This window comes from Schistocerca serialis, chromosome 7 (assembly GCF_023864345.2).
Source record: "Schistocerca serialis cubense isolate TAMUIC-IGC-003099 chromosome 7, iqSchSeri2.2, whole genome shotgun sequence".
NCBI classification, from domain to species: domain Eukaryota; kingdom Metazoa; phylum Arthropoda; class Insecta; order Orthoptera; family Acrididae; genus Schistocerca; species Schistocerca serialis.
In genome coordinates this window covers 504,637,271-504,709,359 of record NC_064644.1, presented here as the reverse complement: position 1 = coordinate 504,709,359, position 72,089 = coordinate 504,637,271, and positions in this window count along the sequence as shown.

The following is a 72,089-nucleotide window of genomic DNA, read 5'->3' as shown; positions in this document are numbered from 1 at the left end:
GGACGGAAAAGACACACCGTGGTTTAACAGCGCAATTCGGAGAATGCTCAGGAAGCAAAGACAGTTGCACTCGCGGTACAAGAAAGATCGGGAGAATGAGGGCAGGCAAAAGTTAGTAGAGGTTCGTGCTGCTGTAAAAAGAGCGATGCGCGAAGCAAACAACCACTACCACCGTCATACCTTAGCAAAAGATCTTGCTGAAAACCCAAAGAAATTCTGGTCTTACGTAAAGTCGGTAAGCGGGTCGAAGGCTTCCATCCAGTCACTCACTGATCAGTCTGGCCTGGCAACGGAAGACAGCAAAACGAAAGCTGAAATTTTAAATATAGCATTTGAGAAATCTTTCACGCAGGAGGATCGTACAAACATACCGCCGTTTGAGTCTCGTACAGGTTCCCGTATGGAGGACATAGTGATAGATATCCCTGGAGTTGTCAAGCAGCTGAATAGGCTGAAAATAAATAAATCGCCAGGTCCTGATGGGATTCCAATTCGGTTTTACAGAGAGTACTCTACTGCATTGGCTCCTTACTTAGCTTGCATTTATCGCGAATCTCTTGCCCAACGTAAAGTCCCGAGCGACTGGAAAAAAGCACAGGTGACGGCTGTATATAAGAAGGGTAGAAGGACGGATCCTCAAAATTACAGACCAATATCCTTAACATCGGTTTGTTGCAGGATTCTCGAACATATTCTCAGTTCGAATATAATGAATTTCCTTGAGACAGAGAAGTTGCTGTCCATGTATCTGCACTGCTTTAGAAAGCATCGCTCCTGCGAAACGCAACTCACCCTTTTTTCACATGATATCTTGCGAACCATGGATGAATGGTATCAGACGGATGCCATATTCCTTGACTTCCGGAAAGCGTTTGACTCGGTGCCCCACTGCAGACTCCTAACTAATGTACGAGCATATGGGATTGGTTCCCAAATATGTGAGTGGCTCGAAGACTTCTTAAGTAATAGAACCCAGTACGTTGTCCTCGATGGTGAGTGTTCATCGGAGGTGAGGGTATCATCTGGAGTGCCCCAGGGAAGTGTGGAAGAATGTTTCAAATACCTCTGAGCACTATGCGACTTAACTTCTGAGGTCATCAGTCGCCTAGAACTTAGAACTAATTAAACCTAACTAACCTAAGGACATCACACACATCCATGCCCGAGGCAGGATTCGAACCTGCGACCGTAGCGGTCGCTCGGTTCCAGACTGTAGCGCCCAGAACCGCACGGCCACTCCGGCCGGCGGAAGTGTGGAAGGTCCGCTGTTGTTTTCCATCTACATAAATGATCTTTTGGATAGGGTGGATAGCAATGTGCGGCTGTTTGCTGATGATGCTGTGGTGTACGGGAAGGTGTCGTCGTTGAGTGACTGTAGGAGGACAGAAGATGACTTGGACAGGATTTTTGATTGGTGTAAAGAATGGCAGCTAACTCTAAATATAGATAAATGTAAATTAATGCAGATGAATAGGAAAAAGAATCCCGTAATGTTTGAATACTCCATTAGTAGTGTAGCGCTTGACACAGTCACGTCGATTAAATATTTTGGCATAACACTGCAGAGCGATATGAAGTGGGACAAGCATGTAATGGCAGTTGTGGGAAAGGCGGATAGTCGTCTTCGGTTCATTGGTAGAATTTTGGGAAGATGTGGTTCATCTGTAAAGGAGACCGCTTATAAAACACTAATACGACCTATTCTTGAGTACTGCTCGAGCGTTTGGGATCCCTATCAGGTCGGATTGAGGGAGGACATAGAAGTAATTCAGAGGCAGGCTGCTAGATTTGTTCCTGGTAGGTTTGATCATCACGCGAGTGTTACGGAAATGCTTCAGGAACTCGGGTGGGAGTCTCTGGAGGAAAGGAGGCGTTCTTTTCGTGAATCGCTACTGAGGAAATTTAGGGAACCAGCATTTGAGGCTGACTGCAGTACAATTTTACTGCCGCCAACTTATATTTCGCGGAAAGACCACAAAGATAAAATAAGAGAGATTAGGGCTCGTACAGAGGCATATGGGCAGTCATTTTTCCCTCGTTCTGTTTGGGAGTGGAACAGGGAGAGAAGATGCTAGTTGTGGTACGAGGTATCCTCCGTGCGCACCGTATGGTGGATTGCGGAGTATGTATGTAGATGTAGATGTAGACTATACTCTTCGTAGTATTTTACACACACTCTCATTTTTTCATAACTATTAGACTTGCTTCTGCATGATCCTTTTTTAATTTTGTGTTGATAACCCTGTACTTGTATGACCACAACTCTTATTTTTCATGTCACCGCACTTCGCTAATTCGCGCTACATTTAAATAGAACATTTCCTTTTCAAGTTCTGTCACCTACCTATACGACTGAGGGATCGAACATTCGGCGCTCCTACCATCAGATGGTTACATAAGTTTTTTTTTCTGATGACAAATCCTTCTGAGTACTCCGAAACAGGAGATCCAACTGGCGTAGTATTTCACCTAAGGAGTGTTTTACCTAGAGGATGCGATCATCATTAAGCCATACAGCAGAGCTGGATGTACTCAAGAAATATAACGGCTGCAGAGTTCTGCCGTTTGCAGTACTAACATAATGGGACCATCTTGGTAAAGATTACAAGGCCATATTAGTCGTGCCTGTAATCACGCAGAAGATTGCTGCCTTTCTTACGAAAGCATACGCGACTCCGGCCTCTTCCACAGATATCCCTCCGATGGGGTCGTACCTACGTTACGGGTACGTGTAAGGAGAATATGGACACACTTAATGGAGCGACATGGTAACTATATTGGACATGATAATTGTAACGTAATGAAAAAGGGCTGCAAACGTTTAGAAACCTACAAGATCTCCAGAGAAAACCAAGGCAATATTTAAACGGTTAGTACTATAAAGCGACAGCGTTCCAGTGTGCAGGACAGTGCTTTCCGGGCCTGTGGAAGGAAGGCAAACGATCGTTGAATGGCGTCTGTCGTGGTATGTCAGCGGTAAATCATCCACAGGGAACCATTACGTCTCGTCACGAAATTAAAGTCTCCGAAGCAGCAAACCAGGTTGACCTGCTTATGTGTATATGGGATAGCGATATGCACATATACAGATGACGGTAGTATCGTGTGCGCAAGGTATAAAAGGGCAGTGCTTTGGCGGAACTGTCATTTGTACTCTGGTGATTCATGTGAAAAGGTTTCCGACGTGATTATGGCCGCGGAACGGTAGTTGGAGCAAGACGCACGGGACATTCCATTTCCGAAATCATTAGGTAATTAAATATTCCGAGATCCACAGTGTCAAGAATGTGCCGAGAATGCCAAATTTCAGACATAACCTCTCACTACGAACAGCGCAGCAGCACTCGACATTCCCTTTACGACCGAAAGCAGTAGCGTTTCCGTAGAGTTGCCAGTGCTAACACACAAGCAATAATGCGTGAAATAACAGCAGAAATGAACGTGGTACGTGCGACCAACGTATTAGTTAGGACAGAGTGGGGGGAATTTGACGTTAATGGGCTATGGCAGCAGACGACTGACGCGAGTGCCTTGGCTAACAGCACCACATCGCCTGCAGCGCCTCTCCTCGGCTCGTGATCATATCGGTTGAAGCCTAGACGCCTGAGAAACCGTGGCCTGATCAGCTGAGTGACGATTTCGATTGCTAAGAGCTGATGGTAGGGTTCGAGAGCGGCGCAGGCCCCACGAAGCTATGGATCCAAGTAGTGAACAAGGCACCGTGCAAGCCATAATGGTGTGGGATGTGTTAGCATGGAATGGACTGGGTTCTGGTTTTGTTTGGCTATTCGGAGTTCATTTGGAGCCATTCAAGGACGTCATGTTCCGAAACAAGGATGGAATCTTTGTGGACGAAAATGCGTGATGTCACCGGGTCACAATCGTTTACGATTGGTTTGAAGAACACTCTGGACAGTCCAAGCGAATGATTTGGCCACCTTTTCGCCCGACATGAATCCCAAGGAACTTTTATTGGACATAATTCAGACGTCAGTTCGTACGCGAAATCGTGCACCAGCAATACTTTCGCAGTTATGGACGGCTGTAGAGGCAGCGTGGCTCAGTATTTCTGCGGGGGCCCTCCAACAACTTGTTGAGTCCATACCACGTCGAGTTACCTGAGCTACGCCGAGAAGGAAGAGCTTCGACACGATATTGGAAGGTGCACCACGACTTCTGCCACCTCGCTGTAATGTTTGCCTTTGTCTGTCAGTTTCTACTTTAACGAGCAGAAAATTCCGAAACTTCACCGTTCAATTATCCTTTCATTTTACCCCATTGTTTGGCAACGGGCTCGCCACATTGGATAAACTGTGTAAGTAGGCTGTTTACGTTTTCTTATTGGCAACGTTACATAGCGCTCTGTATGAAAATCACTGGCTGTGCTGTGTGCAGTCTGTGGCTAGTTTGCATTGTTGTCTGCCATTGTAGTGTTGGGCAGTTGGATGTTAACAGCACGTAGTGTTGTGCAGTTGGAGGTGAGCCACCAGCAGTGGTGGATGTGGGGAGAGAAATGGCGGAGTTTTGAAATTTGTAAGACTGGATGTCATGAACTGCTATGTATATTATGATTTTTCAACACTGTCAGGGACATTCTTTTGTAGGGATTCTTGAAAGTCAGATTGCGTTGCGCTAAAAATACTGTGTGTCAGTTTAAGCACAGTCCTGTTTAATTTTTCTAAGGGGATGTTTCATATGGCGACCCTGCCAGGATACCTCACTGGAATCTTCTGATTTTTTTTGTAGTTTGTGTAATTAGTGTAGCTTTTGTTTACTGCTAGCATGTAACTGTAGAGAGAATCTCCTTTGCAGTTGCAGTCTTTCATTGTTGTTGTAGCATGCATGTAGATTTGCACCAAGTATTTCGCAGCTGCGCTTGCAATTAACTAGATATTATTTTCAGTGCTATGTTAATGTGTTTTCTTATTTTGCTCTTCAAATTGTGGTTTTCTGTGTTATTGTGACAATAATGGCGTGTGAAAAACGTAATACTAGGCTCCAAAGTAAACTGAGAAATGACAGTGAAGACGAAACAGTGTGTTAGCGCCACCGAGTAATGAATTAACTAATGTTCAAAGTAGTAATTTGGTAATTGTGCATAGGGAAATGGAGCGGGCGGCAAATCAATGGTGTAGACAGTAAAACAATTAGTGAACAGGGAAGCATTATCGATCGATCGGTCAGCAACAGTTCGCCTCAGGAATCCAAAATGACAGGACACAATCTTGCAAATACTGTAGATTCAGGTTTTGGGTCCTCACCATTTTCTCAAATAAGTCAAGACACATTTTCTGCTTGTCAAAATGTGAATGTTGCTGGTGCAACTTCACTGCCGAAAAGCGCTGAGGAACATGTTTCAGACAGCAGTGCATTGTTATTACAGTTAATGCAACAAATGGGACAAATGCTACAAAAGTTAGACACAAAGCTTGAACGAAATCAGAAACAAATGCGACAAAATCTTCAAAAGTTAGACACAATGGAACAACACCAGAGACAAACACAGCAAAAGTTAGACGCAATGGAACAAAATCTTCACACCACGCTTGAACAAACACGTGAAGATTTAACTACTGAGTTACAGAAAATCGAATCGAAATGTCAAAGAGTCTGTAATGACGTAAAAACACAAATTTGTGAGCATTTCCAACCTATTTTTTCGCGTCATGAAAATGCATTACAGAATCACGAAGCAGCCATAAAAGAACTGCAAACTATTGTTCATGAAAATCATGAGACCTTGCAAGTTAAAATTGACTCAGTTGCATCTACCAATTCGGTTACGCAACTTGCAAAAACTCAGGAAAACTTAAAGGACACAGTAGATACTCTGAAAATTGGTTCAGAAAGACACATGGAGGAAATTAGTTCATTATCAGAGAAAGTAGTTGATCTTTCGGATCAGCTAAATAATTTATCTACGAAGGTAGATGACAATCTGAATGACACAAAACCGGTAGTCTTTAATGACACAGAAGAGTGCAAACAAATTAGAAAATTCAAACAAAATCTAAATCAAATCAATAAACAGTACAAAAGAGAAATCTGGGAAGTACAAGATCAGCTGACACAGGTAATACAAGAATTACGTATTTCAGAGGACACTCGCACTCCAACATGGGAAGAGGAACTTAGCAATACGGAAAAGCCTCAAAATAATAACACAGGGCATTTCGGAAATTATGAAAGAAATTGGCAAAGTGCACCGAATTTTGAGATGGAACCGCCGACACAGCGTAACAATGATCGTTATGCTACTCGCCGACACGATGATTTTGACTATAAGCTGTTCATTACTACACGTAAATTTAAAACATTTAAGAATTCTGGCAACGACATTCATCCACAAGCATGGCTCCATCAATTCTCTCATTGTTTTCCTCCCAGCTGGTCATTAGAGCACAGATTAGAATTTATGTGTGGCTATTTAGAGAATGAACCAGCTGTAAGAATGCGACCGGTCATTCACAATTGTCACAGTGAAAGAGAATTTTACCATGCCTTCCTCTCAGCATATTGGTTTCAAGCTACACAAGACCGAGTAAAACATAGCATCATAATGATGAAACATTTCGAACAATCTGAATTTTCCAGTCTTGTGAAATATTTTGAAGACATGTTGCACAAGAATCAGTACCTGTCAAACCCATACAGCCCCTCAGAACTCATCCGCATTTGCTTAATCAAATTACTTGAACATTTACGACATATTATTTTAGCAGGACGTTGCAAAGACGACATTGAAGCTTTTCAGGGACTCTTACAAGAGGTAGAAATTGACACTGACAATCGCAGAACGCTATAACAGGAACACAACAATTTCATGTCACATCCGTCGCAATTCCGCGATGAAAGAAATAATAACTGGACATGACAAGGCTATTCACACAACACAAATTGTGACCAAAAAAGACACCAGCCTTATGAAAACCGTTGGCAGAATAATAGGTACAGAGAAAGATCGCACTTCGATAGTAATGAATATGACAGAGATAACCATAGAAACTGACAATATGGGAACCAAAACAAGTATTATCAAGGGAGACAGAATAACTTCAGACGCAACAGTTCAGCGCGCAGTTACAATTCCGGGAGAAATTCTCCACTACATGACCGACAAACGAGAAACTACATAAACTACCAACAAAATGATGACCTGAATTCCATTAGAACTGGCGGGATTCAAACAGAGCAGGGCACTCTCGACAAGGTGAATTTGTAGAAGTTAGGTCTCCTAATCCCAGTAACGATGCGCGCCAACAAAGAAACAGACAATGACTCGCACCGCAGGCAGCCACGTGCGCCCGCTGGCTCAGGGAAAAATAACATAGACGCTAACCTTGAGAGAAATTCCAGTATTCTTTACTGACGTATACCACATGATAATTCCGTTGAAGCTTGAGCTTTGCATAGTAGGAAGAGTAAAGGCTTGCACCACATTTCACATGTAAAACCGTTTATTGAAAGATAATCTGCTTTTTAACTTTGTCTTTGCCATAAAACTTTTCACTTTACATTACTAGTATGCTTTATCAGACTTAAAATCTGTTAAGATGCAACAATGTTTGAAGTTAAATATCCAGTCAAGAACCAAGAGAACTTATTTAAACAGAAATTATGAATGCATTGTTATTGTGAACAGATGACACAGTGTTATTGTGTGTGTACATTCTTGCTTGTTAGTTGCACGATTACGTTATGACTATAAGGCTCACATACTTAGAACATTTACCAGTACTGCTAATGAGATTTTAATGCAACATTTTGGTTTACTTGAAAATACATTCTGGATTTAAAGTACTTTCTGTGAGATACCAGATGACACAGTGGTTAGTTTATGTGACAGCTACACAATTATATCACGATGCTACTAATGTGTGACACAATTTACATTGTTGCTTTTGTGCTGTATCCCCTTTATATCTGCACAGTTTTTCTTAATTCTTCTGGAAAGTAAAACATGTTTAATAGTAACTTTGTGGTATAGCTACAAGGAGACAGCCTTTTCCGTAGCACAACCATATGTTACAGCACAGTACTTTCTTCATCACGGCAACAAGCGTAATAACTAAAATATCTATACGCAAAGCATTTCACTTTTGTTTACCATGAGGTAAGTACATTGGCTTCTGCAGAACTTAGCTTTCGGGGGACAATAACTACGACACTTCCACAGAGATTATCTTACAACAAGACGCACATTTAGCGCAACAGGACACGTATTTGAGTGATTAATTTTGCACTTAAATCATTTATTTTTAAAGATATTTGAAGTACAATGATACAAAGGTTTTCCGTGACGCATTTCATTTCATTGCTGTAATCTGTAACACCTGAGGGTATAATTCCATTAATCCTCAGGGGGATACATGTTTACTTTGTGTATCATGTGTCTGGCAAGCACAAGGAGCCCTAGCTAATATGGTATTTGCTTATACAACTTTATACATCAGTACCATATTTCTCTAACACACAAATTACACAGCTATCTGATCATTTAACTGAGAGATAAACATTTTTTTACTACATCAGTGACACATGTTTACGCAATTACACAGTTGGGTAACTTCACACTTATGAAATTGTATTTTGTCTGTACTTTGTGAACTGTTCATATTTTTTCGGAACCATTGTGATACTATGAGAGCTTTGAATGATGTATTTGGTAAGGGAGCATGATTTTAAAGTACGTTTGAGGTAGATGACACTATTGAAATGAGCAGAGAATTTGTTTTAGGTTTTGACATTATAGCTGAAAGCTATGACGTTTTTGAGATTTGACTGAGGTGTTATGATGTTATTTTCATGATGACGATGTGAATTATGCTTTTGAGGTATGTTTATGAGCAATAAACTGATGCTATATGAGGAATTTGATTATGCTATGTATTTATTATGATGAAATATTGAAGAAGTGTCGACGAATATGTATATGTGTAATAAGGTAAGGAATAATGAGTAGTGGTTAGGGACTCTGGTTTGTGAAAAAGGATGTTGGAAACCAAGAATCGTACTTTAAGAGTTATGAAATGTGTGTATATGCGTGAATGTACCACAATGCCGACGAATATTTTTTGGACACTGTTATATTTACAAGATTTTTTGTTTCTACAGATTTGCAACGCAAATATTTCGGCCTGTGAAATTTTATTTGTATCCAACTGTCACTGTAGCGGAAACTGACGTAGTAAATATTTCGGTAGGTCACTGTAAGCACCCAGCTGCGCGACAGTCACCTGGAAAAAAGCCATTAGTTTGTGCCTTTCAGAGGCACAGGTGGAGAAGAAAAAAAAAAGAGTGCCATTATCCTCGCTATTGACATTCCTTTGTAGAAAGCATTGTAAATACGACACCCTCAAACTTGAAAACATGATTACACTGTAGAGTTCTTAATTTATGATATTTACTGAAATGAAATGATGAGAAACATTTCATGTCTATTGTCTTGCTAGTTGAAAGATTGTTTACTGCATTATGTAATGCCATATGGCTAGTGAATGACGTTTCACGCCTTGCTTTGCCTATTTTGTTTAATATCTAGTTTCTAGCTGCACTGCAGCACTGGTTAAAATAAAATTTAATAGATGTACTAATATAGTTATTTTATGCCTACAGACCCTGTAAAGAATAATTTTATGATGTACTTAAAAAAAAACGAAGGAGCACAAAAAGACATTTCCCTTCACAGGAATTGCATACAGAACTTTCTTTTCAAGTACTTGGTAATTTCTTTTGTAGAATAAATTGTGATGCATCACTCTAGTATTAAGATGTGACATAGGTATTAGACATGGCCATCTTTACTGTAATATTTTTCTGCTTGAGCTTTGTCATGATTAGATATAAGTTATAGCATTTGCTGCTGCTGTTTGCCGGGCATAGTGTTACTGAATTTGACTTTGTATTACTCTGTTAAGCCAGTTTCACTACGGATTTATTTTTCTTGTTTGCTGCACAGTGCCTCATATTAGTTGTAATATTGCAATTGCTTTGCTAATTTCTATAATGCTGCTTGCTTTGCAAATCGGCATTTTTTGTCATTGCTGTTTGCGTTAATTGTTTTGTGCTGCTGCATTGCCTCGTCCCTTAGTTTAGCATCTGAGCTCAGTAGATTTAAGTTAGCTTAAGATGGGGTAGACTATATAAGAGAATGAGTTGCGATGAATTGGAAGAAATGCATTGAGAAGTTATACGAAAAAAGTACAGAAAGCAGGTATAGATAGGACTTTTGGAAATAATGAAGAACGAAGGGAGTTCTCCGAGAAGTAAAGAAAGTTTTGTTTGCCAAATACTTCAGTAAAACAAACCCTGTCCTTTCCTTGTGTTATCCTACTATGTGTTTGTGTACCCTTGGGCATTTGTGTTCTTCCTGTCTTTATGTGTTTAGCTGATGAGAGTTATGTTGTAGAATTTTTCTAGTACTATGTTATTTACTTTGTAAAGATGTTTAGACATTATTCATCTGTTCTGCTTTGTTGCTCATGTGTGAAGTTGATGTTTCAAAAGTTATTCTGATCTTTTATGTATGTACTTATGTCATAATTCTTGTAACACTGATTTATATGTTATTTCGATTCTTTTCTAAAGCCTGTACTACAAATGTTATCTGTATTGTTATGTTCTTTAATGATGTATTTTGTACCTTTGTAATTGTATTCTTATGTTATAAAATTGTAATTGACACCAGTTCATCATATTATTAATTTGTAAGTTCCATTTCACCGCACACGTTTCTGTTGGTCATAGTATATGGACAATATGTGAGAAGTAGGGACTGATAGTGTTTGCATGTGTGTTGATAATTCAGCAAGGGACTGGTTAACAGCATTACTGGTTCTAAGGATATACCAAAAGGTTTTGTGAGTAAACAAGTGGTGGTGTATGGACTTGCTATATTCTCTGCAAGACTCTTCGATGGTGGTTGTGCACATGCACAGTCACAACAGATGGCTGCTGGCCGTCTCTACATCGACTACAGTGGGTCTGCATCTTTGATGATCCACCAATACCATTATTTCTACAAGGACTGCAGTGGGTCTGCACCTCTGGTGGCCCACCAATACCGTAATCTCTACCAGGACTACAGTGGGTCTACTCTGTGATGACCTACCTACCAATATTCTTCAGAACTTCGAATGACTCTGCTGTGGGTTTGCTCTGTTGTGGCCCATTACCTGTCTGCATGTCGAGAGTCAGCACTTTCTTTCTGTTGGAAGGACAACACTACTTCTTAAAGACTGCGTGGAAATCCACTACTTCCGTGTGCATTTTCTTTTACTGCTCAGACTTTGAGAAAAACACTGCTATTTTACTGTGATAAACAATCAGGACTGTCTTTATGGACCGTGAGAAAATTTTACCTTTTGACCAACATTGTATCAATAAGTGTGTGCGTTTGATTTCTTTGTTATTATAATTATGAAAAATTTTATCAAATCATTATTGGCCACTGCCCAAAACAATTTGTAAAATTTTTTGTGGGGAGCATGGGGGCTATGTAAGTAGGCTGTTTGTTTTCTTATTGGCAATGTTACGTAGCGCTCTGTATGAAAATCACTGGCTGTGATGTGTGCAGTCTGTGGCTAGTTTGCATTGTTGTCTGCCATTGTAGTGTTGGGCAGCTGGATGTTAACAGCGCATAGCGTTGTGCAGTTGGAGGTGAGCCGCCAGCAGTGGTGGATGTGGGGAGAGAAATGGCGGAGTTTTGAAATTTGTAAGACTGGATGTCATGAACTGCTATGTATATTATGATTTTTCAACACTGTCAGGGCCTTCTTTTGTAGGGATTTTTGAAAGTCAGATTGCGTTGCGCTAAAAAATACTGTGCGTCAGTTTAAGCACATTCATGTTTAATTTTTCTAAGGGGACGTTTCAACCGTTCCCGTGAGATCTTCGAAGTTAAGCGCTGTCGGGCGTGGCCGGCACTTGGATGGGTGACCATCCTTCCACTATGCTCTGTTGCCATTTTTCGGGGTGCACTCAGTCTCGTGATGCCAATTGAGGAGCTACTCGATCGAATAGTAGAAAACCATCATAACGACCAGGAGGGCGGTGTGCTGACCATACGCCCCTCCTATCCGCATCCTCAACTGAGGATGATATGGCGGTCGGATGGTCCCGATGGGCCACTTGTATCCTGAAGACGGAGTGCTTTTTTTATCCCTTTGTTTACACTGTACAATTCTAACTCCTGTATTGTCGTCTCCAGGCTCCTTCAGTTTCACATCAATTTGCAACCCAAACTCGCCTATCCTTCAGGATGCCTGTCTTCTACAAAGCTTATCCTCTTTACTGTCGTGGTCATAAGCAATCCTCTACGACCGCATAGTGCCTCACCACCTTCCAAGCCGCACTCAGGACACACTGTAATAGCTGAAGTACGAGGGTTGGAACTTTAATAGTGGCAACTTTTTATTTACAGCTCGTACAAAATAGATACGTGTTTCAAAGTTTTACTGACCTTCAAAGAAGCCACCAGCATTGTGTATAACCCGTTGCCAGCGATGTGGAAGTCGTACGATATTCTTAGCAATGCCAGTTGTGTTGACAGTTGGAGCGGAGCGGCCTATTGACCGACGAATTCGTAGCAGTTCTGAAGCGAATGCCGTGAAGTGTTTCCTTCAGTTTAGAAATCGAGTTGAGCTCGCGAGGGCTTAAGTCAGATGAGTGCAGTAGGTGGTATAGCACTTAGCAGCCCCATCAATCAAACAAATCAGTAACAGCTTGCACTGTACGTGCTTGAGCATTGTCCTGCAAAATGATGGTCAGGTTCTGCAGAAAGTGTCATCACCTGTCTCTATGCTGTTCGTTTTTGGAACACGACCTACTGCACTCCCCTGACTTAAGCCCTCGTGAGTTCAACTCGATTTCTAAGCTGAATGAAACACTTCATGGCATTTGCTTCAGAACTGCTACAAATTCGTCAGGCAATAGACTGCGCCGCTCGAACTGTCAACACAACTGGCAATGCTAAGAGTGTCCTAAGAATTACACATCCCTGACAATGGGTTATCCACAATGCTGGTGACTACTTTGAAACACGTATCTATTTTGTACGAGCTGTAAATAAATAGTTTCCAGTATTAAAATTCCAACCGTCGTAATTAAAATTACCCACTTTCACGACCGCTGTCGACTGTACTCAAAAGACGCTGAAGGGGGTAAACGTTATGACATTCCCATCCATGTATTTGAATACCACCAGTGGCGTTGCGGTCACGTGGTAAGAAAAGGATATAAGTGGAGAAGAGGTGAATCACTGTAGTCATGATATGGGCCTCGAACGGAAAACAAATACGATGACATAAGAAAATTTGTTATGTAAATTGAAGGTGGAGGGGGAAGGAAGGAAAAGAAAGGGAAGAAACTAATGATACCAGCTGCATCAGGACGTTAGATGGAATCAGGGGCGACGAATGAAGATATGTGTCGGATTGGGACTCGAACCTGAGACCTGTTTACTATTCAGACACACTGTTTACTGCAAGTCCGCGGACTACGCTGGCACGCTTGCCAGGTGGCACACATAACGCCACCTATCCACACTCTCCGTCCATGACTTCCATGCTCGATGATTTTAGATTCCCGCTAGAGTTCGAACGTAAATGTGCATCTGCACTGAAGGCTGTGGGTTCATTTCACATCGAGACGAATAAATTATATGAATGCGTGGTGTCTGTTCTTTTGGACATGTCCGAAAGAACACACCCTGTGGTGTCACTGCCAGACACCACACTTGCTAGGTGGTAGCCTTTAAATCGGCCGCGGTCCATTAGTATACGCCAGACCCGCGTGTCGCCACTGTCAGTGATAGCAGACCGAGCACCACCACATGGCAGGTCTAGAGAGACGTACTGGCACTCTCCCCAGTTGTACAGCCGACGTTCATAGCAATGATTCACTGACAACTACGCTCTCATTTGCCGAGACGATAGTTAGCATAGCCTTCAGCTACATTTGCTACGACCTAGCAAGGCGCCGTATTCAGTTGATAATTAATATTATGAAGCATGTACCATAACGAGAGATGTTCTACAATTGTGGATTAAAGTTAAGTATTACATCATCTACATACTTTATTTGCAATTCTCAAGATATTGTCCTGTTCCAGACCTCACGCCAGTCAGCGTGTAATTAAACGCGTGCATTTCGGCCTCCTCTAGAAAAACAGTGTTGGCTCTTCTGCCAACACTACAAATTGGCGACGACGATTTAACGGTCGTATTGCTCTAATTTACTTGTGTCATGGCTTCGCCGCAATCTCCAGATGTACTGTCCGAATTTTATCGCTTGCAGAATCAGCAGACGCAGGCCTTATTGGATGCCCTTCGACAGCTCGTCCAGGGTCAACGTGCAATGCAAACCGATGCGGCAGCCGCCGTTCCACCGCTACCGCAGCGACAACATGCTGTTGCACCACCTTTTCGTCCATTTGTTGCGGCACTGTAAAGCTGGACGGAGTGGTCCCGCCAATTTGGATTCCATCTCGCCGCCTACAGAATTCAAGGTAACGAGTGGCAGCCTTTTTTGTTGGCATGTGTAGGTGTGTCCACTTACCATATGATAGTGAAATTGTTTCCCCTACGCGACGTAGCAACTCTGTCCTACGAGGAAATTTTCTCAGCATTAGATGCATATTTCAAGGAATCCGTCAACGTAGTTGCACGAGAGTATACGTTCTTTCATACAAAACGTACGGCCGGTCAGACTAATAGGGAGTGGGTTGCAATTTTGCAAGGCCTTACTAGGGATTGTGCTTTTGAGTGTGAATGTGGACTCCCTTATTCAGATACTATGGTGCATGATGCAATTGCACAGAACGTTTCTGATGTTCATATACGGGAGCAAAATTTGAAACTAGTGAATCCCTCCCTTCAACAAGTGATAGACATATTGGATAGGCAAGACACACTTGACTTTGCTCAGGAATCGTTTGAACCTTCGCTAGCCGTGTGTCACATTAACCGGGCCGCCGGGCGAGCTGCACGGAACAGTAAACAGCCCTCGTGCTCGTCCGCGCAGCTGCCGCCAAGCTCTCAACCACGTGTCCTGCGGCAGCAAGCAAATGCAGTGGTAAAATCGTGCCCACGGTGTGCAACCAGACATTCGCGTGAAAATTACCCGTCACGCCAAGCTATTTGCTTTTTCTGTAATAAAAATGGACATGTTCAGTGTGTTTGCCAGAAAAAGCTCCGATCGGACACTCACAACAATTCCAGGCCCTTTGCTTCACGCCGGAATCGAACCAAGAATACTCAGGCTCGTGAACCTTCGCCCATGGACTTTCATGTAGTTAATTCCACTCCACCCAGTGCCACTCTCTCTAAAAGTGACTGTGTTCGTCCCACAAAAAAGGGTGCGTCGATGTCGCTGGAAATCACGTCAATTAGCACGTGATTCTGTACCAGTGTCTGTTCAAATTGCACGAGACAGTCGCTCTTGTCGTCAGCAGGACAATAAACGTTTTGTAGATTTGGTAATTAATGGCAACGTGGTCCCATTCCAGCTCGATACCAGAGCTGCAGTTTCACTAATAATTCACGACACGTACAAACAACCGGGCACACCTCCGTTGCGTGCCACGAATGTTAAGTTAAATAGTTATTCCGGTCAGAATATCCCTGTGTTAGGACAGTGCAGCCTTCTTGCAACATACAAGGACAAACAAAACTTGTGTCTTTTTACGTCCTTCGTTCTTGTTCTGCAGTAAACTTGTTTGCTTTAGATTTGTTTCAGTTGTTTAACTTGTCTATAGTAAATCAGGTCCTATCAGTGAACCAATCTGTGCCTTCCGACAGTGTCTCTCGTGAAGAATTTGCAGACATTTTTGCACCGGGCCTTGGTTGCGCTATGAACTATAAAGCACATTTGGAACTGAAAGTAAACGCGCAACCAAAATTTTTCAGAGCGCGCAATGTTCCCCACACATTGCGAGATGAGGTCGCAAGAACATTACACGAATTGGAATCACAAGGTGTGATTGAACGTGTGCAGGCTTCTCTCACCCTTAGTAATTTTGCTGAAACCTTCCGGAAAACTGAGACTTTGTGTGGACTTCAAAGCTACAGTGAATCCGCAATTAGTGATTACAACTTATCCTTTACCCCGCCCGGAAGATCTTTTTGACAAACTGTGCCTGGGTAAATATTTTTCGAAGTTGGACCTAGCCGATGCGTACTTGCAAATACCAGTGGACGACGAATCCCAGCGCGTTTTGGTGGTTAACATGCATCTTGGTTTGTATCGGTTCAAAAGACTGCCATTCGGGTGTGCATCCGCCCCTGCATTGTTTCAGCAATATTGGCAACCTGTTTGTGCGTCGGTCCCTACTGCAGCCAACTATCTGGACGATATTGTGATCTCCGGAGCGACGGAAGAAGAACATTTAGCCAACCTCCGAACATTATTTCAGGTCTTTCGACAAAATGGTCTTCGCTTGCGGAAGGACAAATGTGTGTTTTTTGCTCGTGACTTACCATATTTGGGACATGTAATCAATACACAAGGCATACATCCGAGTCCAGAGCACCTCCGTGCCATACAGGACTTGCCTTCGCCGCAGAATTTGAAGCAGCTACAGAGTGTGTTGGGAAAAATTAATTACTACCATAAATATATCCTACATGCCTCTTCCATTTCAGATCCGCTTCATCGCTTACGCCATAAAGGTGTTCCGTTCGTCTGGACGACGGAATGCGAACGCGCCTTTCGCCAGTTGAAATCGGCGTTGCTGTCAAATACTTGCCTTACGCCATTCGATCCCCAGAAACCCCTTTTGTTGATGGTAGATGCATCGGATTTCGGGATCGGTGCTGTGCTTGCGCACAAAGATGGTTCGCATGATCGCCCTATTGCCTTTGCGTCCAAATTGCTCTCATCTGCACAAAGAAATTATTCACAGATAGAGAAAGAAGCTTTGGCTCTCGTCTTTGGTGTTACTAAGTTTCATGATTTCTTGTCTGGTCGTCACTTTCCCATCATCACAGACCACAAATCTTTGACATCGCTTTTTCATCCGAACAAGCCTGTACCTCCACGTACAGCGCAGAAATTCATTCGCTGGTCTATTTTCCTCTCACAGTACCGCTACGATGTCTTGTATCGGTCTACTGCTAAGCAGGGAAACGCCGATGCGTTGTCCTGTTTGCCTGTTGCTGAGGATAGAGCATTCGATTCTTCCGAACTTGCTTGCATGTTCATTGATTCGGAAACCGATGACGTGTTCGAATCGTTTCCGATTGATTTTCGTCGTGTAGCTACAGCCACAGCTGCTGACCCTGTCCTTGCTACCGTTTTGCGTTTTGTTGCTACGCAATGGCCTTTGTCGAAAACACGGATCGAGGATCCGTTGGTTCGCCGATTTTTTGCTCACAAGGAGAGACTTTTTGTTCGCCATGGTGTTTTGCTGTTGCGTTCTGATAATGATCAGTCCAGGGTCGTGGTCCCACGTTCATTACAGTCCTCTGTCTTACGGCTTCTCCACCAAGGACATTGGGGTATAGTGCGAACGAAACAACTTGCTCATCAGCACTGTACTTGGTTCGGAATCGATGCTGCGATTACGAAAATGTGCTCTTCTTGCATGGCGTGTGTCGAACAACAATCCGCACCACCGCGGAAATTCTTTGCATGGCAAAAAGCCACTTCCCCCTGGCAACGCTTACACATCGATTTTGCTGGTCCATTCTGGAATGCTCGATGGTTGGTTGTTGACGATTCCCCTTCAGTAATTTTCCTTTTGTTATCAGGATGTCTGCCACGACGTCTTCAGCCACCATCCAAGCGTTATCCGCTATCTTTTGCATTGAAGGTCTTCCACAGACTATTGTTTCCGACAATGGCCCACAATTCATGTCCGCAGAATTTCAGTCATTCTGCAAGGCCAATGGTATTCAACATCTGACATCCGCGCCGTTTTCGCCTCAGTCCAACGGTGCTGCTGAACGATTGGTCCGGACTTTCAAGTCGCAGATGTTGAAGTTGAAAGAGTCGCATTCTCAGGAGGACGCGTTATTGCTCTTTTTGTCCTCGTATCGCTCTCAGCCCCGAGATGGTCGCTCGCCGGCTGAGTTGTTGCACGGTTGTCCTCATCGAACCTTGATGTCTTTGCTGCATCCGCCGCATCAGGTTCCTGTGAAGCGGCAGCCACCTGCTTTTGCTCCAGGCGACGTTGTATACTATAGCAACTATCGCGGTTCACGGTGTTGGCTCGCAGGGCGCATTCTTCGCTGCCTCGGCCGCGCTATGTATTTGGTTTTGGGGGCCTCTGGTGTGGTGCGTCTGCGTCTCAATCAGCTGCGCCTCTGTCGCCGCCTGGGTTCTGCCGCTCCCCGTCTGCTTTCAGCGACGGTGCCGTCCGGACAGCGCCCTGGGGACCCATCTACTGGCTCGCCTCATCCCCAGGTGTTACCGACGCTGCCTTCCATTTTGCCTCATGGCGACGCGCCGCCGCCGCCGCCTGTTCTCCCGCCGGCGACGCCCGCAGTGGACGCTTCGCTGCAGCCGCCAAGCGCCTCCCTGGGTCACGCGCCGCCGATTGCTTCCCGTGACCAGCCGTCCTCCGACATGGAACTCTTGCCCGCTCTGGACCAGATGTCGTCTTCGCCCGTCGGCTGCCCCGACGTGATGGAGGTCGACCCTACGGCCCCTCCTGTCTCTTTATGGGCGCATACACCGCATGTTGGCGTGCACCCTGGACTAGGTTTTCAGGCGTTTCCTAGCTCCCCTTGGACCGAATGGCCGGGTGCGGGTGACACAGCCTCGCCTGTTGTTAGGCTCCGCACCTCGTCGCATACGTCAACATGGGGTCCTCCCCACGGCGGGCGGAAGCCTTATAACACGACCGTTCGCCGATTTGCAGGGGAGGAATGTGGTGTCACCGACAGACACCACACTTGCTAGGTGGTAGCCTTTAAATCGGCCGCGGTCCATTAGTATACGCCGGACCCGCGTGTCGCCACTGTCAGTGATAGCAGACCGAGCACCACCACATGGCAGGTCTAGAGAGACGTACTGGCACTCGCCCCAGTTGTACAGTCGACGTTCATAGCAATGGTTCACTGATAACTACGCTCTCATTTGCCGAGACGATAGTTAGCATAACCTTCAGCTACATTTGCTACGACATAGCAAGGCGCCGTATTCAGTTGATAATTAATATTATGAAGCATGTACCGTAACGAGAGATGTTCTACAATTGTGGATTAAAGTTAAGTATTACATCATCTACATACTTTATTTGCAATTCTCAAATTATTGTCCTGTTCCAGACCTCACGCCAGTCAGCGTGTAATTAAACGCGTGCATTTCGGCCTCCTCTAGAAAAACAGTGTTGGCTCTTCTGCCAACACTACACACCCCACGCATTCATGTAAGCGACTTCAACAAAAGGTCAGGGTGTTGTGGCACAGCGCCCGGAAACGGGCAGTTTGGTAAGCTGCTAGCGTGGGCTCGTATGGAAAGTGGTTGATGTACAGTGGAACCACGAGTAGGCGACAAGATGTTGGACACCCACGCCTCATTGCAGAATGTGGAGGTCGTAGGCTTGTCCATTCTGTAACGCAGAACAGGCGGCGATTTGTACCAGGTCCACCAACAGTTTGCAATACTAGTGCAGCCACAACTGTTTCGGAGTACAAGGTTCAGCTCACACTATTGATAACAGTCTCCGCAGCAGGCGACCCCTAGGTGCTCCCGTGTCGACACAACGACATCGCCAGTTACGACTGCAGTGGTTACAGCGTCATTGAGATTGGACCGTAGATCAATGAGGCTGATCGTGTTTTCTGTCTGGTTTGTGAATATCGAAGAACAAACAAATAATAATAACTAATGATAATAGTATCGGCTCAGTTTGCACAAACTTTGAGCGTTTGACGATGGCTTCTTGCTTAATGTCTCTTCATTGCAAGTTCGACCGTGAGTGATTTTTCTGAAAATATTTCTTTATCGGACTTCCTACGTTGAATAATTCCAAAGCTTTCGTTTCTACTGGTCCTTTGATATGCACGGTGGTCCATTGATCTTGACCGGGCCAATTATCTCACGAAATAAACGTCAAAGGAAAAACTACAAAGAACGAAACTCGTCTAGGTTCAAGGGGGAAACCAGATGGAGCTACGGTCGGCCCGCTAGATGGCGCTGCCATAGCTCAGACGAATATCAACTGCGTTTTTTTAAATAGGAACCCCCAGTTTTTATTACATATTCGTGTAGTACGTAAAGAAATATGAATATTTTCGCTTTGTGATAGATGGCGCTGTGATAACTACATACGTATAAGTACGTGGTATCACGTAACATTCCGTCAGTGCGGACGGTATTTGCTTCGTGATACATTACCAGTGTTAAAATAGACCGTTTACCAATTGCGGAAAGGTCGATATCGTGTAGATGTATGGCTATTGTGATCAAAATACCCAACGGGCGTGTGCTATGTATGCTGCTCGTTATCCAGGACGACATCATCCAAGTGTCCGGATCGTTCGCCGGATAGTTACGTTCTTTAAGGAAACACGTCAGCCACGACCTCCAACAAATGATGATGCCCATGTAGGTGTTTTAGCTGCTGTCGCGGCTAATCCGCACATTAGTAGCAGACAAAATGCGCGAGAATCGGGAATCTCAAAAACGTCTATGTTGAGAATGCTACATCAACATCGATTGCACCCGTACCATATTTCTATGCACCAGGAATTGCATGGCGACGACTTTGAATGTCCTGTACAGTTCTGCCACTGGGCACAAGAGAAATTACGAGACGATGACAGATTTTTTGCACGCGTTTTATTTAGCGACGAAGCGTGATTCACCAACAGCGGTAACGTAAACCGACATAATACGCACTACTGGGTGAAACGTCCCCTTTGAAAAATTATACAATACTGTGCTTAAACTGACACACAGTATTTTTAGCGCAACGCAATCTGACTTTCAAAAATCCCTACAAAATAATGGCCCTGACAAACATTAACCTACACGTTTCACAAATCACTTACCTCACAAAAATCTTCGTTACTCGAACTACTGCAAAACAGCGAGCGCCACTAGTGCCAGCTAAATAAAAGATTCAAACTACGGAAGGCACTAACTACTGATAGGCATAGTTAGCAAATGAAAGATTTTAATAGAGAACAACAAATGTATTTACCTTAATAGTCATAATATATATATAGCATTTCATGACATCCAATCTTACAAATCTACTGTTTCTGATGGACACACCTCCAGATTATCAATTCTCAAAAATCCGCCATCTCACTTCCCCACATCCACCACTGCTGGCGTCTCACCCCCAACTGCGCAACGCTACGCGCTGTTCACATCCAGCTGCCCAACACTACAATGGCAGACAACAATGCAAACTAGCCACAGACTGCACACATCACAGCCAGTGATTTTCATACAGAGCGCTACGTAACGTTGCCAATAAGAAAACATAAACAGCCTACTTACATAGCCCCCATGCTCCCCACAAAAAATTTTACAAATTGTTTTGGGCAGTGGCCAATACAGGTTTGAAAAAATTTTTCATAATTACAATAACAAAGAAACCAAATGCACACACTTATTGATACAATGTTGGTCAAAAGCTAAAATTTTCTCACAGTCCATAAAGACAGTCCTGATCGTTCATCATAGTAAAATAGCAGTGTTTTTCTCAAAGTCTGATCAGTAAAAGAAAATGCACACAGAAGTAGTGGATTTACATGCAGTCTTGAAGAAGTAGTGTTGTCCTTCCAACGGAAAGACAGTGCTGACTCTCGACATGCAGACAGGTAATGGGCCACAACAGAGCAAACCCACAGCAGAGTCATTCGACGTTTTGAAGAATATTGGTAGGTAGGTCATCACAGAGCAGACCCACTGTAGTCCTGGTAGAGATTACAGTATTGGTGGGCCACCAGAGGTGCAGACCCACTGCAGTCCTTGTAGAAATAATGGTATTGGTGGATCATCAAAGATGCAGACCCACTGTAGTCCTTGTAGAGATGGCCAGCACCCATGTGTTGTGACTGTGCAGGTGCACAATCATCATTGAAGGGTCTTGCGGATAATAGAGCAAGTCCATAACCACCACTTGTGCACTCACAAAGTTTTTGAATTGTCCTTAGAACCAGCAACGCTGTTATCCAGTCCCTTGCTGAATTATTAACACACGTGCAAACACTAACAGTCACTACTTCTCACATATTGTCCATATACTATGACCAACAGAAACGTGTGCAGTGAAATGGAACTTACAAATTAATAATATGATGAACTGGTGTCAATTACAATTTTATAACATAAGAATACAATTACAAAGGTACAAAATACATCATTAAAGAACATAACAATACAGATAACATTTGTAGTACAGGCTTTAGAAAAGAATCGAAATAACATATACAGGAATTATGACATGAGTACATACATAAAAGATCAGAATAACTTTCGAAATATCAACTTCATACATGAGCGTTAAAACAGAACAGAATAAATAATGTCTAAACATCTTTACAAAGAAAATAACATATTATCAGAAAAATTCTACAACATAACTCTTATTAGCTAAACACATTAAGACAGGAAAAACACAAATTCACATAGTGTAATAACACAAAAATACAGGACAGGGTTTGTTTTCAGTGTGACATTTGGTACTGCAGTCCACCCCAAAACATCATTCCATATATCTTTCCGCCTATTTCAACATTTGTTTCCACCAAAAAAATTCTATCCAAGCATGCTTTCTGTATTTATATGTTCACACATTTCTTACCTCATTATTGATAGAAAATTCCATTATCTTACCTTATCATTTATTTTGAAGAAAATCCTACCTAAACCTGTTGTCCCTAAACCCTACTTTTCTCCAATTCATCACAACTTGTTCTCTTATATGGCCTACCCCATCTTAAGCTAACTTAAATCTACTGAGCTCAGATGCTAAACTAAGGGATGAGGCAATGCAGCAGCACAAAACAATTAACACAAACAGCAATGACAAAAAAAATTCAAATTGGCAAAGCAAGCAGCAATATTACAACTAAAATAAGGGAGTGAGCAGCAAACAAGTAAAATAAATCAGTAGTAAAACTGGCTTAACAGAGTAATGTAAAGTGAAATTTAGTAGCACTATGCCTGGTAAACAGCAGCAGCAAATGCAATACCTTATAACTAAACATGACAAAGCTCAAGTAGAAAAATATTACAGTAAAAATGGCCATGTCTAATACCTATGTCACATCTTAACACTACAGTGATGCATCACAAAAACTTACTCTGCAAGAAAGTTACCAAGTCATTAAAAAAATTATTTATGCAGTTCCTGTGAAGGGAAATGTCTATTTGTGCTCTCTTTCCTAAGAAAGTACATCATAAACGTATTCTTTACTGGGTCTGTAGACAGAAAATAGTGATATTAGTACATCTATTAAATTTTATAATAACCAATGCTGCAGTGCAGCTAGAAACTAGATATTAAACAAAATGAGTAAATAAATACATAAAGCAAGCCATATGGCATTTCTCTCAACTAGCAAGACAATAGCCGTGAAATGTTTCTCATTGTTTCTTTAGGCATTGTAGTAAATATCATAAATTAAGAGCTCCAAAGTGTAATCATATGTTTTCAAGTTTGAGCGTGTTGTATTTGCGATGCTTTCGACAAAGAAATGTCCATAGCGAGGATAATGGCCTCTTTTTTTTCTACCTGTGCCTCTGAAAAGGCACACACTAATGGCTTTTTCTCGAGGCGTCTGACACAGCAGGCCACTCAAGACGCATTATGTCAAGGTCACTTGGCTTTCTTACCGAAATATTTACGACACCAGTTTACACTACAGTGAGAGTCTCATATAAAAATATTTCACAGGTCAAGAATTTGCGTTACAAATCTGTAGAAACAAAATCCTATTGATATAACAGTGTCCAAAAAATTTTCGTCGGCATTGTAATACATTCACGCATTTACATACATTTCATAACTCTTAAAGTACGATTCTTGGTTTCCAACAACCTTTTTCACAAACGAGAGTCCCTAACCACTACTTATTATTCCTTACCTTATTTGTCGACACTTCTTCAATATTTCATCAAAACAGATATGTAGCATAATCAAATAACTCATATAGCATCAGCTTATTGATGATAAACATACCGCAACAGCATAATACACATAGTCATCGTAATAATAATATAATAACAGATCAATCACATCTCAGAATCATTGCAGCTTCTTTCAATAATTTCAAAACCTAAAAAAAATTCTCTGCTAGAAAGACAGTAGTCATAATCAGGTGTATAGACATAAAATATTTCTCGTCATTTCATTAGGCATTTCAGTTTATATCATAAATTATGAGCTCCACAGTGTTATCATATGTTTTCAAGTTTGAGCGTGTCGTATTTGCGATGCTTTCTACAAAGGAATGTCAATAGCGAGGATAATGGCCCCCCTTTTTTTTTCTCCACCTGTGCCTCTGAAAGGCACACACTAATGCTTTTTTCTAGGCGACTGTCACGCAGCTGGGTGCCCACGACGCTTTACGTGCAGATGGTCACTTTACCTTCTTACAGAAATATTTACGACACCAGTTTGCTTGCAGTGACAGTCTCATATAAAAACTTCCCAGGTGGAGAATTTGCGTTTCAAATCTGTATAAACAAAATCCTGTAAATATATGTGTCCAAAAAATTTTCGCCAGCATACTGATACATTCACGCATATACACACATTTCATAACTCTCAAAGTACGATTCTCGGTTTCCAACATCCTTTTCCACAAACCAGAGTCCCTAACCACTACTCCTTATTCCTTACCTTATTACACATATACATATTCGTCAACACGTCAATCTTGCGTCGACACTTCTATATTTTATCATAATTAATATGTAGCATAATCAGATTTCTCATATAGCATCAGCTTATTGATCATAAACATACCTCAACAGCATAATACACATTGTCATCGTAATAATAACATCATAAAAACTCAGTCAAATTTAAAAATCGTTGTAGTTTTCTGCAATAATTTCAAACCATAAAAAATATTCTGTGCTCATTTCAATAGTGTCATCTACCTCAAACGTACTTTAAAAATCATGATCTCATACCAAATACATCATTCAAAGCCCTCATAGTATCACAATGGTTCTGAAAAAATATGAAGAGTTCACAAAGTACAGACAAAATACAGTTTCATAAGTGTGAAGTTATCCAACTGTGTAATTGCGTAAAAATGTCACTGATGTAATAAAAAAAGTGTTTTTTCTCTGTTAAATAATCAGGTAGCTGTGTATTTTGTGTTGGAGAAATATGGTACCGATGTGTAAAGTTGTATAAGCAAATACCATATTAGCTAGGGCTCCTTGTGCTTGCCACACAACTGGTACACAAAGTAAGCGTGTACCCCCCTGAGGATTAATGTAACTATACCCTCAGGTGTTACAGATTATAGCAATGGAATGAAATGTATCATGGAAAACCTTGGTATCATTGTACTTCAAATATCTTTAAAAATAAATGTTTTAAGTACAAAATTAATCACTCAAATGCGTGTCCTGTAGCGCTAAATGTGCGTCTTGCTGTAAGATAATCTCTGTGGAAGTGTCGTAGTTATCGTCCTCCGAAAGCTAAGTTCTGCAGGAGCCAATGTACTTACCTCATGATAAACAAAAGTGAAATGCTTTGCGTATAGATATCTTAGTTATTACGCTTATTGCCGCGATGAAGAAAGTACTGTGCTGTAATGTATTGTGCCGGCCAAAGTGGCTGAGCGGTTCTAGGCGCTACAGTCTGGAACCGCACGACCGCTACGGGCGCAGGTTCGAATCCTGCCTCGGGCATGGATGTGTGTGATGTCCTTAGGTTAGTTAGGTTTAAGTAGTTCTAAGGCCTAGGGGACTGATGACCTCAGCAGTTAAGTCCCATAGTGATCAGAGCCATTTGAACCAATTTGTAACGTATTGTTGTGCTACGGAAAAGGCAGTCTCATTGTAGCTATACCACAAAAGTTACTACTAAATCATGTTTTACTTTCCAGAATAATTCAGAAAAACTATGCAGATATAAAACAGAAACACCGCAAAAGCAACAATGTAAATTGGCTCACACATTAGTAGCGTCATGATATAATCGTGTAGCTGTCAAAGAAACCAAATGCTAAGTCGTCTTTAATCTCACATAAAGTACTTTAAATAAAGAATGTCTTTTCAAGTAAACCAAAATGTTGCATTAAAATCTCATTAACAGTATATGTTCTAAGTATGTAAGCTGTATATTCGTTACATAATCGTGCAACTAACAAGGAAGAATGTACAAATAACAACACTGTGTCATCTGTTCACTATAACAATGCATTCGTAATTACTTGTCTAAGTTCTGTAGGTTCTTGAATGGATAGCTAGTTAACTTTAAAACATAGTTGCATGTTAACAGTTTGTACGTGTGACAAAGAGTACCAGTAACGTGAAGTGAAAGATTTTATGGTAAAGACTAAGTTAAAAGGCAGAATATCTCTCAGTAATTGGTTTTACACGTGAAATATGGTGTAAACCTCTACTCTTCCTAGTATGCAGAGTTTCAGTTTCAACGCAATTATCATGTGGTATACATCGGTAAGGAATACTGGAACTTATCTCAACGTTAGCTTATGTTATTTTTCTGAAGCCCAGCCGGCGCACGTGGCTGCTGCGGTGCGAGTCATTGTCTGTTTCGTTGTTGGCGTGCGTCGTTATTGGGATTTGGAGACCTAACTTCTACAAATTCACCTTGTCGAGAGGGCCCTGGTGTGTTTAAATCCCGCCAGTTCTGATGCAATTCAGGTCTGTCGTTACGATCATATCGTCTGTCGTCATGTCAGTAGATTCCATAGTTTCTTTCTTGTCGGTCGCGTGGTGGAGAATTTTTCCCTGAATCGTAACTGCGCACTGGACCATTGCATCTAAAGTTATTCTGTCTCCCTTGATAATAATTATTTTGGTTCCCATATTGTTTGTTTCTCTGATTGTCTCTGTGATAGTCATTACCGCGGAGATGTGATCTTTCCCTGTAATTATTACTACACTGCCAACGGTTGTCATATGGGTGGTGTCTGTTTTGGTCACGATTTACGTTGTAAGAATAGCCTTGTCGTATATTATTTCTGTCATCGCGGAATTGTGACAGATGTAACCTGTAATTGTTGTGCTCCTGTTTTCGCGTTTCGCGATTGTCAGTGTCAATTTCCAGTTCTTGTAACAGTCTCTGAAAAGCTTCAATGTCGTCTTTGCAACGTCATGCTAAAATAATACACTCCTGCAAATTGAAATAAGAACACCGTGAATTCATTGTCCCAGGAAGGGGAAACTTTATTGACACATTCCTGGGGTCAGATACATCACATGATCACACTCACAGAACCACAGGCACATAGACACAGGCAACAGAGCATGCACAATGTCGGCACTAGTACAGTGTATATCCACCTTTCGCAGCAATGCAGGCTGCTATTCTCCCATGGAGACGATCGTAGAGATGCTGGATGTAGTCCTGTGGAATGGCTTGCCATGCCATTTCCACCTGGCGCCTCAGTTGGACCAGCGTTCGTGCTGGACGTGCAGACTGCGTGAGACGACGCTTCATCCAATCCCAAACATGCTCAATGGGGGACAGATCCGGAGATCTTGCTGGCCAGGGTAGTTGACTTACACCTTCTAGAGCACGTTGGGTGGCATGGGATACATGCGGACGTGCATTGTTCTGTTGGAACAGCAAGTTCCCTTGCCGGTCTAGGAATGGTAGAACGATGGGTTCGATGACGGTTTGGATGTACCGTGCACTATTCAGTGTCCCCTCGACGATCACCAGTGGTGTACAGCCAGTGTGGGAGATCGCTCCCCACACCATGATGCCGGGTGTTGGCCCTGTGTGCCTCGGTCGTATGCAGTCCTGATTGTGGCGCTCACCTGCACGGCGCCAAACACGCATACGACCATCATTGGCACCAAGGCAGAAGCGACTCTCATCGCTGAAGACGACAAGTCTCCATTCGTCCCTCCATTCACGCCTGTCGCGACACCACTGGAGGCAGGCTGCACGATGTTGGGGCGTGAGCGGAAGACGGCCTAACGGTGTGCGGGACCGTAGCCCAGCTTCATGGAGACGGTTGCGAATGGTCCTCGCCGATACCCCAGGAGCAACAGTGTCCCTAATTTGCTGGGAAGTGGCGGTGCGGTCCCCTACGGCACTGCGTAGGATCCTACGGTCTTGGCGTGCATCCGTGCGTCGCTGCGGTCCGGTCCCAGGTCGACGGGCACGTGCACCTTCCGCCGACCACTGGCGACAACATCGATGTACTGTGGAGACCTCACGCCCCACGTGTTGAGCAATTCGGCGGTACGTCCACCCGGCCTCCCGCATGCCCACTATATGCCCTCGCTCAAAGTCCGTCAACTGCACATACGGTTCACGTCCACGCTGTCGCGGCATGCTGCCAGTGTTAAAGACTGCGATGGAGCTCTGTATGCCACGGCAAACTGGCTGACACTGACGGCGGCGGTGCACAAATGCTGCGCAGCTAGCGCCATTCGACGGCCAACACCGCGGTTCCTGGTGTGTCCGCTGTGCCGTGTGTGTGATCATTGCTTGTACAGCCCTCTCGCAGTGTCCAGAGCAAGTATGGTGGGTCTGACACACCGGTGTCAATGTGTTCTTTTTTCCATTTCCAGGAGTGTATGTCGTAAATGTTCAGGCAGTTTGATTAAGTAAATTCGGATGAGTTCTGAGGCGCTGTATGGGTTTGAAAGATACTGATTCTTATGCAACATGTCTTCAAAATATTTGATAAGACTGGAAAATTCAGATTGTTCGAAACGTTTCATCATTATGATGCTATGTTTTACTCGGTCTTGTGTAGCTTGAGACCAATACGCTGAGAGGAAGGCATGATAAAATTCTCCTTCACTGCGATAATCGTGAATGACCGATCGCATTCTTATAGCTGGTTCATTCTCCAAGTAGCCACACATAAATTCTAACCTGTGCTCCAATGACCAGTTGGGAGGAAAACAATGAGAGAATTGATGAAGCCATGCTTGTGGATGAATGTCGTTGTGAGAATTCTTAAATGTTTTGAATTTACGTGTAGTAATGAACACCTTATAGTCAAAATCATCATGTCGGCGAGTCGCACATCGCTCATTGTTACTTCGTTTCGGTGGTTCCATCTCAAAATCCAATGCGCCTTGCCAATTTCTTTCATAATTTCCGAAGTGTCCTGTGTTATTATTTTGTGGTTGTTCCGTATTTCTATGTCCCTCTTCCCGTACTGTAGCGCGAGTGTCCTCTGAAATATGTAATTCTTGTATTACTTGTGCCAACTGATCTTGTACTTCCCGGATTTCTCTTTTGTACAGTGTATTGATTCGATTTTGATTTTGTTTGAATTTTCTAATTTGTTCATACTCTTCAGTGCCCGTGAAGGCTACAGGTCTTGTGTCATTCAGGTCATCATCTACCTTTGTAGATAAGTTAGTGAACTTATCTGAAAGTTCGGCTACTTTATCCGATAGTGAAATTATATCCTCTGTGTGGTTTTCTGAACCAAGTTTCAGAGTGTCCATTTGTGTTGAAATCGTATCTACTGTGTCCTTTAAGTTTTCCTGAGTTTTTGCAAGTTGCGTAACCGAATCGGTAGATGCAACTGAGTCAATTTTAGCTTGCATGGTGTCGTGATTTTCATGAACAATAGTTTGCAGTTCTTTTATGGCTGCTTCGTGATTCTGTAATGCATTTTCATGCCGCAAAAAAATAGGTTGCAAATGCTCACAAATTTGTGTTTTTACGTCATTACAGACTTTTAGACATTTCGATTCAATGTTACGTAACTCAGTAGTTAAACCTTCACGTGTTTGTTCAAGTGTGGTGTCTAACTTTTGAAGCCTTTGCCGTGTTTGTCTCTGATTTTGTTCCATTGTGTCTAACTGTTGCTGTGTTTGTCTCTGGTGTTGTTCCATTGTGTCTAACTTTTGCAGATTTTGTTCCATTGTGTCTAACTTTTGAAGATTTTGTCCCGTTTGTTTCTGATTTTGTTCAAGTGTTGTGTCTAACTTTTGTAGCGTTTGTCCCATTTGTTGCATTAACTGTAATAACAATGCACTGGTGTCTGAAACATGTTCCTCAGTGCTTTTCGGCAGTGAAGTTGCACTGGCAACATTCACATTTTGACAAGCAGAAAATGAGTCTTGACTCATTTGAGAAAACGGTGAGAACCCAAAACCTGAGTCTACAGTATTTGCAATATTGTGTTCTGTCATTCCCGATTCCTGAGGCGAGCTGTTGCCGACCGATCGATCGATAATGTTTCCCTGTTCACTACCTGTTTCACTGTCTACACCATTATTTGATGCCCGCTCCACTTCCCTATGCACAGTTACCAAATTACTACTTTGAATGTATGTTAATTCATTAAACAGTGGTGCTGGTAAGCTACGCTCATCGTCACTATTATTTCTCAGTTTACTTTGGAGCCTAGTGTTACGTTTTTTCACACGCCATGATTGTTACAATATTTCACCGATAACACAGAAAAGCACAATCTGAAGAGCAAAAATAAGAAAACACATTAACATAGCACTGAAAATAATATCTAGTTAATTGCAACCGCAGCTGCGAAATACTTGGTGCAAATCTACATGCATGCCACAACAACAATGAAAGACTGCAACTACAAAGGAGATTCTCTCTACAATTACGCACTAGCAATAAACAATAGCTACACTAATTACACAAACTATAAGAAAATATCAGAAGATTCCAGTGAGGTATCCTGGCAGGGTCGCCATATGAAACGTCCCCTTTGAAAAATTATATAAGACTGTGCTTAAACTGACACACAGTATTTTTAGCGCAACACAATCTGACTTCCAAAAATCCCTACAAAAGAATGGCCCTGACAAACATTAACCTATACGTTTCTCATATCACTTACCTTACAAAAATCTTCATTACTCGAACTACTGCAAAACAGCGAGCACCACTACTGCCAGCTAAATAAAAGATTCAAACTACAAAAGGCACTAACTACTGATAGGCATAGTTAGCAAATGAAAGATTTTAATAGAGAACAACAAATGTATTTACCTTAATAGTCATAATATATATATAGCATTTCATGACATCCAATCTTACAAATCTACTGTTTCTGATGGACACACCTCCAGATTATCAATTCTCAAAAATCCGCCATCTCACTTCCCCACATCCACCACTGCTGGCGGCTCACCCCCAACTGCGCAACGCTACGTGCTGTTAACAGCCCACTTACATGGGCAACGAAAAATCCACGATGGCTGCGACAAGTAGAACATCAGCGACCTTGGCGGGTTAATGTATGGTGCGGCTTTATTGGAGGGAGGATAATTGGCCCCCATTTTATCGATGGCAGTCTAAATGGTGCAATGTATGCTGATTTCCTACGTAATGTTCTACCGATGTTACTACAAGATGTTTCACTGCATGACAGAATGGCGATGTACTTCCAACATGATGGATGTCCGGCACATAGCTCGCGTGCAGTTGCAGCGGTATAGAATAGCATATTTCATGACAGATGGATTGGTCGTCGAATGACCATACCATGGCCCGCACGTTCACCGGATCTGACGTCGCCGGATTTCTTTCTATGGGGAGAGTTGAAGGATATTTGGTATCATGATCCACAGACAACGCCTGACAACATGCGTCAGCGCATTGTCAATGCATGTGCGAACATTACGGAAGGCGTACTACTCGCTGTTGAGCGGAATGTCGTTACACGTATTTCCAAATGGATTGGGGTTGACGGACATCATTTTGAGCATTTATTGCAGTAATGTGGTATTTACAGGTAATCACGCTGGAACAGCAAGCGTTCTCAGAACTGATATGTTCACAAAGGTACATGTATCACATTGGAACAACCGAAACAAAATGTTCAAACGTACCTAAATTCTGTATTTTAATTTAAAAAAACCTACCTGTTACCAACTGTTCGTCTCAAATTGTGAGCCATATGTTTGTGACTATTACAGCGCCATCTATCACGAAGCGAGAAAAGTGGTCCAACTAAAACATTCATATTTCTTTATGTACTACAAGAATATGTAATAAGAAACTGGGGATTCATATTTAAAAAGACGCAGTTGATATCCGTTTGACCTATGGCAGCGCCATCTAGCGGGCCAACCATAGCCCCATCTGGTTTCCCCCTTCAAGATAGACAAGTTTCGTTCTTTGTAGTTTTTTCGTTTGACGCTTAATTCGTGAGATATTTGGCCTGGTCACAATCAATGGACCACCCTGTATAGGTACGCTGTAACACGGAACTTTTAGCCTTGCCAAGACGCCGTTTCATTGAAACAAAAGCTTGCAACATAAATGAAACACAAGATTAAATAGTATTACTGTATTTAGCAAATGTGCGTTTAAACTATACCAGATCGATATTCGTGTCCAGAAACGCCGTCATTACGGCGAAAGGCTTCTCAAAACATGCAACGCGTCACAGGCAAAGGCCAGTAATAGTATTATGCTGTGGGGGAGATTCACCTTGGCTTCCAATTTGCTAGCAGCACCTGACCTCTGCACGCTTGATGTCTTCTCGGTCAGCGATGGCATCTTGCAGCAGGACGTAGGTCTGTACCACAAGGCCAGAATCGTGCTACAGTTGTTTGAGGATCATTACAGTGAAGTCACGTTGATGTCTTAGCCAACAAATTTGCGTAACCTGGACCGTGTATAACACATATGGGACACTATCTGGTGCCAGTTACGCGACTATCAGCCACCAGGTCACATTCCTCAGGAAATGTATGACCAGTGTGTAGACGTCAGTGCCGCATACCTCTGGAAACCTACAAGAACTTTTCGAATCCACGTCACGCAAAATCGATGCTGAATTACGTTCCAAAACTGAACCAACTTGCCATTAAGCAGGTGATCATAATGCTTTGGCTCCTCAGTGTATCTTCTACAGCAGGCATGCGCAACGTTTGGTCACCCCAGGACCAGATCATATACACTACTGGCCATTAAAACTGCTACACCAAGAAGAAACGCAAATGATAAACGGGTATTCATTGGACAAATATATCATACTGGAACTGACATGTGATTACATTTTCCGCAATTTGAGTGCGTAGATCCTGAGAAATCAGTACCCAGAACAACCACCTCTGGCCGTAATAACGGCCTTGATACGCCTGGGCATTGAGTCAAACAGAGCTTGGATGGCGTGTACAGGTACAGCTGCCCATGCAGCTTCAACACGATACCACAGTTCATCAAGAGTCGTGACTGGCGTATTGTGACGAGCGAGCTGCTCGGCCACCATTGGCCAGACGTTTTCAGTTGGTGAGGGATCTGGATAATGTGCTGGCCAGGGCAGCAGTCGAACATTTTCTGTATCCAGAAAGGCCCGTACAGGACCTGCAACATGCGGTCGTGCATTATCCTGCTGAAATGTAGGGTTTCGCAGGGATCGAATGAAGAGTAGAGCCACGGGTCGTAACACATCTGAAATGTAACGTCCACTGTTCAGTCAATGCGAACAAGAGGCACCCCATACCATCACGCCAGGTGATGAAGTCAGTATGGCGATGTTGTATACTCGCTTCCAATATGCGTTCACCGCGATGTCGCCAAACACGGATGCGACCATCATGATGCTGTAAACAGAACCTGGATTCATCTGAGAAAATGATGTTTTGCCATTCGTGCACCCAGGTTCGTCGTTGAGTACACCATCGCAGGCGCTCCTGTCTGTGATGCAGCGTCAAGGGTAACCTCAGACGTGGTCTCCGAGCTGATAGTCCATGCTGCTCCAAACGTCGTCGAACTGTTGACTCAGGGATCGAGACGTGGCTGCACGACCCGTTACAGCCATGCGGATAAGATGCCTGTCATCTCGACTGCTAGTGATACTAGGCCGTTGGGATCCAGCACGGTGTTCCGTATTACCCACCCGAATCCACCGATTCCATATTCTGCTAACAGTCATTGGATCTCGACTAAAGCGAGCAACAATGTCGCGATACGATAAACCGCAATCGCGGTAGGCTACAATCCGACCTTTATCAAAATCGGAAACGTGATGGTACGCATTTCTCCTCCTTACACGAGGCATCACAACAACGTTTCACCAGGCAACGCCAGTCAACTGCTGTTTGTGTATGAGAAATCGGTTGGAAATTTTCCTCGTGGCAGCACGTTGTAGATGTCGCCAACGGCGGCAACCTTGTGTGAATGCTCTGAAAAGCTAATCATTTGCATATCACAGCATCTTCTTCCTGTCGGTTAAATTTCGCGTCTGTAGCACGTCATCTTCGTGGTGTAGCAATTTTAATGGCCAGTAGAGTATTTCATTACGCTCGCGGGACGCCTCGTCACCTGAAACGACAGCAGCGCTCCTAGAACAAAAAGTCAGAACTATAGGGTCCATTAACGTTAATGTTTTTGCAGAAACGCTCGGATATGAATTCACCCTTGCCTGAGAAACCACGTCAGCAAATTACGCTGTTGACGCACGTTTTTGAAAGTGAGTTCGTTTTATGTTCACCATATCTTCAGATGTTTGCATTCAATAGCGCGTCGTAAACATTGATTCATTACTTGAGACGTTTCACAATAGCTGTCTTAAAGATCTCCATTGCAAAATTCTGCAGCGCGTTAATGAAATATCAAAGTTTACGACACATGAATACATGTAGACATCTGAGGACGGGATGTCGGACATCTTGAAATTTTAATATGGAAAAATAAAAAAAAAAACATTATAAATTACCTTCAATATCAGCTGTTGCAGTGTTCTCATGGTTATGCTTTGTCCTCCACGAATTTCTTCCGTGGGCCCGATTGAAACCATCGAGGCGTCAGATTGCCTTCCAGTGTTCTATATGAATGAAGATAGAAATTTGATATAAATTTTAACGTGTACATAGGACATACAAGTTTTCATTTTCAAAATAACTGTTAAATTTCGTAAGTGCAGGGGAACAGCGGGTATTACGGGCCATTTACGGAAAAAAGCAATTTCGTGAGTGTAGGGGAACGGCGGGTATTACGGGCCATTTACGGAAAAATGTAAATTACAAGATATATTTGTAGCTTAACTCAGTTATGAGCGAAAAAATCATATTTTCAACTTCTTTCCTGTAAGTAACAACAATATATTTAGCAATATATGAAGAGAACATAATACAAAATGTAATTAGAATTAACCTTGCATTTTGGGCATTTTAAAAATTGGCAGGTAGTATGGGCCACACCAATATGATTATGTTTATAAATTAAAAACATTGTTTTGAATAAAAGTTTTATTGTTTGATAGTATTCACAATGTATAACATATTATAGCTCTTGTACCCTATGATTTATTTAGCTTACAGAGCTCACAAAAGTAAAAAAGTAAGTTGTCACTGTTCGCACAGAACTCATGTGCCCAACCTTCACACTCGCCCCCACTGAATCCAGTTTTTCTCATAGCTTCCTCCACATACAATACATTTTACATCTACAACGTCTTGAAAAGTGCTTGGTGTAGGACTGCCATTACGAATAATTTTGATTTGTTCGTTTTTCTTCTTCTTATTGATCATCGTTTGTTCTTGTTTTGAAAATTTCATTTGTCTCTTTTTCTGTTGTTCTTTTTCCCTCTACTCTTCTCAATCTTTTTTGTATGTCAGCATATTTTTTATTGGAATTGATGTCAATATTTCGCTTCTCTTTGCCTTTATTTTTTTACATGTCAACCTCTTTTCGCTGCAGGAGGGCAAAGGCGACAACTCTTTTAAAACACTTGCAAAATCAGAACGTTCACTTGAGTGTAGTGCATTGGAGGAAGTGGTGGTCTCTCCAGAAGTGCTTATAGCTTATGCATGGGAAGCAAGCTGAGGTTCTTTTTTTATTAAATGTTGGCATAGTATCCTGAAAAAAATGGAAATGACATCCGTGGCCCATACCACCCGAATGTTGCATGGCCCATATTACCCGACTCACACTGACATGAAAACATGATAGTAAGCTAAACATTATTAGCGCAAACGAGTGCATTTGTCACTGTCTTATATTAATAGAGTAAACTAAATAACAGCTCTAGTTTCGTAAGTATATTCTTACCTGTAATGATGCAGAGTGTTGTTAAAAATTATTCGAGGCAACAACTTGTAGGAGCACAAACAATCAATAATCACTGACAGACGATACTACACTGGGAATCAAACAGACTCTCTGCACATGGCGAAATGGCGTTGGCGGCAAAATTACACTGTGTACCGTGCTGCTACCTAGAAGTGAATAGCTGAAATACCAACTGGCGGATACTACCCGCCGATCCCCTATATCGTTTACATTCATAAACATACAACCCTATGTTACTTTTAACAATTCCGATTAGGAGCAAAGTTTTCATTAACTTTTCATAAATATTCATTCTTTCTTGACGCACAGTAAACATCCAAACGATAACAGTTTCATTCATTATGGATGTGGATCACTGCAACTGTGATGAATAAAGGAATTCAGAAATAACAACAACCTGTCGGCTTTTGTATTACTTCAATTTTCTTTGTATCGTGTACGTTTACAAGTCGTCTAGTGACTCAACAGCACATTGAAAGTGTGTACTATTTGATGATTAGTAGCCGGCCGAAGTGGCCGTGCGGTTAAAGGCGCTGCAGTCTGGAACCGCAAGACCGCTACGGTCGCAGGTTCGAATCCTGCCTCGGGCATGGATGTTTGTGATGTCCTTAGGTTAGTTAGGTTTAACTAGTTCTAAGTTCTAGGGGACTAATGACCTCAGCAGTTGAGTCCCATAGTGCTCAGAGCCATTTGAACCATTTGATGATTAGTCGCTAGCCGACTCGAAACCGGTCAAGGTGGAATAAAAATTTAAGCATCACTAAAGGCGGCCTGTTGGATTTGTTTCTGATAAACTAAAATTTGACGGCAGTCAAAATTGTCGCACACTTTTGTGAGCGTGTCTGCAGTTAATGTTTTCTCAGCTTCTGCTTTGCGTTGACAGAGTTCTAGCCAAGTTGTTGGAAGGGCGGGCACATAGACGCCATACTTCACCAACTTTCACAAAATCAGCCAGTCGGCACTTAGACATGATCCATGCAAGATTTCTGTATAGGCTATGATATTTATATTGTCCATGTCCGAGTTAATTACGTTCGCTAATATTAGAAGATAATTAACTCGAAAATGGAAAGTACGTTCGTTAATATCTGGAGATCCTCGGAATTATTGATATCCTCGGGAGAGTATGCCACGACGAAACTATTACACCTTCTGCGCAGGATAAATAAGACAGGCGAAATATCCTCAGACTTCAAGCAGAATTTCAATTCTAAAGAAATTGGATGCTGCCATGTCTGAATATTACCTAACAATCATTTCGATAAGTCATGATTGCAAAATAATGACACAATTATTTACAGAAGAATGAAAAACTGGCAGAAATCGGCCTCGAAAAAAATAGTCTGTGTTTCGGAGAAATGTAGGAACACGCGGGGCAATACTGACTACACGACTTGTCTTAGAAGATAGATTAAAGAAGGCAAACCTCGATTGGCAACATTTGTAGATTTAGAAAGGGCTTCTGACAGCGTTAACTAAAACGCACTGTCGGCCGCAGTGGTCGAGCGGTTCTAGGCACTTCAGTCTGGAACCGCGCGACCGCTACGGCCGCAGGTTCGAATCCTGCCTCGGGCATGGATTGTGTGATGTTCTTAGGTTAGTTACGTTTAAGTTGTTCTACGTTCTAGGGGACTGATGACCTCACATGTTAAGTCCCATAGTGCTCAGAGCCATTTGAACCATTTTTTGGAACGCACTCTTGGAAATTCTGAGTGTAGCAGGGGTAAAATTCAGCAAGCGAAAGGTTGTTTACAACTTGTACAGAACCCAGACTCAAGTTACAAGAGTCGAAGGACTTGAAACGGAAGCAGTGGTTGAGAAGGGAATAATGAGGGAGTGCAAGCTATTCCTAGTTTTACCCAGTCTGTTCACTAAGCATGGAGTGAAAGTAACAAATGGGAAAGGTGGAGACAGAATTAAAGTTCAGAGAGAAAAAAATAAAAGCTTTGAGATAAACCGATGGCATTGTCAATCTGTCAGAGACAGAGCAGTTGAATGAAATGGGTACCCTCATGAGAAGGGATTATAACTGCCAACAAAAGTGAAGCAAAGCTAATGGAATGTAATCGAATTAAATCAAATAATGCTGAAGGAATCACAATACAAAATGCGAAATAAAAGTACTAGATGACTTTTGCTGTTGGAGCAGCAAAATAACGACGACGGCCGAAGCGGAAAGGAGATAAATCCAGACCGGCTATATCAGGAAAAGCATTTCTGAGGAGGAGATTAGTGTTTAACGTCCCGTCGACAACGATGTCATTAGAAACGGAGCACAAGCTCGGATTAGGGAAGGATGGTGAAAGAAATCAGCCATGCCCTTTCAAAGGAACCATACCGGCAATTGCCTAAAGTGATCTAGAGAAATCACGGGAAACCTAAATCAGGATGGCTGGACGCGGGATTGAAGCGGCGTTCTCCCGAATGAAGTGTGCTAACCACTGCGCCACCTCGCTCGGTAGGCATTTCTGAGAAGAAGAATCTGTTAAGATCTAATATCAATTTACGTGGCTGAAAGTCCTTTCTGAAGGCATTAGTCTGCTGTGTAGCCTTGTGTGGAAATCAAACATGGACGATAAGAGATTCAGACAAGAAGAGAATAGAAGCGTATGGAATGTGATGCTCGAGCAGAATGCTGAAAATTAGATAGGAAGATCGAATAACTAACGGGGAGGTACTGAATCGAATTTGTGGAAAATAGAAGTTTATGGCAGAGCTTGACTAAAAGAAGGGATCTGTAGATAAAACATACCTGGGGCATTAAGGAATGCGCAATGGAAGGAAGTGTGAGGGTACAAATTGTAGGTGTTGTCCAGTGCTCGAACACAGCAGGCTACACATGCCAAACAAATCCACCACAGTTGTAAAATACCGGTCTAAGGTGCTGCAGTCATGGACTGTGCGACTAATCCGGCGAAGGTTCGAGTCCTCCCTCGGGCAAGGGTGTGTGTGTGTTTGTCCTTAGGATAGTTTAGGATAAGTAGTGAGTAAGCTTAGGGACTGATGACCTTAGCAGTTAAGTCCCATCAGATTTCACACACATTTGAACATTATCAGTTGTAAAATACTTTTATCGGCAGAAGTCAGTCCGCAGCTCTTGGTCGTGCGGTAGCGTTCTCGCTTGCCACGCCCGGGTTCGATCCCCGGCGGGGTCAGGGATTTTCTCTGCCTCGTGATGACTGGGTGTTGTGTGCTGTTCTTAGGTTAGTTAGGTTTAAGTAGTTCTAAGTTCTAGGGTACTGATGACCATAGATGTTAAGTCCCATAGTGCTCAAAGCCATTTGAACTATTTGAACAGAAGTCTTACACAGCAGGAAACATGGTAGTGTACTGCGACTTCTGTCGGTAAGACTTTGGTGAATAACAGCTTTTGCAACTGTGTTCACTATGAATATGTTCGAGAGCATTTGTGGATATGCCACAAATAAAGATTTATGAATGTAGGCTCATAGTGCGCGGACGAGCGTGGAGAGCTACAGACTGACGGCCACAACAAAAACAACAATTAACTTCTCAGTTAGGACAATTACATCACACCATGCACATAATGTTTCCAAGATGTCCGTCATCTTCCGTGCCTACATAGTTACCTGGCCGGTCGTCCATAAAACATTCGTAGGATGCTGTGGGTAGCCGCGTCACCCTCGACATCCCGTGGCCATCCGTAACGACTCGTTGGGGCAGCATATCTGTACTGACGCGTTGGGGCAGCGTGTTGCGCATCTCCGAGTATATCATCCGACACACCACTGATCGTCTCGAAGAAAAATTGCAGGACTGTATTGGAAGTGGAGGAGACTGCACAAGATACTGAAATTACTATACTTCGGTGATTGGACGTGTGAAAAGATAGTACACAGCGAGCTACTGGTCGTGTATGATGTGAGAAAATGCGTTCATAAGAAACTCATAAGAAACTATTGCTTCCGAGTGCTCAGTTTTCATTACCGATAGTTTGTCAAAATAGTTGCTGACGGATTCCTCTCTTGTGTCAACTTATTCATCTCAGAGAAGCACTTGCACTATTTGTTCTCTATAATTTGTTGGATGTCTTTCAATCACTGTCTTCCTATATCGGTTTTTACCCTCTATAGCTCCCTCTAGCACCATGGAAGCTATTCCCTGATGTATTAAAAGGTGCCCTTCCCTTCTTGTCAGTGTTTCCATTCGTGTTCCTTTCTTCGCGATTCTGCATAGAATTTCTTCATTCCTTATTTCATCAGTCCACCTAATTTTCAACACACTTCTATTACACCACATCTCAAATACTTCGATATTCTCCTTTTCCGGTTTCCCCACCGTCCACGATTCACTAGCAAACAATGGCGTGCTGGAAATGTCCATTCTAAGAAATATCTTCCTTAGATTAAGTGCGATATCTGACACTACCAGACTTCTCTCGGCCAGGAAATCCCTCTTTGCCTGTGCTAATCTACTTGCTTCGTCCATCTCGCATCAGTGAATCTTACCACTGATATACTTTCACCCTGAATTTTAATCACACTCTTGAACATTTCTTTAATTCCCGTCACTGCTTCAGAGTTAACATCAGAGGCTAAAGCTTACATAACTACCTTATAACCCTTTTTAATACAAGTACTTCGTTCTTTGCCTTCCATTATTTTCGTTCCCTCTTGGTTTTTGCACATCTTGCATACTGTCCGTCTTTCCTTACAGCTTACTCCTATTTTCCTCAGAATTTTGAACGTCTTACACCATTTTACATTGTCTAACTCTTCTGCCATGTCGACGCATCCTATAATAGTGTTTGAATTTTTTTCAAGTGTCACTTCTCCTATCGTCGCAAAGGTCAGAATAGCCTCTCCGGTGCCCTTGCATTTCCTAAAGCCAAACTAATCGTCATCTAACAGAACCTCAGTTTTAAACAATGGAAAGTCGAAGTTGGAATATCAACGGTTATGAAAAGGACACATTGCTGCTTACCGTAAAGACGACACATTGAGCTGCATAGAGGCAAAACGAAAAGATTGTTACACAATAAGTTTTCGACCAAATCTTTCTTGAAAAGAGAAAGCAGAGGCCGGTCGCGGTGGCCGAGCGGTTCTAAGGGCTTCAGTACGGAACCACGCGGCTGCTACGGTCGCAGGTTCGAATCCTGCCACGGGCATGGATGTGCGTGATGTCCTTAGGTTAGTTAGGTTTAAATAGTTCTACGTCTAGGGGACTGATGACCTCAGCTGTTAAGTCCCATAGTGCTCAGAGCCATTTGAACCATCAGAAATCAAAACACACACAAAACATTCACACAAGCAGGCACACTTCACGCGCACTTGACCGCTATCTACGGCCACTTCAGGTTTTCTTTCCCGTTATTCTATATATTATTCTTGTCAGCGACTTGGATGCATCAGCCGTTAAGCTGATTATGCTACAGTTCGCGCTCTTATCTGCCCTTGCTATCTTGGGAATTGTGTGGATGATATTTTTCCGAAAATCTGATAATGAGGAGTGTAGCGTTCCTGAATGAAAAAAAATTCTGTGAACCATGTGCTTGCCAGCCGTGGTAAAACCAGATGATTTCGTTGCTTCCCAGTTAGGAGAAGGGATTGGGCGTAGCAAATACATGACCGAGTCCGGAATCATAGTGTCTTGGATTTTAGGTCTCCTTTCTCCTTGATATCCAGTTTACTATATGGTTGTTCATTTACGGATCTGCTATGGTACAGACTGAATGGCTGTGAAAATTTTGTTTTATAGACAAATCCGATGCCATTACAAATGGAATCAAGCAGGAAGAAGACTCTGAAACTTCACTGGACTTTCATCATTGCAGCTGCCGGGGGCCAGCTTTCCCCATCAACAAAAATTTGCAGGTCGCTACCGGCGACAAGTCGACAGCGAGGAAGTGCTACCCGTAGCGAACCGTCCGCGACGTTTCCGCTCGGCCGGCTCCCATTGACGAGGAGCACAATGCTTTCCAGAAGTTACGTAACAGTTGTCACGCTCTGGAGGCAGCGTCAACGGCTGCTCCTTCCGTGGTTAGTGGTCAATTGATCAGGAACATAGAAAATAAAAATTTAACCCTCTACCCTGCGTTTGTAATGGTGTATTCGGCAATTTGTAGCAATGAGATCGAGTTCTTTCTTATCAGCAGTTATCACTGCAATGTTTTCAATTTTTTTTATTTCGTTATGTCCAACTGATGAGCGCGAAGGAACATAATCAGCTGATGTACTTCCTTTCTTCACCTTCACTCTTTTGAACTACCAGCTGGTATTCTTTCCCTCTTCCACAATATAGTTTTTTTTAGATGATGAGGATGGTGTTCCCACAAAGCTTTGATCTTGAGTCTACTACTTGCGTGTACAGTGTCCACTGTGATAATTGTGTACTAATGTCACCAAATTCAAGCAACCACTTGCCCATGATTTTCGTTTAGAAAAGTTGTGACTGAGAGCTTTTGATAAGTAAAGAATTGTTCATTCTGATAACGTGCCGGTAAATTTTCGGTTAGATCATTCTGAAGGTGTAGGAAATTTTTTCAGTGCTTGAATATAGTTCCTGGTATTTTCATTTCATCCCGATTCTGTGTTTGAAGGGTGAGCCAAAAAATTTTCTGAAAAATTCTCATCCTTCAGTTCCCGGTCTGGACTCCCAGACTATCGTTAACGGCAAGTCAAAGCGTATTCTGTCTTTCTTCGTTCCTTAATTATTGGTTTGTAGCGTAGTTTCGCGTTCCAGGTTGCAGCAGTTCTGTGTCAACATGACAGAAATGGGTGTGTGTTGATGATGTTCAGATGTGTGTGAAATCTGGCTCTGGCTCTGAGCACTATGGGACTTAACATCTGAAGTCATCAGTCCCCTAGAACTTAGAGCTACTTAACTAACATAAGGGCATCACACACATCCATGCCCCAGGCAGGATTCGAACTTGCGACCGCAGCGGTCGCTCAGTTCCAGACTGAATCGCCTAGAACCGCTCGGCCACACCGGCCGGCTGTGTGAAATCTTATGGGACTTAACTGCTAAGGTCATCAGTCCGTAAGCTTACACACTACTTAACCTAAATTATCCTAAGGACAAACACAAAAACCCATGCCCGAGGGAGGACTCGAACCTCCACCGGGACCAGCCTCACAGTCCATGACTGCAGCGCCTGAGACCGCTCGGCTAATCCCGCGCGGCTGGGTGTGTGTGACTGGATACTAAACACTGGTGCAGGCACTATACAGGGTGAACGTTAATAAAACCGATAAACTGCAGGGACGCATTCCTGAGTGGAAACGGAGGAAAAAAGGTCCTATGAACATATGTCCGGAAGTGCATCCTTGCCACGATACACACAGTCGGCCGCCTCCCTGCATGTTCGTCTGTCTGAAAGGACCCGTGATCTTAAAAACGCCCGAAAAGGGAATGAAATGTTGTGTGGTGTGGTTGGTGTCTGTGAAGGTACTTGTTTTGGTATAGCCGTGCTGCCTCTCGATCGTTTCTATCTGCTCAGCCGTACGCGAGCAGTATCTCACCCTGTTCCCGGACCGTTCTGCTGCTTACAGTTGTTGTGGTCTTCAGTCCAGAGACGGGTTTGATGCAGCTCTCCATGCTACTCTAAGCTGTACAAGCTTCTTCATCTCCTAGTACCTACTGCAACCAAATCCTTCTGAATCTGCTTAGTGTAGTCATCGTTTGGTCCCCTTCTACGATTTTTACCCTCCTCGCTGCCCTCCAGTACTAAACTGATGATCCTTTGATGCCTCAGAACATGTTCTACCAACCAATCCCTTCTTCTTGTCAAGTTGTGCCACAAATTGCTCTTCTCCCCAATTCTCTTTAATACCTACTCATTAGTTATGTGATCTACCCATCTAATCTTCAGCGTTCTTCTGTACTGCTTACAGTACGCTGCGTCAATCACACAGCCTGCAGCACGCAAGGAACGCACGAAACGTGGGCAGAGGAACTGTTCGTCAGCAACATCTACCGTGACAACGATGCATTTTCAGACATGTGTTCGTAGGACCTTTTTGCCTACGTGTCCAATCTGGAATCCTCCCTTTAAATTTGTCGGTTTTATTAATGTTCACCTTGGGTACTATTCAGCTCGTAACGGCAGCTTGTGAGAAGCGACAGCTTACTGCTAGTGCAAGAAGAGGTCTTCCTGGAGACTTTCCACTAACTTTGCCTAGGCAAACGCATTAGCATACCTCTCTTAACCATAGGCTGTCAGCTTGGACACAGGAAACATCTGTCCTTGCAGAGGCAGGGCAGAACAAATATGTTGTGACTTGGCAAGACAGCCAAGCCGAAAGGCACGCGTTAAGCTCACGCAGATTGGCGTGAGGTCTGGAACAGTTAAAGGAATTAATAGTAGCAAATAAAGTACGTAGTTGATGTAATACTTAACTTTAATCCACAGTTGTAGAACATCTCTTGACGGTACATGTTATAACCACAAAATAAAATAATATCAAATGCTATGGCGCCTTGCTAGGTCGTAGCAAATGACGTAGCTGAAGGCTATGCTAACTATCGTCTCGGCAAATGAGAGCGTAGTTGTCAGTGATCCATCGCTGGCTAAGTCGGCTGTACAACTGTGGCGAGTGCTAGTACGTCTCTCTAGACCTGCCGTGTGGTGGCGCTCGGTCTGCAATCACTGACAGTGGCGACACGCGGTTCCGACGTATACTACCGGACCGCGGCCGATTTAAAAGCTACCATCTAGCAAGTGTGGTGTCTGGCGGTGACACCACAAAATACACCAAAAGACGCTGCCAGAAAATGTCGAATCGCTGGAATCTTGGCTCTCATAGAAGAAAATTTCCCGTGGCCGGAAGGAAATAACAGCCCAAATGTAGTTTATATCGCAATGTGTTTATGGAAAAATTTGTTTGGCTGATGAACAAACCGACACTGATGTTCCAACAAACGCAAATTCTCTCAGTGTTTTCCAGCTCTGGTAGATACGATAGCTGACTAGACTTAAATACACTGAGTGCTGGACTCGAAGCCTTGTTTAAATTGAAACCACTGTCCCTACTTGTTAGGTTTTCCAGTAGCTTTGTCTCCATATTCTTGGAAATTGTGCTGTCCCAGGAACCTGGCATCTGCGCCACGGTATTGGTCGCATCTTATTTCATTCCGTGATTATATTCGAGGCAGCGCTCGGCGACAGTTGATTTGCTTGGTAGTTTTAGTCAAGTGTGTCGCTGTTGTTCCTCGACTTTCCTGATAGTGTGCCTCACGTAAGACATGTCACATTCGCGTGGAATGAGATATACAGTCGGCTTTCAGAGATCTGTATCGTCTTTAACATTACAAAGAAGACTTATTTATCTTCGTTGAAGGGAAGATCAGAAGCTTGAGTTAACCGATCTTTCCGGAGATTAGGCCAGCATAAGGTAAACGAGGGACGCTTGCTTTCTCTTATTCTGTCTCAGTCACCTTCTTACTCCAGAAGTTCTCCATTTTCATTGCAACACCTATTCAGTTTGACGATCTGTGTACCCATTCCTTCGGGACAGTGTTAGTAGGTGGTGTGATTCCCTAGACATCACATCCACCAGGGCTTGGATATGTTGAGTGAATTTGCGTTTTACGGACGATCAGGGGAAACTCTGACCAACAAAAGAGCACGTAAGGGCGTAGTAGGCTTCGGGAGTCGTACTCAGCTGCAAACAGCGTCGTGAGACCAACAGTAACTCACAGTATGGTTGGAGTCCAACCTGCAAAAAGCGCAGCACCTGAATAAGACGGTTCGCTCACTCATCTAAATATTGTACATAAAATGGAGACAACAACTGGGCGCCGGCCGGAGTGGCCGAGCGGTTCTAGGCGCTACAGTATGGAACCGCGCGACCACTACGGTCGCAGGTTCGAATCCTGCCTCGGGCATGGATGTGCGTGATGTCCTTAGGTTAGTTAGGTTTAAGTACTTCTAAGTTCTAGGGGACTGATGACCTCGGAAGTTAAGTCCCATAGTGCTCAGAGCCATTTGAACCAACAACTCGGCAGAACACCCGAAAGCACACCATTAACCAAACACAGCGAAAAAATCTCAAAGATAACAATTTACTAACTTTTTTTCAGTTTCAAAACTTTGTTCTAAATTAGGGAGATTAATATAGGATGAAAACTAAGCGTCTTGACAATGGCAAGGCATTCTACTTCTAGTTGATTACTCGCACGGAAGGGGGATGTGACCTGACGGCTGCAGGAGACGTTGCAGCGAGCTAAATCCGACATATTTGTCAGCTGAAAGACGTTGAGTGAGGTAAGACAGAGAAGGAAAGATCTTCCACTAACAAACCAACGACGGAAAGACTGAATTTTCTAAAACGTAGCCAAACGACGGAGCAAACAGCAATCCCAGTTTCCTCGTTCCATAGCCACTGACCGTAGATCTGTATTCAGAATCGTAGCGTTAAGGGAAATACTGGCAATGTTGAGACACACTTCAGATTTACGTAATATAAATTATAACGTTACCCAAGGTGTGAATTCGTTGTTAATTAAGGCTGGATACACAAGAGTGAACGAAAGCGAACAATTCGCCAGTGTTCGCTACCTTTCGCTTGTATCTGTCGATAGGAGTTTACACCAGAGGAAATTGAAGAGAGAACGAGATAACGAGCATAACCTATGAACGCTCCCTTATTTTCTTTTTTAGAGTTAATACTCGGGACACAAAATACAACACTACACAGCTAGAGCCACATGAAAAACTTTGATATGCAGACAGGATTATTTTGAAAGAGTAAGGCAGTCCAAAGTAGACTGCCTGAACATATTTGACATAAAAATGGTCTAACAACCTTTAGCGTTGTACTTGATGATGATATAAAAGACGAAATCTAGATGGTGCATAAGATGAAGGTAATAACACACAAACGGCGGTTTACACTTTTAAAAAGTAATGCATGACCGCCTCAACATCGTCGAAAGCTTTTTAGGATTATTTTGCCTGACAAGTGAACTGTTTTTGACAAAGTAAACAAAATGGCTTAAGAAAAACTTGGAACTTATGTCGGCTGACCCGTTTCTCTTGCGTCTCATTGCAACTGAAAAGGAAATTTTAAAGCAGAACCCTAGTTACCGACATCTACGCAACCTGAAGAAAGGTTAGCGTTTACACTCTGGCTATTAGAAACTGGGGACGTTTACGTTACTGATCGTTTCGCATTTTAGTAACTTTCATAACGCAGGTAGTTTCAGATGTCTGCAGTGACATATGGAAATCATTTCAAAGCTTATATTACAGTCACGTTGAAGGAAGATAGTGCCAATAAAATGTGATTAATGAAATGTGAAATAAACATACGACCTGCCATACAGAATACGTGATAAAATCTGTTACACAGTTTGTTATAGGGCATATACTGTGGTATGCTGCTTTGATGTATGTAGAGTGGCGTGTCGAGACTTGACTAAACTGAATGCTGACAATAGACCTGCCTTAAAGAGTAAACACACCACGTCCCAGTACTAATATAAATCGTTAAATTTTAGTCCAAGATGTTTAATTGAGTGAATGTAATAGCAAACTGCGCACAAACTACGTATCCGACTATAACAGATGTACACAGGTTACATGGCACTTTTACTCGTACATCGTACACACTCTGTCAATACTGCACTCGTCAATAGCGTTGCAATACGTTGGAAGTGGTGAAGGATCAACACACTTTAGTAACGGTACTTGTCGTTATAGTAATTAGGATTTCATTCAATCATGTTCATACTGCACGTTATCTGAAACCTAAACACGCTAGTTCAATGAGCAGTAACATTGGTTACTCTTGACAACAATAGTTCAACTCTCAGTAAAACTGCGTACGTTATAATTCGTAACTTGCGCCGATTATGGCATTATTATTAATTATTTAAATGATTAAAACCTCTTACTGACATAAAAAAATGTATAACCCGAAATAACTATTGCTATCGGTGGTTATTTATGTTATTGACGCCAACAACCGATATAGTTTGCTACTCGAAAATCTTTCGCTCACTACTATAAAACAAAATCACCTAGAAACGGGTAATAAATATTTACCATGAGCAACGTTTCATTTACTTACGGCAAATCACAATTTCGTACATCCTTGTTCACTTTAATAAATCGTTTCTTATTACGATAATACTGAAAGTAGCAACCAAAATTATAATTTCATTACAAACCTGCGATACAGCGATAGCTATCTCTGCGATACTATTAATTGTCTTACGATCTGTAAATTAAATTTCTCATTTGTTTCTCTTTAAATCCTTGAAATAATTGATGATTGAATAAAGAGATTAACACCCTTGCCTTTTATTTAATAAAATCTAATTAAATCCTTTTTCTCTAATTACTGATTTATAAATCGTAATAAAATCTCAATAAGACATTGATTCTTTGAGTCTAGCTCTTTAACCCGGAATAACTGACTTATCTTTGCAAGTAACTGGCTTGTAACTACTTTGCATCAATGTAACTCTTTATTATTTACGCCAATTACATATCTTTCGGTGGGGACTCAATCCTTTCCACTGTAAAATTAGACTCCGAACTCAGAATTCAGTTTGATTTTTCTTTATTAGGATCAAGTTATTATTTCACATACATCTTTCATCTGAACGAGTGACATGCAAGAAATCTGAACTCCACACATCAGGATAGGAAAGACAAAACGAAAACATAAACAAAAATCGTATGTGCCGCCACCACCTTGTACTAACTTTAATGCAGCATCCAAAGCTCATCCACTTCAAGCGTTGGCAATCGCTTTCCCTCTACCAGTCCCTAAATTACATTTGCCACTCGTCACCCTTCCAAGTAATGGAATTGAATATCTTTGACTAACATTGATTGATTCCGCTAGGGTACGAAAATCCTTGTAAAACACCAACTGAGACTTAAACTTAATGGTACATAAAATCACAATTCTTACGCCAGTAACCCTTTAGTGCGTACTCTAAGTGTACACCAACATAAACCGCTCAACACTCAACTACGTTAGAGAGGGCGTCCAGAATCACACAAATACCGCAACCGCTCAATTATCTCAGAGCGTGCGTGAATACAACGCCCACCAACTTGAAGTACAACGACTTCTAGAGCCTTGTGCGCACCAGCAATACCACGAATCGCACTGTAAGTCCAGTCCAGTGACTGACTAACACCTTCAGACATCAACTTCTACAAATATGGAGCACAGTTTTACCGAAATTAGAGCGTAACTTTACAACAGCCCGTTACTTCTTACACAAAGCGGTCACTAATAATCTTTTCAAACAGTATTTCAACGTCAGTTAACCAGTTCCTTCATATATCGTAGCAAAAATCTCTCCAGTTCTACGCGAGCGGTCTAAGGCGCTGCAGTCACGTACTGTGCGGCTGGTCCTGGCAGAGGTTCGAGTCCTCCCTCGTGCATGGGTGTGTGTATTTGTCCTTAGGATAATGTAGGTTAAGTAGTGTGTACGCTTAGGGACTGATGACCTTAACAGTTAAGTGCACTTCACACACATCATCATCCAGTTCTACGACCCAAAATAAACTCAAATCAATTAGTTTAACGTACCCTACTTCTTCTCACGGAACAGTATAAATTGAAGTAGATACACTGCTAAACACGTCTAACAACTCGATTACACTAAGTTCTAATCGACAACATCAACCGCATACGAACTCAATAATTCAATAAAACCTCTATGCGATATTCTCACACACTTAACTAGTCGCGATCCCACCCACATAGATGTGCGATCTATTGTCTTTCCCGGTGACTGTTAGACATTAGAATTAATTGGAGCCACCCAGCTTTAGCGTAAGCTTCCCCAGCAAGACTCAAATCAGAAATGAACTTCTAAACTTCAAAAACCATAGGGGAACCAATTTAGACAACACAATTCCGTTGATTTTAATAATTAAATGTAGGTTCTTCGGTGACCTTCGTCTCGCTGAATGGCGGCCAGCTCGATGTGATGATATCTCTGGCTCGGACAGCTGACGTCTGCTGCTGCTGGCGCGAGGAGACTCTTGCCGCAACTTGCTGATTCTGTCAAGCGCTGTCGAAAGCTCGCATTTCTGCATCAGTTGCGCACATAGAGACTTTAGTTGCAGAACATACGTACATTTATAACTATTTATCACATCTTTAATACTTGCCAACCGCTAAGTTAATATGTTAAAGCGAACCAAAGTCCGTGACGCTGTTCCTAAAACTTTTGTCCCATCGCAGGCAGATATCGTGATCCGTGCTAAGTCATTTCCATATATCATCAAAAATATACAACGTAACTGTAGCATATATGCCATGTGAATACAGAAATAAAGAAATACTACTTATTCATTCGATCGTCTGAAGAACGAAGTAGCAAAGGAAGGTTGGCATGTCGCAACGAAGCCACAGAAGAGTGCAGACGCTGGACGTCACTCCGATGATCGAGAAATGCCGGCGTAGTCACGCCTCTTAGAGCCTTGATACGCCACCGCAATCGATAGTCTACTTATGGCTAAGCAGTCAGGAAATAGGTGCAGTGAACGTCTTATGCAGAACGTTAATGTGAACATTATGTCAGTTATTCTTCGTGTGAAGAGTCATGTAACTTTGTCTGTGTCAAGTGACACTTTAATATTCATAGACAGTTAATAATAATAATGTCGTGTGACGACGGCCTTCCGTCGGGTAGACCGTTCGCCTGGTGCAAGTCTTTCGATTTGACACCACTTCGGCGACTTGCTCGTCGATGGGGATGAAATGATGGTGATTAGGACAACACAACACCTAGTCCCTAAGCGGAGAAAATCTCCGACACAGCCGGGAATCGAACCCGGGCCCTTAGAATTGACATTCTGTGGCGCTGTCCACTCAGCTACCGGGGGCGGACCCATAGACAGTTGTAAATACTCGGAACATTCCTGTGCAAACGGACTTATCAAAATTTAGTAAATCTTCATATCTATATTGTAACGAAGTGAACTAACATTTTACATCTTACAATTCCGCTCAGTCTCCTCCTGGAGCAAACCAAAGAACCCCCCCCATTCTATCAGCGAGTGTATTTTGGTTGGGGGCATGCATTCCGTCACCAACAGAAGCAAACTTCTAGTCAATTTGTCATCTCTTTCAAGTCACCAGTTTGACCTTGATTCCTTTAGCTATTTTCTACCAATCACAATTTTCGTCGTTCGGTTGGCATTTATGCTGTGGATCTCTTGGATCCCAGAAGCATCTATGACATCTACATTCTTCTATCAGCAACATTACATTCTCTTCGGACCACTCCATCGCCCACACAACTTATCTCAATAACAAATGTAGACAAGATAGCAGACGAAAACCTGTACTGTTGGCACCGGAACGGAGAGGATGCTAACTTGTTTTGATGGTTCGCTAAAAGACCGACAACCAGTGGAAAACGAGAGAACACTATTGAATGGGAACTGAGTACTACCGGATGCAGTTCGATCGCACTCGCCTACTGTTTACACCAGACAAAATCCTCGTTCGTTGTTGCTCGTTCGCATGTATTAGTGCTGGTGTAAACCACGTTTTAGACATCTTAAATCAACTGTGTGACACACGTACATGTCAAATATTAAGACGACTACTTTTCAAGTGGTGTAGTTGTTTGAAGATATGCTACAGCAGTGCACTAAGCACGGATGGAAATAACTTATTATCTGTTGGCTATTGCCCACTCGACTCGCGCAGGGTGCCTATACTGCGTTCTCGGAATGCTATACAACAGTTCAAGCAAATAACATCAGTAGTTTTATTTTTACACTATTGGCCATTAAAATTGCTACACCACGAAGATGACGTGCTACAGACGCGAAATTTAGCCGACAGGAAGAAGATGCTGTGATATGCAAATGATTGGCTTTCCAGAGCAATCACACAAGGTTGGCGCCGCTGGCGACACCTACAACGTGCTGACATGAGGAAAGTTTCCAACCGATTTCTCAAACACAAATAGCAGTTGACCGGCGTTGCCCGGTGAAACGTTGTTGTGATGCCTCGTGTAAGGAGGAGCAATGCGTACCATCACGTTTCCGACTTTGATAAAGGTCGGATTGTAGCCTATCGCGATTGCGGTTTATCGTATCGCAACATTGCTGCTCGCGTTGGTCGAGATTCAATGACTGTTGGCAGAATATGGAATCGGTGGGTTCAGGAGGGTAATACGGAACACCGTGCTGGATCCCAACGGCCTCGTATCACTAGCAGTCGAGATGAGAGGTATCTTATCCGCATGGCTGTAACGGATCGTACAGTCATGTCTCGATCCCTGAGTCAACAGATGGGGACGTTTGCAAGACAACAACCATCTGCACGAACAGTTCGATGACGTTTGCAGCAGGGCTTATCAGCTCGGAGACCACGGCTGCGGCTACCCTTGACGCTGCATCACAGACAGCAGCGCTTGGAATGGTGTATTCAACGGCGAACCTGTGTGCACGAGTGGCAAAACGTCATTTTTTTCGGATGAATCCAGGTTCTGTTTACAGTATCATGATGGTCGCATCCGTGTTTGGCGACGTCGTGGTGAACGCACAATGGAAGCGTGTATTCGTCATCGCCATACTGGCGTATCACCCGGCGTGATGGTGTGGGGTGCCATTGGTTACACGTCTCGGTCACCTCTTGTTCGCATTGACGGCACTTTGAACAGTGGACGTTACATTTCAGATGTGTTACGACCCGTGGCTCTACCCATCATTCGACCCCTGCGAAACCCAACATTTCAGCAGGATAATACGCAACCGCATGTTGCAGGTCCTGTACGGGGCTTTCTGGATACAGAAAATGTTCGACTGCTGCCCTGGCCAGCACATTCTCCAGATCTCTCACCAACTGAAAACGTCTGGTCAATGGTGGGCGAGCAACTGGCTCGTCACAATACTCCAGTCACTATTCTTGATGAACTGTGGTATCGTGTTGAAGCTGGATGGGCAGCTGTACCTGTACGCGCCATCCAAGCTCTGTTTGACTCACTACCCAGACGTATCAAGGCCGTTATTACGGCCAGAGGTGGTTGTTCTGGGTACTGTTTTCTCAGGATCTATGCACCCAAATTGCGTGAAAATGTAATGACATGTCAGTTCTAGTCTAATATATTTGTCCAATGAATACCCGTTTATCATCTGCGTTTCTTCTTGGTGTAGCAATTTTATTGGCTAGTAGTATATAAAGCAGATTGGCAATACTTGGAGATTTATAAGGAGTAGTAGCCAGCGGTGGGCGACATGCAAACAGTAATAATCTTGGCTACGAAATGTTCTTGGAAGTTTGACACACGTCTCTAATAATTGATCTGCAAGTGCCGGTCTAGAACTCTTCCTATACTGTCCACAAATGCCCGTATACCGAGCCGATCTGAGCGGCCGAGGCTGGCAGGAGCGGCGCTTATATTTACTTCTTGCAGGGGGAGCTCCTGTCGCGGTGCCGTCCTATTCTGCGCATAATTCGCCGACGTCGTTTACCCGCCTTCCCTGGTCTTGTGTCCTCCGCCTTCGTTCCGGCGTTTGTGGTTACGCCAGAACATTATCTTCGAAATTTTATATGCTTTATTGTTATTACTGTTCTAATTATAATTAAAATCCTGGAGATTTGTGATACGTTAAAACCTGCGATAATGGAAAGTTATGTTTCTAGGGAAGAGACAGTGGAGACAAAGTGTGGACGTGAATAAAATGCAGTTGTAACGACCCTTTCTATTCGGAGACGCTACACGTTTGGATGGACAAGAGAAATGGTGGGAGAGCTTCGGTGCATTGACAGATGTTTATTCAAGCGGCCTTATACAGCATTCAAAATGATTCAAATTTCTCTGAGCACTATGGGACCTAACTTTTAAGGTCATCAGTCCCCTAGAACTTAAAACTAGTTAAACCTAACTAACCTAAGGACATCACACACATCCACGCCCGAGCCAGGATTCGAACCTGCGACCCTAGCGGTCGCGGGGTCCCAGAGTGAAGCGCCTAGAACCGCTCGGCCAGATCGGCCGGCTTCGTTTTTATAAGATAATACTGATATTCAAGAGCAAGAAACCATGTTAAGAGCATAAAATGACAAAATTAACTGCCATTTAAGACGATTTCCAGAAAAAACCTTGTTGCGGAACGAACTGACTCCCCGATCGCTCATGCATGTTACCCTGGGTCATGGTGCCTGCTGCTACCTCGGCGCCCGACGGCGGCGCTTTTCCGGAGTCATGTCGGCGAAGCGCTCCCGCTCCTACTTGTTGACCCGTGTCGTGTTTCTGGGAGCATTAGCCGTTACGGAACAGCAACGCGCCGGTCACCCCCCCCCCCCCACCCCCCCTCCTTTCACCCAGTGATAGACCAGGACGGTGGTTGAAGACGTCCACGTGACTAGGAGGCCGCGTGGGCGTCTCTCCCTCCCTCCCCCCAGCCGGATCATACACAGATCTGGGTCCATCTGCCGAAGTCACTCAGAGGGCAGAGGCCGGAGCGACCCCCAGGTTCCCGCGTCAGCAAAACTTCCCCCCAGTCCTACAACCGCCACTTCACAGGTATAGCGTACGTCATACCGGATCCGATCAGTTACATCAGCGGCAGGTTGCCAGCCGATTTCCATCATCAAAGGCGGGTCGTGGTTTCTCTGAAACTCAAAACCCCACTATTTTCTCTGGTTCAAGACACAGACAGAATGGTGGCACGGTTGAATACTTTGAGCCCTTGAGCTCCATCATTTACACCGTTACAGCTACGCTTCTGACGTGGTCCTGCTGGAGGGGGACGAGTAGGTTTGGTTCATCGTCCTGTTAGCTTTGTTGGGATTGCAGGAGGAAGGCGTAGGTAATCATCAACCAGAAAGATTCCCAAATCTTTGTAATAAAATGATATTTATTAAATATGAAGAAATACTCAACTTAAATGATGCTTCTTCTTACAAAATATCCAGCACAATTAAACATTTTAAATTATTACAAGTTGTAAGTAGGCTGTTTATATTTTCTTATTGGCAACGTTACGTAGCGCTCTGTATGAAAATCACTGGCTGTGCTGTGTGCAGTCTGTGGCTAGTTTGCATTGTTGTCTGCCATTGTAGTGTTGGGCAGCGGCAGCTGGATATGAACAGCGCGTAGCGTTGCGCAGTTGGAGTTGAGCCGCCAGCAGTGGTGGATGTGGGGAGAGAGATGGCGGAGTTTTGAAATTTGTCAGACTGGATGTCATGAACTGCTATGTATATTATGAGTTTTCAACACTATTAAGGTAAATACATTGTTTGTTCTCTATTAAAATCTTTCATTTGCTAACTATGCCAATCAGTAGTTAGTGCCTTCCGTAGTTTGAATCTTTTATTTAGCTGGCAGTAGTGGCGCTCGCTGTATTGCAGTAGTTCGAGTAACGAAGATTTTTGTGAGGTAAGTGATTTGTGAAAGGTGTAGGCTAATGTTAGTCAGGGCCATTCTTTTGTAGGGATTGTTGAAAGTCAGATTGCGTTCCGCTAAAAATATTGTGTGTCAGTTTAAGCACAGTCACGTGTATAATTGTCAAAAGGGGACGTTTCATATGTCGACCCTTAGCCGAGGATACCACACTGGAATCTTCTGATTTTTTCTTGTAGTTTGTGTAATTAGTGTAGCTATTGTTTATTGCTAGCGCGTAATTATAGGGAGAATTTCCTTTGCAGTTGCAGTCTTTCATCGTTGTACAGTAAAACAGGTGTGGCACGCATGTAGATTTGCACCAAGTATTTCGCAGCTGCAATTAACTAGATATTATTTTCAGTGCTATGTTAATGTGCTCTCTTATTTTTGCTCTTCAAATTGTGTTTTTCCGTGTTGTCTTGTGAAATATTGTGACAATAATGGCGTGTGAAAAACGTAATACTAGGCTCCAAAGTAAACTGAGAAATGACAGTGAAGACGAAAGCAGTGTGTTAGCGCCACCATGTAATGAATTAACTAATATTCAAAGTAGTAATTTGGTAACTGTGCATAGGGAAATGGAGCGGACGTCAAATAATGGTGTAGACAGTGAAACAGGTAGTGAACAGGGAAGCATTATCGATCGATCGGTCGGCAACAGCTCGCCTCAGGAATCGGGAATGACAGAACTCAATATTGCAAATACTGTAGACTCAGGTTTTTGGTTCTCACCGTTTTCTCAAATGAGTCAAGACACATTTTCCGCTTGTCAAAATGTGAATGTTGCCGGTGCAAATTCACTGCCGAAAAGCACTGAGGAACATGTTTCAGACACCAGTGCATTGTTATTACAATTAAAGCAACAAATGGGACAGAAGCTTCAAAAGTTAGACACAATGGAACAACACCAGAGACAAACACAGCAACAGTTAGACACAATGGAACAAAATCTTCAAAAGTTAGACATAATGGAACAAAATCAGAGACAAAGACAGCAAAAGCTTCAAAAGTTAGACACAATGGAACAAAATCTTCGGAAGTTAGACACCACGCTTGAACAAACACGTGAAGATTTAGCTACTGAGTTACATAACATTGAATCGAAATGTCAAAAAGTCTGTAATGACGTAAAAACACAAATTTGTGAGCCTTTCCAACCTATTTTTTCGCGTCATGAAAATGCATTACAGAATCACGAAGCAGCCATAAAAGAACATGAAAATCATGAGACCTTGCAAGCTAAAATTGACTCAGTTGCATCTACCGATTTGGTTACGCAACTTGCAAAAACTCAGGAAAACTTAAAGGACACAGTAGATACTCTGAAAATTGGTTCAGAAAGACACATGGAGGAAATTAGTTCATTATCAGAGAAAGTAGTTGAACTTTCGGATCAGGTAAATAATTTATCTACGAAGGTAGATGACAATCTGAACGACACAAAGCCGGTAGTCTTTAATGACACAGAAGAGTGCGAACAAATTCGGAAATTCAAACAAAATCAGAATCAAATTAATACGCAACACCAAAGAGAAATCCGGGAAGCACAAGATCAGCTGACACAGGTGATACAGGAATTACGTATTTCAGAGGACACTCGCGCCCCAATACGGGAAGAGGGACATAGAAGTGCGGAACAGCCACAAAATAATAACGCAGGGCATTTCGGAAATTATGAAAGAAATTGGCAATGTGCACCGAATTTTGAGATGGAACCGCCGACACGACGTAACAATGACCGATATGCGACTCGCCGACATGATTATTTTGACTATAAGCTGTTCATTACTACACGTAAATTCAAAACATTTAAGAATTCTGGCAATAACATTCATCCACAAGCATGGCTCCATCAATTCTCTCATTGTTTTCCTCCCAACTGGTAATTAGAGCACAGATTAGAATTTATGTGTGGCTATTTAGAGAATGAACCAGCTGTAATAATGCGATCGGTCATTCACGATTGTCACAGTGAAGGAGAGTTTTACCATGCCTTCCTCTCAGCATATTGGTCTCAAGCTACACAGGACCGGGTAAAACATAGCATCATAATGATGAAACATTTCGAACAATCTGAATTTTCCAGTCTTGTGAAATATTTTGAAGACATGTTGCACAAGAATCAGTACCTGTCAAACCCATACAGCCCCTCAGAACTCATCCGCATTTGCTTAATAAAATTACCTGAACATTTACGACATATTATTTTGGCTGGACGTTGCAAAGACGACATTGAAGCTTTTCAGGGACTGTTACAAGAACTGGAAATTGACACTGACAATCGCGGAACGCGAAAACAGGAACACAACAACTACAGGTCACATCCGTCGCAATTCCGCGATGAAAGAAATAATAACTGGATACGACAAGGCTATTCTCACAACACAAATCGTGACGAAAACAGACACCACCCGTATGACAACCGTTGGCAGAGTAGTAATAATTACAGGGAAAGATCACCTCTCTGCGGTAATGACTATCACAGAGACAATCAGAGAAACAGACAATATGGGAACCAAAATAAATATTATCAGGGGAGACAGAATAACTTTAGACGCAACGGTCCAGCGTGCAGTTACGATTCAGGGAGAAATTCTCCACCACGTGACCGACAAGAAAGAAACTATGGAATCTACCGACATGACGACAGACGATATGATCGTAACGACAGACCTGAATTGCATCAGAACTGGCGGGATTCAAACAGAGCAGGGCCCTCTCGACGAGGTGAATTTGTAGAAGTTAGGTCTCCAAATCCCAATAACGACGCGCGCCAACAAATTCACAATAGGCAATGACTCATACCGCTGCAGCCACAAAACGTACGTATGAAACTGACGACGCAGCTGCCGTAGCTAGTAATTACGTAAAAATGGAAGACATTAGGGACATCTTGCTCCAGGAACACGACGTAAAACATAACAACATTGCATATCCTGTGATTCATATTACAGTAAATGACGTAAAATTTACTGCAGTACTTGACTCTGGCAGTCCCATTTCAGTAATTAGTGAAACAGCCTTTAGCAAATGCAACAAATCGAACGATTGCCCCACACTTCCGTTACGTAAGATTAAATTACAAGGTGCAATCGTAGGAAAAAGTGTAGACGTACGCCAACAAATCAACTTAGAATTCTTTTGTCAAAGCCACAGCTTCTCTATGAACTTTCTTATTGTTCCATTATAGTAGACGGAAATTATACTGGGAGTAGACTCTTTGAATGAATACAAAGCAATCTTAAACTTTCAAGATGCTGAAATAAGTTTAGAGAAAGAAGGTAAGTCAATAGCTTTGAAATTTGAAGATTGGCTCTCAAACCATGACGAGGAAATTAATCGGCTTTACCTTCTGTTAGACAACAGTTCGGAATTTTCTACGGAACTAGACACTAACAATCACTCTGCAAGTACTGACAGGGATGATATCGACGACACATTTGATACTAATGAGTTAATTCAGAATAAAATTCAAACAATTGAGAATTGTAATGACACTGATAGGCAGGATCTTTTTGAGATTTTACAAGCACATTCCACAGTTTTTACTCACAAAACAGTAACAATTAAGGGATTTCAATACCAATTTCGTGTTCGTGAACATACTAAATTTTGTGTTAGACCATACGTAATTCCAGCACATTATAGGGACCGTGTTAGAACAGAAATACAATCTATGCTTGACGAGGGCATTATTGAGCCTGCAGTAAGCTCATACAACAATCCATTACATGTTGTTGAGAAAAAAAATGGATCGATCAGGCTTGTCTTAGATTCGAGACAAATCAATACTATCATTATTTCTGAAACAGACAGGCCGCAAACGATGGAAGAACTTCTTCAAAATTTTAATGGTGTAAAAGTGTTGTCTTCCATTGATCTCAGATCCAGTTTTTATCAGATCGAACTTCATCCAGAATGTAGAAAATTCACAGCTTTCCTTTGTTTCGGAAACTTCCTTTTGGTTTGAACATTTTTTCGGCAGCATTCATTCGCGGGCTAAATTCCATATTACCTGAGTTCTTAAAACGTCATATCACCTTATATGTGGACGATATTCTAATAGCAGAAACTTCATGGGAACAACATAATCGCATCCTCAACAGTTTGTTACGTATTTTTGCAGAATCTAGAATTACAGTTAACTTGGAAAAGTCTAAATTCGGTAGGTCAAAGATGAGGTTTTTGGGACATATTATTTCTTCTGAAGGCATTCAGCCGGATCCTGAAAAGTTAGAAGCAATCAGAGCCATTCCAGTTCCATCCACAAAAAAACAAGTCCGCAGTTTTCTAGGTCTCGTAAATTTTTACCGTCGTTTTCTGAATATGCAAATTCTTGTTACACCAAAACTTTGTTCTCTCACTGGAAAAAATACTATTTGGAACTGAGACGAACAAGCACAGTTGGAATTCAATTCTTTGAAAGAAGCGTTACTTAACGCGCCAATACTAGCTCATCCAGATCTGTCACAAGATTTCTGCCTTAGCACGGATTCTTCTTAAGTCGGTCTTGGTGCCCATTTATTTCAAGAAGCCATAGAAAATGACACTACCGTTCAGAAAACCATTGCTTTTGCTAGCCGAGTGCTAGCAAAATCTGAAAAAAATTATTCCGTTACTGAATTAGAAGCTTTAGCTATCGTTTGGGTATTTAACAAATTCCGTTTCTTTCTTTCTGGTAAGCACGTAAAAGTATACAGTGATCATCGTGCATTACAATTTCTTATGTCTTCAAAATTAAATCATGACAGGTTAAAACGTTGGGCATTATTTCTGCAAGAATTCCACTTCACAATAGTCTACATTCCCGGCAAGGAGAACATTGTTGCGGACGCACTGTCACGCGCACTGGCTGGGCTCGAGAAAAGTAACACAGAAGGCAACCTCGAGAAAAATTTCAGTATTCTTTACATTCAGAAAGTCGCCTTTGAAAACTTCATCACCACATCTTTAAAGGACATTGCTCATGAACAAGATAAAGATCCGATTTGGAAAGACATCAAAAGTAAATGGCATGAAAAGACACACACACACAGATTTGGCATTATTATCTGGTGAGAAACAGCATATTGTTCAAACGCTGCACTGTTGATGACAAGCTATGGGTTCTTTGCATTCCAGATGATTTTGTTAACAAGCTCATTTGGTACATTCATTTCAGCTACGCACATTTTGGTCCACGAAAATGTTATCATATTCTTCGGACGACTTGTTATTTTAACAATATGGAAAAGAGAATTCGAAGAGTCTTGTCTATTTGTAAACTTGTCAAAAGGCGAAACCATCTACTATCTCACATCGTGCTCCATTGTTTCCTATCATTCATTCTAAACTAAAAGAATTTGCTGCTGTTGATCTCTTGGGACCCCTTGTCAGAACATCGAATGGATTTTCGTACGTTCTAGTCGCTGTTGAACTTACTTCAAAATTTGTTTCTTTCACTCCGTTACGTAAAGCCACTGGATGGTCTGCATCCGACGCCTTTGTTAAAAATTTCTTACGTGAAGTTGGCCACGTTGCTAAAGTCATTTCAGATAACGGTCCGCAATTCAGATCTGCTGTTTGGTCACGCATGTTTCGGAATCATAAAATCAAACCTGTTTTTATTTCATTGTACTCACCACATTGCAACCCCTCTGAACGGATTATGAAAGAAATCAATAAGCTTTGCAGACTTTATTGTCACAGAAAGCATCAGCATTGGGACAGATATTTACACTTATTTCAAAACGCGCTGAATGAAATGCCTCATGACTCCACTGCTTTACCATCTACTCTTGTACTGAAGAATGAAAAACTACCGAATAGTATCAGAGAGCTTGTACCTTTCCCGAATATACGTAAACTTCGACACAAAGACATAATTGACTTGGCTCTTAAAAATATAAAATCTGCAGCAGACAAAAGGAGTAAACTACACGGTAAAGCAAATGCAAAGAAATTATATATTGGTCAGAAAGTTCTCATTAAAGCTCATTCATTGTCACATAAGAAGAAACACTTGAGTCACAAATTCTTTCTAGTTTACAACGGACCTTACAGTATCCGACGTATACCACATGATAATTCCGTTGAAGTTGAAACTCTGCGTACTAGGAAGAGTAAAGGTTTACACCACATTTCACATGTAAAACCGTTTATTGAAAGATAATCTGCTTTTTAACTTTGTCTTTGCCATAAAACTCTTCACTTCACATTTCTAGTATGCATTGTCAGACTTAGAAACTGTTACCATTCAACAAAGTTTGAAGTTAAATATCCAATCAAGAACAAAGAGAACTTATTTAAACAGAAATTACGAATGCATTGTTATAGTGAACAGACGTCACAGTGTTATTGTGTGTGTACAGTCTTGCTTGTTAGTTGCACGATTACGTAACGACTATAAGGCTTACATACTTAGAACATATACTGGTACTGCTAATGAGATTTTAATGCAACATTTTGGTTTACTTGAAAATATATTCTGGATTTAAAGTACTTTCTGTGAGATACCAGATGACACAGTGGTTAGTTTATGTGACAGCTACACGATTTTATCACGACGCTACTAATGAGTGACGATATACAATGTTGCTTTTGCAGTGTTCCTGTTTTATTTCTGCACAGTTTTTCTGTATTATTCTGGAAAGTAAAACATGTTTTAGTAGTAACTTTTGTGGTATAGCTACAACGAGACAGCCTTTTTCATAGCACAACAATACGTTACATTATAGTACTTTCTTGATCACAGTAAGGTATGTAATAACTACGGTATCCATACGCAAAGCATTTCACTTTCGTTTATGATGAGGTAAGTATATTGACTTCAGCAGAACTTTGCTTACAGAGGACGATAACTACGACACTTCCACAGAATTATCTTACAGCAAGACGCACATTTAGCGCTACAGGACACGCATTTGAGAGATTAATTTTGTACTTATGCCATTTATTTTTCAAGATTTTTGAATTACAAAGAAAGTTTTCCATGATACATTTCATTCCATTGCTGTAATCTGTAACACCTGAGGTTATAATTGCATTAATCCTCAGGGGGGTACACGCTTAGTTGGTGTACCATGTGTTTGGCAAGCACAAGGAGCCCTAGCTAATATGGTATTTGCTTATACAACTTTACACATCGGTACCATATTTCTCTAACACATAAATTACACAGTTATCTGATTATTTAACTGAGAGACAAACATTTTTTTACTACATCAGTGACAAATGTTTACGTAATTACACAGTTGGATAACTTCACACTTATGAAACTGTATTTTGTCTGTACTTTGTGAACTATTCATATTTTTTCAGAACCATTGTGATACTATGAGAGCTTTGAATGATGTATTTGGTATGGGATCATGATTTTTAAAGTACGTTGGAGGTAGATGACACTGTTGAAATGAGCAGAGGTTTTTTATTTAGGTTTTGACATTATTGCAGAAAGCTATGACGTTTTTGAGATTTGCTAAGGTGTTATGATGTTATTATTACGATGACTATGTGTATTATGCTGTTGTGGTATGTTTATGATCAATAAGCTGATGCTATATGAGTTATTTGATTGTGCCACGTATCTGTTATGATGAAATATTGAAGAAGTGTCGACGAATAAGGTAAGGAATAAGGAGTAGTAGTTAGGGACTCTGATTTATGAAAAGGATGTTGGAAACCAAGAATCGTACTTTAAGAGTTATGAAATGTGTGTGTATGCGTGAATATATCACAATGCAGGTGAAAATTTTTTGGACACTGTTATATTCATAAGATTTTGTTTCTACACATTTGCAATGCAAATTCTCGACCTGTGAAATGTTTTATATGAGACTGTCAGTGTAATGCAAACTGGTGTCGTAAATATTTCGGTAAGAAAGTTAAGTGACCACCTTCACTTAATGCGTCGTGGGCACCCAGCTGCGCGACATACGCCTGGAAAAAAGCCATTAGTGTGTGCCTTTCAGAGGCACAGGTGGAGAAAAAAAAAGAAAAAGAGGCCATTATCCTCGCTATTGACATTCCTTTGTAGAAAGCATCGTAAATACGACACCCTCAAACTTGAAAACATGATTACACTGAAGGGTTCTTAATTTAAGATATTTACTGAAATGAAATGATGAGAAACATTTCGTGTCTATTGTCTTGATAGTTGAAAGATTGTTTACTGCATTATGAAATACCATATGGCTAGTGAATGACGTTTCACTCCTTGTTTTGCCTATTTTGTTTGATATCTAGTTCCTAGCTGCACTGCCGCATTGGTTAAAATAAAATTTTATAGATGTACTAATATAGATATTTTATGCCTACAGATCCAGTAAAAAATAACTTTATAATGGATGTACTCCAAAAAAATGAGGGAGCACAATAAGACATTTCCACTTCACAGGAATTGCATACATAATTATTGTCAGTGACTTGGTAACTTGTCTGCTAGAGCAAGTTACAGTGATGCATCACTCTAGTGTTAAGATGTGACATAGGTATTAGGCATGGCCATTTTTAGTGTAATACTTTTTCTGCTTGAGCTATGTCATGTTTAGATATAAGTTATTGCATTTGCTGCTGCTGTTTGCCAGGCATAGTGCTACTAAATTTTACTTTACATTACTCTGTTAAGCCAGTTTTATGTAATGTTGCATTGCTTGGTAATTTAGATTTACTGTAGCTTGCTTTGCAAATTTCCATTTTTTTGTCATTGCTGTTTGTGTTAATTGTTTTGTGCTGCTGCATTGCCTCGTTCCTTAGTTTAGCATCTGAGCTCAGTAGATTTAAGTTAGCTTAAGAGGGGGTAGACTATATAAGAAACTAACTATGATGAATTGGAAGAAATGCATTGAGAAGCTATAAGAAAATGGTTTGGCCAAAAAAAAGGTAGTGTACAGTGGAGAAAAACTATTTTTGAAAGAGGATGTGAACAGAATACAGAAAGCAGGCTTAGATAGAACTTTTGGGAATAATGATGAACGAAGGGAGATCTCCATGCAAAATATGCAAAATACTGCAGTAAAACAAACCCAGCCCTTTCCTCTTGTGTCATCCCACTATGTGTTTGTGTACCCTTATGTATTTATGTTCTTCCTGTCTTTATATGTTTATCTGATAAGACTTATGTTGTAGAATTTTTCTAATACTCAGCTACATGAATTATGATGAGGAATACTGTTATCCTCAAATATAATTTGCATTAACAATATGTTATTTACTTTGTAAAGATGTTAGACATTATTAATTCTATTCAGTTTTAATGCTCATGTGTGAAGTTGATGTTTCAATAATTATTCTGATCTTTTATGTATTTACTTATGTCATAATTCCTGTAACACTGATATATATGTTTATTTCCAATCTTTTGTAAAGCGCCTATTACTACAAATGTTATCTGTTTTATTATGTTTTTAATGATGTATTTTGTATCGTTGTTATTGTATTCTTATGTTATAAAATTGTTATTGATACCAGTTCATCATATTATTAACTTGTAAGTTACATTTCACTGCACACGTTTCTGTTGGTCATAGTATATGGACAATATGTGAGAAGTAGGGACTGTTAGTGTTTGCACGTGTGTTAATAATTCAGCAAGGGACTGGATAGCAGCATTGCTGGTTCTAAGGACAATTCCAAAAACTTTGTGAGTGCACAAGTGGTGGTTATGGACTTGCTATATTATCCGCAAGACTCTTCAATGGTGACTGTGCACCTGCACAGTCACAACAGATGGCTGCTGGCCATCTCTACAAGGACTACAGTGGGTCTGCATCTTTGATGACCCACCAATACCATGATTTCTACAAGGACTACAGTGGGTCTGCACCTCTGGTGGCCCACCAATACCGTAATCTCTACCAGGACTACAGTGGGTCTACTCTGTGATGACCTACCTACCAATATTCTTCAAAACTTCGAATGACTCTGCTGTGGGTTTGCTCTGTTGTGGCTCATTACCTGTCTGCATGTCGAGAGTCAACACTGTCTTTCCGTTGGAAGGACAACACTACTTATTCAAGACTGCATGGAAATCCACTACTTCCATGTGCATTTTCTTTTACTGCTCAGACTTTGAGAAAACCACTGCTATTTTACTGTGATGAACGATCAGGACTGTCTTTATGGACTGTGAGAAAATTTTAGCTTTTGACCAACATTGTATCAATAAGTGTGTGCCTTTGATTTCTTTGTTATTGTAATTATGAAAAATTTTATCAAATCATTATTGGCCACTGCCCAAAACAATTTGAAATTTTTTTTGTGGGGAGCATGGGGGCTATGTAAGTAGGCTGTTTATGTTTTCTTATTGGCAACGTTACGTAGCGCTCTATATGAAAATCACTGGCTGTGCTGTGTGCAGTCTGTGGCTAGTTTGCATTGTTGTCTGCCATTGTAGTGTTGGGCAGCTGGATGTGAACAGCATGTAGCGTTGCGCAGTTGGAGGTGAGCCGCCAGCAGTGGTGGATGTGGGGAGAGAGATGGCGGAGTTCTGAAATTTGTAAGACTGGATGTCATGAACTGCTATGTATATTATGAGTTTTCAACACTATTAAGGTAAATGCATTGTTTGTTCTCTATTAAAATCTTTCATTTGCTAACTATGCCTATCAGTAGTTAGTGCCTTCCTTTTATTTAGCTGGCAGTAGTGGCGCTCGCTGTATTGCAGTAGTTCGAGTAACGAAGATTTTTGTGAGGTAAGTGATTTGTGATAGGTATAGACTAATGTTAGTCAGGGCCATTCTTTTGTAGGGATTATTGAAAGTCAGATTGCGTTGCGCTAAAAATACTGTGTGTCAGTTTAAGCACAGTCTTTTATAATTGTTCAAAGGGGACGTTTCAAAGTCTTCTAGAATTTTAAAGTCCTGTCACAGCGGCTCTGAGTGATGCCTACGTAGAGTCCAGAGCTGGCCTATGATGCCTATGGAGACGACGGACGAACACTGCAGCTCGTAGACTCGGCGGTAACTGGAGACTATACACGATTCGGCCCACTGAAGAGAACTGTTCGCCGCAGCTCAGTACTCCGGAATTTAACGGGACATAGACCAGTCGCTATGCACACATGTACTCTTGGGGTGGCAGTTGTGGCCCCTGACGGACCTCGGTATGGTTTATAATGCCAACCCATACAGCCGCTGCGCTATGAGCGCGTCGAACGCGGCTTATCGGTTGTGGTGCGGCAGTCTCTGGAGTAGCGAGTACCGTTGGCACAAGCATTTCCTACCTCGCTCTGCCCTGAGCATGGATTGCTACGGCTGATAAAATCTGCAAAGTGTGAGTTTCTTGGTAGTACGCAAGTGTCCGTGTTATAAATTACACTACAGGCCATTAAAATTACTACACCAAGAAGAAATGCAGATGATAAACAGGTATTCATTGGACAAATATATTATGCTAGAACTGACATGTGATTACATTTTCAAGCAATTTGGGTGCATAGATCCTGAAAAATCAGTATCGAGAACAACCACCTCTGGCAGTAATAACGGCCTTGATACACCTGGGCGTTGAGTCTAACAGAGCTTGGATGGCGTGTACAGGTACAGCTGCCCATTCAGCTTCAACACGATACCACGGTTCATCAAGAGTAGTGACTGGCGTATTGTGACGAGCCAGTTGCTCGGCCACCATTGAAGAGACGCTTTCAATTGGTGAGAGGTCTGGAGAATGTGCTGACCAGGACATAACTCGAACATTTTCTGTATCCTGAAAGGCCCGTACAGGACGTGCAACATGCGGTCATGCATTGTCCTACGGAAATGTAGGGTTTCGCAGGGATCGAATGATGGGTAGAGCCACGGGTCGTAACACATCTGAAATGTAACGTCCACTGTTCAAAGTGCCGTCAATGCAAACAAGAGGTGACCGAGACCTGTAACTAATGGCACCCCATACCATCACGCCGGGTGAAACGCCAGTATGGCGATGATGAATACACGCTTCCAATGTGCGTTCACCACGATGTCGCCAAACACGGATGTGACCATCATGATGCTGTAAACAGAACCAGGATTAATCCGAAAAAAATGACGATTGCCATTCGTGGACCCAGGTTCGTCGTTGAGTACACCATCGCAGGCGCTCTTGTCTGTGACGCAGCGTCAAGGGTAAACGCAGCCATGGTCTCCGAGCTGATAGTGCATGCTGTTACATACGTCGTCGAACTGTTCGTGCAGATGGTTGTTGTCTTGCAAAACGTCCCCATCTGTTGACTCAGGGATCGAGACGCGGCTGCACGATCCGTTACAGCCATGCGGATAAGATACCTCTCATCTCGAATGCTAGTGATACGAGGCCGTTGGAATCCAGCACAGCGTTCCGTGTTACCTTCCTGAAGCCACCGATTCTACATTTTGGTAATAGTCGTTGGATATCGACCAACGCGAGCAGCAATGTCGCGATACGATAAACCGCATTCGCGATAGGCTACAATCCGACCTTTATCAAAGTCGGAAACGTTATGGTACGTATTTCCTCCTTACACGAGGCATCACAATAACGTTTCATAGGCATCGTCGGTCAACTTCTGTTTGTGTATGAGAAATCGGTTGGAAACTTTTCTCATGTCAGCACGTTGTGGGTGTCGCCAGCGGCGCCAACCTTTTGTGAATGCTCTGAAAAGCTAATCATCTGCATATCACAGCATCTTCTTCCTGTCGGTTAAATCTCGCGTCTGTAGCACGTCATCTACGTGGTGTAGCAATTTTAACGGCCGGTAGTGTATTCTTCACCCTCAGTCACACTTCCGTCTGCCCAAAGTGTTTTATCGTAATGTCAACAATGCCATCCACTGGTTCACTCAAGTAGCACATCGACCGAACTGGAATCTACTGGCTCGCTGTGCGTAGGAATAAAACCTTAAAAAACTTCGCAGATCATGCGCCAGTTTATTTTCGTAGCACAGAACAGTGAAAATAGTTTACGTACTGAGCAGCAGAAGGGCTCAGGCGTCCTCTTACACCTCGTCTCCCCTCAATAGAGTCTCCAAAGATTACACATATCTTGAAACTCATCTGAAATTACGAACCGTCACTCCAAACAATTTCGGATCTTAAGTTTGTACATGCACCTTATTATTTAGACAACTGACATGTTGTCACCAGTTTCAATGACATTCGTAAAGTTTAGCTTTGTTATGCTGACTGTTCGTCCATTTATTTTACTTGTTTTACCCCCACACAGTAATAGTGCGCACATACACTATATCATGAAAAGTTTTCGGGCGCCTATAGCGGATACTAATATGGGATATGTCCAGGTTTTCGCCTTTATGCTGGCTTGAAATCATCTGGGAACACTTTAAGTGGGGTGTCTGAATGTCTGTGGAGGATTGGAAACCCATTCTTCCGCGAGAGCAGACACCAGAGAACGCTCTAGTGTTGGACACAAGGTCTGGAGTGAAGTCACTGTTATGACTGACCCCAAAGCTGTTCGACTGTGTTAAGATCAGAACTGCGGGCAGACCAGTCCATTCTAGGAATGTTTTGCCCACAAACCATAGCCTCATAGATGCTGCTTTATGGCAGCTGCATTGTCATGCTGACATCTTCGAACTGTTCCCCTATTCAGTACAGTAAATAATACTGCGAAATGCGTTTGTATCCTTCTGCATTTAGCGTTTTCTTAAGTACAATAACGGGATCGCAAATTAAATTCGAAAAACACCCAAGTACTATAACACTGCCCTTCTGTATTTCAGTGCGGGCACTACATTAGGCGACATATATGTTATGCAGCCATTCATCAAACCCATACCACTCTGACAGATTGGAACAGGATATAGAGCGATTCATCAATCATTTCCAGTCATCCCTTATCCATGGCGTCACTCTTACACCACCTCAAGTGTCACTTAACATTGACATTAGAAGTTTGTGACTTTTGAATAGTTGCACGATCATTGTACACCAGTCTTTTTAAATTCATATGCACAGTTTTTGTGCTAGCTGGACTACTGGTAGTGATAAGGGACCATTTTCCGCAGTGGAGCTATAACATATGCGTATTCACAAGATTCAAGTTCGAGACCCATAATCGACCTGCGTAATTAATAGATCTTAAATGTATGAGTGACTGTTACATGCAATAGTATAAAACCGGATTTGCATGCTGCTGGGAAGGAAGCCGATGTTTTGGAAGCAAGTTGGACGACACGGCTTAGTGAATCGAATGCCGGGACAACCAGGCACCCCGTTGAACTTTTTGTGAGGATTAACCACAAGGGATGGTGGATCACGAAATGGCCGAGAACCTGCAGAGCTTTCTCTGACGCCTTGCTGCGCTACCGTGCGAATTCCGCAGCTGGACAGCTTCCTGCAGCGACCACTTGCGAGAACGTTTCATGAAATGGAGTGAGGAGGAACGTTAGCAGGAAGTGCTACTGCCTGCATAACGTAGACACGACTTTTGGGAATTTACGAGCGCTGTCTGCCAAATGAGAAGGAAGCCTCCGCTCTGAAAACCGTGGGACGCTTCTGAATGTGCGGCTCTTACACAAAAAACTTTCTTTAAGAATATGAGAAAGGCAGACGTTGGTTCATCTGTAACTTTTCCAAAAGTGACTGAGGGCATGGCAATGGCGAAACAAAGCTCCTTTATTGGCTGAAGAAAGAGACAGAAAGAGTGAGAAACGACTTTTCCCGAGGAACTTATTAGAAAGTATTTCAGTGGTTGGTCAAGTTAAACACAGCACAGGGAAGGTGACGTACAATCTCAGAGACATTTTTGGCGGTCACAAGAAATAGAATACAGCCAATCGTGTTAAACATGGAACGAAAAACGCGGTAAAGCGAGACTTCCTTAAGGGACGCGGTCACGCAGAAAATGTACACTTCATCTTACTCTTCTCTCCTCCTGGTCGCCTCGCAAAGCTTCACCACAGAATCCCTTTAGTTCTCCATCACAGATCTTCAACTGATAACGTCAGCTTAGAAGGAGCCGGCCGGAGTGGCCGATCGGTTCTAGGCGCTTCAGTCTAGAACCGCGCGACCGCTACGGTCGCAGGTTCGAATCCTGCCTCGGGCATGGATGTGTGTGACGTCCTTACGTTAGTTAGGTTTAAGTAGTTCTAACTTCTAGGGGACTGATGACCTAAGATGTTAAGTCCCATAGTGCTCAGAGCCATTTTTGAGCTTAGAAGGAAGGACACTGTTGCCGCCGCAAGTTGAGGCTGCATATTTCTGCCATAAACAGCTGCAATAAGGTGAGACGGAGCCGCTTCTGTGTGAGCAGTAGGAAAAGTCAAATCAGTTTACAATTTTGTCTTAGAGCTTCACTCTAGCGAGTTATCGTGCAAGTCGTGAAACGTTTGCTTCCAAATTCCACAACAGGTACGAAGTACTTCTTCCATAGTTATAATTCATGCCTTCAGCAGTTCTGTCCCGTGCTAACACAGTTCACGATGATCACTCAGTGCTTAAGCGATTTATTTTCAGTTTTCCTCGTGGGTAGCACACTGGACTCGCATTCGCGAGGATGACGATTCAGGTCCGCGTCCCGCCATTCAGATTTACGTTTTCCGTGATTTCCCTAAATCGCTCCGGGCAAATACCGGGATGATTCCTTCAAAAGGCATGACGGATTTCCTTCCCTTGATACGATCCGAGCTTGAGCTCCGTCGCTAATGACCTCGATGTCGACAGGAGGTTAAACCCAATCTTCCTTCCTTCAGTTTTGCTACTGACCCTCATGTACCATTAGCAGACCTGCGTTCGCGCAGATTACAAGTAGGCTGTTTAGGTTTTTATGTTGGTAACGTCATGTAGCGCTCTGTACGAAAATCACGGACTGTGCTGTGTGCAGTCTGTGGCTGGTTGGTATTGTTGGAATATTCACTATTGTAGTGTTGGGCAGTTGGATGGGAACAGTGTGTAGCGTTGCGCAGTTGGAGGTGAGCCGCCAGCAGTGACGGATGTGGGGGGAGAGATGGCAGAGTTTTGAGAGCGGACGATCTGGACGTGTGTCCATCAGAAAAAGGAATTTTGTAAGACTGGATGTCATGAATGACTTTTGAACACTATTAGGTAAATACATTGTTTGTTCTCTATCAAAATCTTTCATTTGCTAATTTTGCCTATCAGTAGTTAGTGCGTTCAGTAGAAAGAATCTTTCATTTAGCTGGTAGTATTGGCGCTCGCTGTATTGCAGTAGTTCGAGTAACGAAAGTATTTGTGAGGTAAGTGATTCATGAAAGGTATAGATTATTGTTAGTCAGGGCCATTCTTTAGTAGGGATTATTGAAAGTCAGATTGCGTTGCGCTGAGAAAAAAAAAAAAAAAAAGGAAATATTGTGTGTCAGTTTAGTGATGATCAGAATAAGTAAAGAGAGAAATGTCTGAATATGTTCAGTTTTGCTCAGCTGTTTGAAAATCAAATAAAGTAAGAAGTTTACCAGCACAGTCATTTATAATTTTTTTAATGGGACGTTACAAGGTTGCCTTAAGTAAATGTTTGTTAAGATGTTGCCACATGATGCCTTTACGAAACACACTGAAATGATGTCATGGAATAGCGATATGCATAAATACAGATGGCGGTAGTATCGCGCACGCAAGGTAAATACGGCAGTTCTTTGAAGGGACTGTCATTGTACTCAGCTGATTCATTTGAAAACTTTTCCGTCGTGAATATG